Source organism: Chrysemys picta, chromosome 13, assembly GCF_011386835.1.
Source record: "Chrysemys picta bellii isolate R12L10 chromosome 13, ASM1138683v2, whole genome shotgun sequence".
Lineage (NCBI taxonomy): Eukaryota > Metazoa > Chordata > Testudines > Emydidae > Chrysemys > Chrysemys picta.
The window spans coordinates 41,778,728-41,846,753 of NC_088803.1; the positions used below are offsets into that span (position 1 = coordinate 41,778,728).

General features: G+C 41.6%; 2 protein-coding genes across 2 annotated transcripts; one reads left to right on the forward strand and one right to left on the reverse strand.

Annotated features, from left to right (window-relative positions):
- Positions 1 to 3,099: 3,099 nt before the first annotated feature.
- On the reverse strand, positions 3,100 to 13,916 carry LOC101938071 (1,25-dihydroxyvitamin D(3) 24-hydroxylase, mitochondrial). Its single transcript, XM_005284188.5, has 12 exons — positions 13,197 to 13,916; positions 12,780 to 12,970; positions 11,966 to 12,059; positions 11,156 to 11,252; positions 10,439 to 10,530; positions 9,537 to 9,648; positions 7,916 to 8,061; positions 7,178 to 7,344; positions 6,892 to 6,970; positions 5,913 to 6,107; positions 5,677 to 5,788; positions 3,100 to 4,697 (listed from the first exon to the last, which is right to left on the reverse strand). The coding sequence occupies exons 1-11, from the start codon at positions 13,467 to 13,469 to the stop codon at positions 5,678 to 5,680; spliced, it is 1,557 nt and encodes a 518-aa protein (XP_005284245.2). The 5' UTR covers positions 13,470 to 13,916; the 3' UTR covers positions 3,100 to 4,697; position 5,677.
- An 18,846-nt stretch (positions 13,917 to 32,762) lies between these two features.
- PFDN4 (prefoldin subunit 4) lies at positions 32,763 to 36,376 on the forward strand. Its single transcript, XM_024109180.3, has 4 exons — positions 32,763 to 33,026; positions 33,949 to 34,056; positions 35,179 to 35,322; positions 35,951 to 36,376. The coding sequence occupies exons 1-4, from the start codon at positions 33,003 to 33,005 to the stop codon at positions 36,080 to 36,082; spliced, it is 408 nt and encodes a 135-aa protein (XP_023964948.1). The 5' UTR covers positions 32,763 to 33,002; the 3' UTR covers positions 36,083 to 36,376.
- The last annotated feature ends 31,650 nt before the right edge of the window (positions 36,377 to 68,026 follow it).

The following is a 68,026-nucleotide window of genomic DNA, read 5'->3' on the forward strand; positions in this document are numbered from 1 at the left end:
TTAACTGTTCAGAAACTTGAAAAATCACAAAGCTCTAGGAATGAAAATTTCCAGGTCAATAATTATTATACCTTTGAGAAATCTGGGGGAAAGGACAGGTATGATTATGATAGCTCAAACGTTCTGGTACAATGGTATCAATCTGGAGCGACCCCCATTGAATTATTCTTGATTTACACCAATGCAGTTGAGAGCAGAATTTGATCCATTGTCTTTTAAACTTTTTGACTCAGTAAATGTGGACAATAACTGATAATGCAGAAGTGTTAAAGAGCCTTAGAGAGAGTTGGTGGGTGGGCTCTCTGGGTCTTTTAAAACAGATAGATAGATAGATAAGAGCTCATGTGGTTGCTTTTAAAAGTTAAGCAGGATATGTGATCAACTCAGGTATGCTCAGAAATGAAATAGTAATCCTGATTCTGTTCCCATTAACATTAACTAGTTTTGCATTGATGAAACTCCCTTGACATTAGTGGAGTAACACCTGGTTCACAACAGTGTAAGCAAGAGGACACTAAGTCTGAATGTGTTTATCAGAAAAGAGAGATTTTGAAACAGAACGGGTGGGGTTTTAATTCCTTAGTTCATTCACCCAGCAACATCCTTGACTCAGCAAACATGGAGCAATTTTGGCAAATGTGCTGCTTGTTCTGCAAGTAACCCTCAGGCTGTCTATATCAGTAGGATGGACAGGTCGTTTTACGTAGGATTATATCTTCTGCTCTTGCAAGAACTCAAAACTATTCCATGCCTTCCTGTAGGGCTTTAGAATGACGTTAGCTAATTTTGGAGAGAGAATGAACAGGTCCAATCTAGTGAGGGAGGTCACACTAGTGTGTGTATTGGGGAGAACCACATAGTGTTCAGACTGAAATATCTGCTGTAGATGTGAGAGTCAGATGACCGACTTGGTATGCACTGAGGCCTGATAAGAATGCAAATAGTGAAAGAGATTGCAGAGGGTAACTTTACAAGTTCCAAAGCATGCAAAGGCCTAAGCTGTAGGCTAGTACAAGTTCTGTGAATGGAGTGAAGGTTAAAAGACTGAAGGATGGATTGCTACATTTATTTCCCAAGATCTTTGGAAATTGTTATTCAAGCTTATAATATATCTCTACAGCTAGTAGAGGTAGGTCCAGTACTTTCAGGGCAATACTGTTTAATTGTTCATGCATTGTAATTCAAGGGTATACTCTGGTGCTATGATTTATTACTATTGGAGGAGGTAATGTAATAGGAGTGATAGAGGTTCCCATTACTCTTGAAGTCCATGACTTGAGTGGAGTTACACCAATTTACAGCAACTGAGCTGGCCCAGCAAATTATGTAATTTACACAATTCCACTAACAGGAACACTTTAGAATGTAGCCACTCTAAGATCAAAGTTTAGAGGTATCATTAAATTTTTGAACTTCCAAAGCTGGAATTTTAGTCAGTGGATGACGTAGATTGTCAGGATCAAGCCCAGAGGGAATGCTGTGAATTTGTATGATAAAAATACCACTGAATGAGTGAAACTTACAGCTCTAGAGACAAGCATTCTTTGTTAGTGGGAACATCAAGAGCAGCAACTTATTGCAAGGCTTTTAAGGGCATATGCCTCATCATTTCTGTTTTGTCAGGGGTTTAATGTTGCCCATGAAAGGTATACATTCCGTCATTTTTAATAACTTGGGAAGAGACAGAAAATTAATTGATTGGGGGTTATATGCCAGCTTATCTGCATTTGATATTCTACATGCACTTTGTAATGATCTGGGGAATCAGTTTATGTACAACTTATGATTTTGAGCTGATACAAAATTGTTATACCATTGAATGCCTCAGTGTGTGGGAGCTGTCTGGGCTTTGGCATGTTTCTGCCAGACCAAAGACAAGAGTCATTTATGTAGACGGAAACATCTTGGGAAAATGAGTTGGCTGAAGCTAGACTAGTTCCTCCAACTTCTCTGCAATGAGGGGGAAGTGATGAGTGGAAATTCCCCAGGAGAAGAATAAATGATCCAGGTGTCAATGGTGGGACATGAACTTGAGATTCTCAGAAAGCTTTGGGCTGGAGAGAGGAAAAGATGAATATGTGTTCGTATCAAGGGGGTCAGATTTAACTGAGGGACCAGGGAGGAGGAGAGAGAGAGACTCTATGATTCTGAAGAGAAGTTATGCACTGCAGGAGAAGGATCCTGGCCACCTCAGAGGTCTCTGTCCTAAGCCCAAAGAACTCTCCAGAGTGGTGAAGAAACAGGCAGGATAATGCATACTGGTGTGTTTATTATTTTATCTGTCTTGTGCTATCTAAGTAAAAAGTAATTTGTTTTAGAATCCTATGCAAAGGTCATGAGTCTGTTTGCTTTGCTATCACATACCCCTGAAGAGGTGAACTGTTAACCCAGAGCGACCACACAGTTGGTGTTCTGGGGGATGGTATGCTTAAGCTAAAGGGAAGTGTGAGGGGGCAGAACTAGTCTCAAGGCTTTGGCAGTTGGACCAGGGCATGTGTGTGTCTCAGCTCTCAGAAGGGGATGGTGGACAGAGGATCCGCACCCCAGGAGTGTGCCTAGATACTCCTGACAGGGGCAGACCTTGGACTTTTCAGACTCAGAAAGCTTAAAGCACAGAATGCCGAGTGAGGTGGGCCTCAAACACAACAGCCTGCTGAGTGTGAAGCCAGAGGGAGCTCTACCAGAGCTCTGTGTGTGATACAGTGGAATCAGATTTTGTCACGTTTTATGGGGATAAATAGGGCCCCACCACTGATAATGTGATTTCTGGAGTTGGGGAAAATAATTATTCAGTAAGCTAGAGAAACTGTTTATATAAATTACAATGAAAGAATCGCCATATTTATTATATTAATAAAAGTGTTTAATAAGAATGGAAGACTGTTTTTATTTCTGGGGAAAAAAACACTTTTATTACAAAATTGCATGGGAAGAGCAGGATGTTCACAAGTTTCTTTATACACTATAATACAGTTCTTTGAAATATGAACATAACCAGTTCCTAAAGAAAGGGAAACAAGCCTTTCTAGGAGGCAAACAGACTTTAAGACTTTACATCTTTTCAAAGTATACAAATTAAAAAATAGGCTTCCTTTTAAAAAAAAAAAAAAAAAAGCAATTTACATAATATACAAACTCTGTATTAGAAATAAGGTACACCTTAACGACATAAGGGGAAATATGCTAGTTACTATGTGCTGCATCACATGCAAGGCAATTACCACTTCAGACCCATTGATACAGATATTGAAATCCGTGTGTAGTTTTACAAACTGTGATCCCCACAATAAACAACCCCCCTTGAAATATTTAGGATCCTTATTGTTTGTGGTGCTTTAAGATCTGAAAAATACATGTATTCTATATTGCTCATTTGACAAAATGCTGCCCTTGTTAAGATTTTAATTTGTATTGCAGTAACTCCTCAAGGCCTAGTTAAGTGGCCCCTTTGTGCTTTGTACTGTTTACACATATAACAAAAAGACAGTCACAGGCTCAGAGAGCTTACAATCTAAGGATGTAATGAGACAAATTGGGAGGGATGGCGGCGGGTGAGGGAACAGAAACATAAGAAACAGTGAAAGATTATGATTAGTGCAATAAGCAGCAGTCATAGCACATTAGCTGCCTAGCCATTGTCAAGCAGAGGTTCTCAAACTGTGGGTTGGGACCCCAAAGTGGCTCGGGACCCCGTTTGAATGGGATCGCCAGGATTGATGTTAGACTTGCTGGTGCCCGGGGCTGAAGCAAAAGCCCGAGTCCAACCACCTGGGCCAAAGCCGAAGCCCAAGGGCTTTAGCCCCGGGTGGCGGGGCTCAGGCTTTGGCTTCAGTCCTGGGTGACGGAGATCAGGTTACAGGCTCCCCACCGGTCCCCACTCCTGGGGTCATATAGTAATTTTTGTTGTCAGAAGGGGGCCGCAGTGCAATGAAGTTTGAGAACCCCTTGTGTAGGTGTCACAGAGAAGCAGGGTTCAAATACATGGACAAGTCCATCTAAATGGCTTTGATCTTATTCTATGCTTTATAAGAGAAAACTCTTTTAAGGGGGAAATGTACTTCTATTATTTTCTTTATTAGTTCTTTTGTTAAAAGGTCACAAATTGACAGCCCTGCAGATGGAAATCCTCAACTGAATCCACAAAACTGGAACAGCCTGGGAAAGACTAAGGCAAGATTTCTTCACACTATCCCACCTCACCCTCAACCTAGCAGGACCATCTCACTCATGCCTGATTATTCCCAGGTACCCTTTGTGACACACATAGGATTGAGCCTAATTCCTTTCTCAAACACTTAACAACTTCCAGCTGGTAACACGCTTCACTCAGTACTGACTGGCGCCCAATATTGAGTTCCACAGCCCACTATAAAACTCTCAAACAATGAATTTCCCTCAACTTTTCTTGTATTTGGGCCCACAGATGCAAAGATGCACAATATTTTTGTTCTTTCATTTTAGGATTGTGCAATGCATTTAGAAAAACCTGCTAACTGACACATTTTCATACAGTGTAAGGACTACATGAGTGTTTGTTGACTCTGTATTTCTGTCCTTCTCATCAGTGCATTGCTGAAGGCATGTCCATGGCGATTTCTCCAGTGGTTAGCACCTTATTGGCTATGGCATTCCAGATTCACATGTGCTGTCACCAGAAAAGGCAGCAATAGCATGCTCTTTAGTCCACAGAAGACAATCTGGATAAACAGAGAGTCCATTCATGTAATGAACAGTTCTGTACAATCTAAGTATATGTTAAGCAGAGCTTAGAGTATGGTTAATATCCCTACTTAATTCACATAGGGTGAATTTTTCTCTTGTCCAATAGACTAGTAAACCGCCTATTAGCCATTTAAGTTCCACTTAAACCCTATTTTGAGGGCTTGGTTCTGGCTCAGATCTAAATCTACAAGAAACCAAATTTTCCAATTTACATTTGGCTTTAGTACAAGCTAAATCAGGCCTGTGTACAACTGATTTTATAGTATCTTGGCTATTTGGAGCTGAAGTCTCACATAAATTCATGATACTTTGGCATCATCAAAATCAAAGCATAGCCTTATTTGACCTTGAATCTGAATTCCAAGATGTAATTTGAATCCAGCCTCCTGGACTGGCCCACCTTTATTAATAATTTAAGTGCTATGCAAGTGAAGATCAAGCAACTCTATTGCTTGTCTTGGTGTGTTTTGCCTTTATCGTCAGGATCAATTGTTTGCCATTGGTGAAACTAGATGGACCAACACTCTGATTTAGTACATTGGAAAAATTTAATGATATTTTCAAGATAATGCCTTCTTGAAATGCAGAAGAAAAACATCTATTGGATTCCAGCTAATGAATGTTATAATTGGGGGGGGGGAAACGGGTGGGCTTTCGCTATGTCTGGAGGACAGAAGCAGACTGTTGTGGCCCACTGTACTTAATACAATCAAAGGCTGGAAAGCTATATCAATCTGTTATGCAATTCCTAGCTTCTTTTGCAGTTTACAAGAGTTATTTAAAGGCAACGAAGCATAATGACCTCCAAGAAATATGAATCTTCATGCAATGATGTTAGATTGTGCAGGCCAAAATCCGCTCTGCCTGAACAGCCCCACTGAATTTAGAAGTGGCATACTACTACATAGAGCAGAATGGAGTCTACTATGTTCCAAAGGCACTTATCCACTTTACCTCATCGTCTTCTAAAGGCAATTGGAAGTTCTCGGCTGGGGATTAGTATTCCTGAATGCAGAGTTTCTACTGGCTTACTATCAGTTGCTATAATCTGATATTTGCGAACAAGCTGTAAAGACAAAAATATGAGTTACAGGATGCCAAGTATGACTTTGGCTCACTAGCTTAATCTTTTAATCATATAATCAGACCAGTTACTTGCTGTTTAAAGAATGTTGTAATGTAATATTTACCCAGCAAAGAGCTAAATGAAGTTGTAGTTCAGCTAAGCGACGCCCAATGCACATCCTCCTCCCAATGCCAAAAGGAATATGAGCAAAAGGATTTATTATATTCTTCTGAAGCCAGCGCTCCGGTTTAAATGTAGTCCAGTCACTAAAGTACTCTTCATTGGATCCCAAGGCATGACTGTTTAACATCAACACTGTCTGGAAACAAAAGCAAAGGGAAAAGGTCAGTTAAGAACGTTTGGAATAACCGAGTGAGTCATTTTGTATTAATGGAAAAAGCTGATAAAAAAGTGAAGCAAAAGTTATTTTCTCAAAAAAGTACCGTAGTACTTTTCTGGGTGTATGAAACAATCTTCAAAGAGCAGACAGACACTGCCACCCAACAGATATGAAATAACAGAAAATATGAAGAATGTCTTGGAATCAACCCTAAAATTCTTTGGAAATATGAGCAAACTTTAGTTCCAATGTAAGCAGGTGCAACTCCATTGATGCCAGTGGAGTTGCAACAGGACAGATTTTGAGAGCGGAGATTAGATAGAGAATTACTGTACTTCTTCCACGCTAGCTTTGTAGCCTATTGAGAAGTACCGAATCTAAGATGAAAAATAAGGAATAGCAGAATGGGGGGGGAGGGGCAGACTGAGAAGAGTGAAAAATGAATGTCAGATTATTCCCTTTATAATTTCACGCATTAATTTCATTAATCTAATTTTATCCTACATTTCAGTGGTTTTCAATTTCTGGGAAATCTTAATATTTTATCATTGTCAACATTCAGTTCCATCATCTCTTTAGGTCTTAGCTCATGACTATGCTGTCTGAATGCTTCATAAAAGCTTCTCACTACCTTAAACGATGGGAACTAGTCTGTAACCAGCAAATGACCGAGTCATTTTCAAACTGGAGTGGTTACCCTGTATTGATAATTCTATTGTAAAATACTTACTTTAAGCTACCTACAGTAACAAATTCTACTCACCCCTTCAGGTAGCACATAGTCCCCAAGCGTTGTTTCTTTGTCAAGAGTGCGAGTGGTAAATGGCACAGATGGTGTTATCCTATAGTAAAATACATAAATTGAATTAATCTACCATGATTTTGTCTCCTCATAGATATGGGCAATATTTTACTCTGAACACCTAGGTGGTCATTTTGAAGTTATTATACCCACTAGAATACCTTTCCCCTTTATGGCATATTAGATGACCATTGTGATCAAACAGAACCCATTTTGCTTTACTTAGAAGTTATCTAAAGAGTTCTACCTCATAGATTCTTTCAGACATGCTTTTAGGTAAGGCATTTTCTTCAGGTCCTCAGCATTTGGACTCTCATTAGCAGACACTGCGCTCTGTATTTCCTGGAAAAGCTTCTGTTGAACGTGGGGATTGCGTGAAATGTTATACAGAGCCCACAGTAGACTATTGGCAGTCTGAAACATGACCAGAAAAGAAAGCACTGATGACTAAGACACAGAACATCAAGCAATATGACTATCCATATTATGTGCATAGTATGGCCAGCCTTCTGCCTTACACTGGAAAACTCTTCAGTCTTGCCTAAGCCTAAAATAATGTGATCCTTCTGCCCATTGTTCTCTAAGGAACTGGGGAAAGGATAGTGAACAAGAACTGGGGAAAGGAGAATGTAAAAATATCACCATGTAGTTCTTTTAGGTAAAATTGCACATGCATCCTTGCAACTCAGTTTAAGTGACTATGCAGAGATTAGACTATATTAGATATTAGACTGTTAGATATTTGATATGCTGCCCTTACTGGCAGAAAGGTTTGATAGAGCTGGAAAATTAGGTAACTGCTATGATACTTCAGTGACTTTGAGGATGAGCATATTAAAAATGAGACCAACAACAAACATTCACAGCTCCATGTGTGTAATCTTGATGTGCACTGAACGTAGAGAACGGTCCTCAGTCTGGTATGTGATAGCTATCAGCAATGCCAGAATTACAACAAAACCTGCTGAAAACAAACCAGTTTTACCGTTTCAACTCCTGCAATCTGGAACTCTGTGATAGCAGCATACAGTTCCTTCTTGGAGAGTTGACTCCCAAAGTAAATGTCGCACAGGAAATCTTCACTGGGATTGGCAGAATATTTCTCCAGTCTTCTGTCAATTGAACACTTGGCTGGGGATAGACGGGGAGGAAGTGATCAGAAAGTTACTAAAAATTCATCAAAACTCAAAGGAAAAATATATTTACACCAGTGATCATGAGAGAGGAGACAATGTTTATTGAGCCACCCCACCAAAATAATTTTGCCCTTTTCATGTGAGTATCCCTTCCTGCACTGAAACAACCACATCCCCCCCGTTATAAAAATCAGGGATGGCCAGAAGAAACTACTGAATATTAGACGGCATTCTGCCTTGTAGAACTATGAAAGAAGTCAATGACCTTTGATGTAAGCTACACATTCAACTATGAATACATGGGTTGTAGCTAATTTAAGGATAAAGTTCATTGGCTTGGATATTCAAAGGGGACAATGAGATTTGGAAGTCAAGGAGAGTTGGGCATTATAGCATAGAAATATCCTAGGTGTTTTTTTATTTTTGTTTTTAATTTTTGCAATGTGTTTATCCTGTGAAGGTAAATACCAGATCCCAAATTGATAAAGTCATTTTTCTTTGAACATAGTGTGCCAGATTTTGCCATCCTTATTCACAGTGAGCAGTACTTTGCTCCATGAGTAGCCTCATTGGGACTAGTTATAAGAAAGACACTATTCAACACAACACACAGATTAAAAAGCAATGAAATGAGCATGCACCAAACTGGGCATGGTGAAGTGGTGTATATTTTCCTCTATCATACAACAGGTATGAACCTTAAATATGAATCACTGTATAATTGTGGGAATAAATATTCCGGTCAGTGTTACAATAATCTGAGCTACACAACCTTGCTTAATTTTTAACTTAAATGTTCACAGGCTGTCTGAAAGGGGGAAAACCCCATCTTAATATCTGAGGATACAATATATTTTGTTAATTTCAAAGGCCAGTAGAACCAAAATCAACAGGAACAGCTGTTCAAAAGAATCATACAGTGCTCTGTCACTTTGGGCGTCTCAGGACCTGCATTTATAAGGTTATTGAATTTCAGCTTCATCATAATTCTTTAACTCTTAACATACATCTCTCTGTAGCATGCAAACTCCTTGTCTCTCAAGAACAGCCTTAAAAACATGGTGCACTCTGCTACCTACCTCTCTCAAATGTGCTGAGTTTTATGCAATATCCTGCTTTCAGTCTGTTTACCTTTCTTTAGAGACTAACGTGGAACCACCAGTTAAGCTGTTCCCGGACTGTTGGGCCTTTCCCAAACTGATGGGTTTTCCCTATGCATCATTTGTTTACAGACAAAGCAAAGTGTTAGTCATAACTAAGTCCGAGTCAAGTAAACTTGGTGGGAGCAGTGTAAACAGTGTTCTCACATTCTGAGTTAGTGGTTTGGAGTAAGAAGCAAAAGTGCCTTATGTTGCACTTTGTTACACTTCAAAGCTGCTGATTGCTGATCTTCTCACAATTATAAGTGAGTGAATTCCTAGTAGGAATTCCCAGTAGTTCATAAACGTGGGATTTATATTTAAACATTACCTGTTTTAAAGATATTGTCCCATGCGTTGGTATGAGCTTTCCAGACTTTTGTGTTCAGACTTTTATGAAGTTCAACTGGGGTCACCATCATCATCCCAAAAGTACTCATCATCTGTAACGAAGAAGGAAAAACACACCTTTGTTCACTCTGAGTTATCACCAATCAGTTATGCTTTGTGAAAAAAGGTGGATTAACAAAAAGAAATAAAATTCTCACTGTAGCTCAGAATTGTGGTTCTGATAGGGTGTCTATCTTGGACAGAAAGGATTCATGTTTGAACTAGGACCACAGCAAGTGTGCTGTAAAAAGTGAGTAAGCATGCATCTGTTATGCACAAAATCCCCTACATCTGCACATGCAAATAAGCAATTTTAACAATGTCACATAGGCATGACACCCCAACTAAGGTAATGATGTTGCATCGTATGTGCCTATTCTATAGAGAAAAGATTTAATCAGTAGCCCAAACATGTTTCTAGGGTTGGTTTATTATTTTATACCCTTTTTTGGTACAGTTTAGTCAGAAGGCAAATTTGGCAGTTAGATGTCCAGTTACCTGCGTTGGACATGTAAATATGTGGCTTTGCAAGTGCAAAGTTGTAAATGTATAGGCAATGTTTGAAAAAATGTCCCTGGAATTCATGTCTGTTTTATTATGTGCCCTGGAAATTGGGGAGTGAAGCAACAAAATAAAACTCACTAATTCAGTACACTGATTTAAAAAAAAAATTACTACTCTGTCTCAGGAACTGTGTTTGTATGTAGAGTAGATGATGAGCACTGTGCTTAAGGACTAAGGTCCAGCTCCTCAAAGCTATTTAGACACCTAATTCCCATTGATTTCAACAGGAGTTAGGTGCCTCATTGCCCTTGAGGATCTGGGCCTAAGCCTTCTCCATACCGTTTTTACAGCCTTGATGAAGTTCAGGCCTTCTTCTCCCACATCCTGCTGCAGGAGTCCAAACCTCTTCCCATACAACACCAAGCAGATACCTGTGATTTAATATATATGTGTAGTTACACAAGAGCATCTAGACTAGTATCCACCACTTACTCAATTAACCTTCTGAAAAATATTCTTAGTTCTAAGATACATTCTTATGCACAAACAAAAGCCTAGATACTTCAGGGTAGTTCAAGATTCCCTCTGTACCGGCTGGCTCAAACTCAGTGGGACTCCAATATCGCAGCAGGGAAATCTAATCATGACAGCCATGGGAAGTGGAGCTCTTTCCAGGGAAGGCTTGCCACTGATCCCTTCCTTTAAGTGGCATCTCTTACTGTGTACATCACAGTCACCTTATTTGCCAAATGAGTTATTTGGATTCCCTAATGCACATTTAAGGGGATTTTGAATGTCTTATTAAAGATGCATGTCTTTTTTTTTTTTTTTGCATCAGAGCTTTATTATCAAAATCTATTTTTTTGCCATTGTTAGCAAACATCATAAAATCAGAAGTTAGGGATGGAGGAGACCTTTTAGCCACATCTAATCCAACCCTGTGGGACTAGCACAGGATTGTTGCCTATACTATAGTCGCTAACATTTAGTCCAAATTAAAATGTCATAACGGTGTTAATATGAATGTAATTTTCAATTATAAAGAAGAAAACTTACTTTCAAAGGACCATTTGTTGAATTCTGAATATATGTCTTCAATTTCACCATTGTGGTTACAAAGATCATCTATTCTATGCATGAAATCCACCAGGACCTAAATGATGGGAAAAAATTTTTGGAGCCAAGTTTAGCTTCTCGATCCTAAGCAGAGTGTTTGAACTGCTTATCTAGTACTCTTCAAGTTCAACAGAGACAGGTTTCAGAGTAGCAGCCGTGTTAGTCTGTATCCGCAAAAAGAACAGGAGTACTTGTGGCATCTTAGAGACTAACAAATTTATTAGAGCATAAGCTTTCGTGGACTACAGCCCACTTCTTTGGATGCATCCGAAGAAATGGGCTGTAGTCCACGAAAGCTTATGCTCTAATAAATTTGTTAGTCTCTAAGGTGCCACAAGTACTCCTGTTCTTTTTTTGTTCAACAGAGAGAATCTCAAAGCAGTGGATAAATATTTTTAAAAGATTATTCTATAAGGGGAGTTACAATTGTAAATTCTGGTGGATTTGTATCAGAATAGATGACTAAAGTACAGAATAGTTACAGCAACATATTTAAGGGAAGAATACTACAAAGCACCACAGTAATTCTCAATGCTTCTTATGGTATCTAGAGGTTGACCAGGGCCTTAGCCATCAGCTTCTCAGTTTGTACTGCTTTGGGATCAGACTCTTGTGTAGTCTTTGTGTACAGTTTTATCCCGCGTGATAGTAAAAAGTGTACCACCTAATGTTCTTGTAAGAGTTAGTTGCATACAAAATGATTAAACGGAAGAGGAAAAGACAGTTCACACATCCTTCAGCATGAAGTACCTCATTGACTGTGGTATCCAGTTTCACGATTTCTGTGGGCTTCATTAACTTCTTTTGAAAGGCACTTCTTACTCTCTGCCAGTCCTTTCCTTCTCTAGAGGCAATAACGGCAAAAAAAAAAAAAAAAAAAAAAAAAAAAAAGAGCAAAGTTAAAAACGAAGCAACTACAATGTCCAAGCTTAATGAAACGATTGCAAATTGGGAGCATATTTGCTAACAGCATTAAGGTATCAATACAACCTCATCACAGTAAAAAGTAGCGGAGAAAAGAATAAGAAACAGATCCAAAGTATAATAAGTACAGTTATGTCTGGTTAATGATCATGCCATCACTTCAGAGGAAATAGCTTCCAGCGGGTAAGGATGCAAAGAGAAGCTAAAGCACAGCTGGTCTGAATGGGAACTAAATATTACACGTTTAAGGACAGTGGGAGGTTTATAGCATCACTGCAGTGTAAGCAAGTTGGAAATCGCCTTTTGCCGGGATAGGCACCTGCCTTGAGCAAGGCAGAGCCGTTGCAAACAAGATCGATTTTCCAGCCTCTGAAATGGGGCTTTGCCATCATTGCTGGCACCTCGCTGTATTTACACAGCATGCCCAGCAGCGTTATCAGCTGTGCGGCTGTTGCGCCCGTTCTCCTCTTTGCATCCTTGATTTCGCCGAGTCCCGCGCTGGACCGGTCTTCATCTTTGCAGGGAGGTTAAGGGCGCAGCCAGTGCAGCCAGTTATTTCTCACATCCCGCTCACGGATTTCACTGCTCAGGTGCTCTTCCCTGCCCACCCCGAGATGCTCAGATCCCCATCTCCACTTACAGGATCAGCAGCCCGTAGCCCTCGTCTCTGTAGTCCCGGTAGGCTTTCCAGGGCTTGATCTCCAGCCTCTGGGGGTAAGCGCTCTCTTTCCGGTACAGAGCTTCTAACAAGCAGGGGGCTCCGATGTGAACTGAGTCAAAGGCGCCCAGCTTCATGCGGAAAATCTTCCCAAATGCTCGGTGGTAATCAGCCTAGGACAAGGAGACAGCAGCAGGAGAGTCCCAGGTGAGCGCCCGGAACAGCCCAGCTGCGATGCCCTCCCTCCCCTCTCCTATATGCGTGGCCCCAGGCGAAGTACATCTGGAGCAAGGCAGATCCCCTGCGCGCGGGTTAGCCACCACCGCCCACCCCAGGAGCCCTCTCGGCGCCTCCCTCCGCAGCCTCTCCCCTCCAGCCCCAGCTGATGGTTATTTTTACCAGCGTCTCGTGCTGCTTCTTGAGCCCCCCTTTCCAGAGGACGTCCGGCAGACTGCCCAGGAGGGGCCAGTTGGTGGGGCCGGGCAGGGCGGAGAGGGGGTGCCCCCGGCAGTGAGGAGGCGGCTCGCTCGGCGCCACCTCCTCCGCCTTAGGGTGGAAGGCGCAGGCGGAGGATGTGGGCAGCCGGGGTTGCTGATGCTGCTGCTGCGTGCTGGCATCTCTCAGCGTCAGGAAGGACCTGAGCAGCGGGGCTCTCTTCAAGGGGGAGCTCATCACTACGGGTGTGGGTGCAAAGGGGCTGGTCGGGGGGGACCTGGCCGGGAGAGGCAGGTGGCCTTGCGGGGCTGCAGGTGGCAAAGGGGTCCTGGCTGCAGGTGGCAGAGGAGCCCTGGCTCTCAGGTGCAGAGGGGCTCTGGGTGGAGGAGGGTGCTGGCTGCAGGTGGCAGAGGGGCTCTGGCTGCAGGTGGCAGAGGGTCCCTGGCTCTCAGGTGCAGAGGGGCTCTGACTCTGGATGTCAGAGGGTCCCTGGCTCTCAGGTGGCAGAGGGGCTCTGGCTGCAGGTGGCAAAGGGTCCCTGGCTCTCAGGTGAAGAGAGGCTCTGACTCTGGATGTCAGAGGGTCCCTGGCTCTCAGGTGGCAGATGGGATCTGGCTGCAAGCTACTCTCCCAGAGATGCTGCTGGCCTCTCTCCCGCTCTGTGGTTTCCCATAGCTCGGCGGAGATGTGTGTATATATAGCACTTGGGGATGTCTGTTGGACTTTAACTTGGGACCAATAGGAGAGCTGCGTGGGGCGGGTCGGGACTCCGGTGGCGTGGCCCCGGGACCCCGCGGCGGGGCAGGCGGTTCATTACGGGGGTCAGCTGACTGCGGGTGAGGGAGTGTATTAGCAGACAGTGCCGCTCTCGCCCTGCGCTGGTGCTGAGCGCGCAGCAGCATCTGCTGAAGGCGCTGCCCTGAGTCTGCCCTTCCTTGAAATCAGAATCCGCTTGGTGCTAGAAGGGGGGGGGGGCAGAGGGGACAAATCGGAGAGGAGGGTGGGTAGAATTTGTGCAGGGTGGCCCCCAAACCTCCGGAGGATGGTAAAACTGGCGAAGGAAGCCAAGGGGAAGGAGAAAGTCCGAAAGATAGACAATGTCAGGGGTAGGGTGACCAGACAGCAAGTGTGAAAAATGGGGACAGGGGATGGGGGGGGGGGGGGGGTAATAGGAGTCTATATAAGAAAAAGACACAAAAATCGGGACTGTCCCTATAAAATCGGGACATCTGGTCACCCTAGCAGGGCAGGAGCTGGGGATAAGAGAGGAAAGGAGGAGCGGGAGAAACCTGGGATGGGCAGGAGATCAGTTACCGAATTGCTTTGGTTGAGTAGGGGTGGCAGAGGCGTTTGTGTTCCTGGATGGATGCACTCTCTCCCCCGCGGCTGTGCTGTTAAAGGCACAGTATAGCCTACTGCCCAGGTAAGGCAGATCTTCTCTATCTGGAATGATGTCCCGAGCTGCCTAAGGAGACTTGATTCAGCGAAATATTTTACACATACACCAGCCTAAACATGTTCATGGTTACCATAGCTGTCTTTGGTGTTTTGGTGTCCTAGAGAGCTGAGGGAGGTGTGACATACCTGCATATGGCCTCATGGCAGTTTATCTATTTATCTTCCCTGCAGTGTTTGAAAAAGCATTCAGAAATAATGGGCTACAGTAATGATAATTACCAGCATGAAAGGAAGAGTTTAAGACTACTAGAGAGATGTATCATTTATGATTTTCAATATGCTGCACAAAATGAAAAGAATTCTATGACATTTCATTTTTGAAATAAATATCACATCTTATCAATAAGTTGGATTTCTATTTCCATAACTTTTCTCATTAAAAAAACCAGATTACATCATATTTATTTTGTTGTTTGCTTGGAGAGCTGCTGTACCTATTGCAACTATATCAATTGTCCAAATGACAAATGATGATGATGTCGAGAGAGAGAGAGAAAGAGAGAGAAAAAATGAGATCTATGCATACCATACAGGAGAGGGCAGGTTAGAAAACAGAAAATAACTTTTCAGAGCATTAGAATAAAGGTCATGATCCAGTATCAGAAAGTAACATATACATCTGGACACCATGGAAAAATTGGGATAAGGATCAGACTTGTATTAATAATGATAATTAGTCATTAATACTAACATTTGAAATGCAGCTAATAGTCATAATTTGGTTACAGATCATATGTATAGAGAAAAATAAAAGCATATGCATTAATTCTAGCAAAAAGTTTAAAAATATAATAATGTAAGAGTTTATTCCAATCATAATTTGAATTATTTCTCTGTCATCATTTTTTAAATTGACAGATTACTTTTCAAAGTCATTTAATAATGAAAGAGTATATCTGCCTGAAATATTCAGATTAATTCTATGTATAGGAATTTATATGTAATACTTATGTGACTAACTCAGTCTTATAGTTTAATAGTTATTTTGTTGATACATATTTTATTAAGATATTGACATTATACACATTAATAACAATTATAACATATATATAGTTTAATATACATGCAACCAACCAAACAAAACTTAACGTTGAATCACTATATTAAAATGTGTTTATATGTTGTCAAATATATTTTATTTATGTCCACATTTAAAATTCAGATTTAAAACATTTAAAATTAAAAAAGCAATGAATAAAGGTGAGTAACAAATTCTGACAGAGACCCTCCTCCTTCATAATTTGCTACCCAAATGCCTATGAACAAGCAAATGCAGTTAAAAATGGTACACCTGCAGTGTCAGTTTTTTTCTACCAGTAGAAAATTCCCTGATAAGAAGCCATTTCTGATACTGCTGCTATAGTAAAATCTGATGTGAAGCAGTTTGTGATAATACACTGTGCTACCTGACCTCTGAGGCAGCAGTTCAAGCCAGGGCCTGGCACTGGAGATCGTGAGCAGAGGTGAAGCAGTTCACAGCGTGTGTGTATGTGTGTGCACTCATCTCTCCTCTCTCTCCCTCTCACAGGGCAAGAGCCACAAAGGCTGGAACTGCAGCTGTGAGTGAGGGAGTCATGTGCAATCCAGAGGCTTTGCGTGAAGGGCAGACGCTAAACTATAGAGGCTCGATTCCTTTTTTACCTCTCTATCTCTGGTTGCATTTCATATGTCAATATCTATTCCCCCTGTGCCTCTTTCTAGCTCACTGTGAAATGGAAGAGTCTGGGGATGGCTGCAGTGTACATGGGATAACCAGACAGAAATAGCTGGAGACAAGGGGGTTGCCTATGAGATCTCACTGGAGATCAGTGTATAAAGAATATTTGTTCGTGTGTCTCATAATCAGACCAGTGAAGAAAATAGAAGGGGGCGGGAAACCAGTGATTACTGCAGAGATAAAACAGCAACAACACAACAAAGGCAGCATTAAGCAAAGACACAAAACCTAGCCCCTGGGCTTTACTATTAATTCTTTAAAACAGTAAAGCAAAACACCACATTCACCCCTACCTTTAGTGAATTTATTGCATGGGGAAAGACACTAGATGGGTTACCCTGGTGAATGAAGTGATCTAGCCACAGAATCAGAGTATGCCAGAGACATGCCCTGCCAAGATGCCTCAGAGTTAGAGCTGGTCAAAGGGTTCCCAAAAAGGGGAGGAGGCAAAAGTGGATAATTCGGTGTGATTTGTTGTTGTTTTTCAACCAGTTCCACTCAAAACACATCCTGCTCCAGGTCTAAATGGTGGGGAAATTCAGTCTCTGTGCCACATTTGATACTTGGTCCTTCTGGGGAGACAGATAACAAAAAGGACAATCAGTGCCCACTGAGGCCTTGGCTACACTCAGGACTTCCCAGCGCTGCCGCGGCAGCGCTGTGAAGCACGAGTGTAGTCACATCGCCAGCTCCACCTCTCCGAGGGGAATAGCTTGCAGTGCTGCAAGCGAGCGTGCAGCGCTGCAGGCTCTGATTACACTGGCGCTTTACAGCGCTGTACTCGCTGCGCCTGGGGGGGGGGCATTTTCACACCCCTGAGCGCAGCAAGTTGCAGTGCTGTACAGCACCAGTGTAGCCAAGGCCTGAGTTGGTGGTTTTGTGACATTGACAGCTGTCTTTTAGGAACCAGACTGAGAACATTGAACTCACTTATTTAAATGGTCACAACTTGGTCTCTGCAAAAATGATCTTCTTAGAAAGAATCTGAAATGGGCAAGACTAGACTGATCAAATTTTCCATAATTCTGGCTAATCTGAGGGAGGAAACGACCTGTTAATATGCAATCCACTCCTCTGTTAAGCAATTTTTAAATTATGTAATGGAAAAGGGTTTTATTTCAGTTCTATGGGTGTGAGGTAGTTCACTGTCAGGAAAGTCGCTACATCCACAGCTCAGCGAGTTCAGGATCTGCAAGAGCTAATGATTTTCTCAAATTTTGTTAAAATGCAGTGCTAAGAGTATTTTCAAACAACAGCTATTCCTTTCCTCCCCTCCTGTAGGGATCTCACAAAAAAAAAACAGCTTGATTGAGTAGCTGTGTCACTCTTTGAATATATCTATGAAAATGAAAAAAAAATAAACAAATAAATAAATGTATTCCAAAGTACATGATACAACATTCCTCATTTAGGGCCTGATCTAAAGTGAAGTTCACAGGAGTCTTTCCACTGACTTTAATGGGCTTTGGTTCAGGCACTTGGACCAGAGCAGTTGAAGCAAGAGCTATGGAGTGAAATCAGGGGCGGCTCCAGGCACCAGCACAGCAAGTGCGTGCCTGGGGCGGCAAGCCGCGGAGGGTGGCGTGCCGGTTGCTGTGAGGGCGGCAGTCAGGCAGCCTTTGGCGGCATGCCTGCGGGAGGTCCGCCGGTCCCACGGTTTCGGCGGCAATTCAGCGGCGGGTACGCTGAAACCGCAGGACCGGCAGATCACCTGCAGAAACGCCGCTGAATCCGCGTGACCGTGGACCGCCCACAGGTGTGCCGCTGAAGGCTGCCTGACTGGCATGCTTGGGGTGGCAAAAAACATAGAGCCGCCCCGTGTGAAATCATGGCCCCACTGAAGTCAATGGCAAAACTCACATTGACTTCAAGGGGGCATGAGTTCACTCATAATTTCTTGTTTTTAATTCTTATTACTTTCCAGAGTAATCTTGTGTTGTCATATTATAGACTGAGTGGGAAAACAAAGAGGTTTTATAAGGAGCATCCCTGCAGTAGCCAAACACAGCAGGTTGAAAGCATTTGCAAACATAGGTTGACATTATAGGCTAGATTTTATTCAGGCACCAATATACATGTCTAGATTTTCAAAAGAGCTCAATATGTTGGCTATATTTTGGGCACTGAGCTCTTTTGAAACTTTAGCCCTTATTTAGATGCCTAAAAGGGAATTGACCATTTCTGAAATCTCTGCATGCATTCATAGTCAGGCAGCTTTCTTTTTCTGAGGGCTGAGCTGTGTAAACCTAACAGAGTCAGTTGCAAACAAAAAGAAGCTTTATGCAGCTCTGCATTACACTGTGACAAGAATGGTATAATTTGGCCATGAGGGGGAAATACTCTTTGAAGAGGAGTAATAAATATTTTTGAGTATAAGAGGGGTAGCCGTGTTAGTCTGAATCTGTAAAAAGCAATAGAGGGTCCTGTGGCACCTTTAAGACTAATAGAAGTATTGGGAGCATAAGCTTTCGTGGGTAAGAACGTCACTTCTTCAGATGCAAGGCTTGCATCTGAAGAAGTGAGGTTCTTACCCACGAAAGCTTATGCTCCCAATACTTCTGTTAGTCTTAAAGGTGCCACAGGAGCCTCAAATATTTTTGAGCCATATTCTGCTAGGTTTACCCCCTTGCTAGAGAAAACTTGCCTTTTCTTCTCTCTGAATCTTGTATGACAAGTCCCTTAGCCGAGGCAGATGTGCCAGTGTTAACAAAATTGCTTTTAACTAGGTTTTGGGAGAGGTATAACAGAATAGCATAGCCATTTGCAGCATAAAATATTTAATCAGTCACATACAAAATACACATAATTGGCAGTCCCATCACACAGGAAACAGTAGTAAAATTCTTCTTTGAAGAAAACATAGAGTCTCAAATCAGTGAATACATCCACAGGTCAAGAAAATTAATATGATTTTAAGACTTAATTTAAGTCTTGCAGTTGTAGTAAAGAAGCTGAGTTTTTAAGATATTGTGGGTCTGAACAATTGCCTTGGGATCAGGAAGGAATTTTTCCCATTGGGCCAAATTAGCAGAGCTCACTTTCAATCCCAGCTTTATGGAGGCACAATTTGGTCAGCAAAGAGTAGGACTTAAACATTTATATTAGGAATTTGTAAGACTGTTTAGTTGGTTGCAATATGCAGCCAGTGTCCACCGTGGATAAAGGCCAAAAGGGTCAGCTCCAAGAGGTAATAGAGATCTGGGATTTTGTTGATGAACATTGTGCCTATGGAAGAAGAGGAGACCTGAAGTCTTTGCAGACAGAGGTCCTCCTTTGGTACCCTTCTACAAACCCCTCAAAGAAGTAAAGGTGAGAGGATTCAGAACTGAGTTGAGTTCTAGTGAAAGGTTGAGGACGATATACCTGGCGTTCTGGATTGTTTGGTTAAATGGGATCTCTACAACCCCGCACTAGACTTACTTAAATGCCTGGTGTGACAAAGTGGGAATGTTCTTAATGTGTTCTTTGAATACTGAGTGGGGAGTATTGACCCAGGAAGGTGGCAGGGAAGTTTTACTGGGACTGTCTGCATTGAGGATGGGAGACTTTCTTTGAGGGAATATACCTGAGCATGTAACATGAGAACCCAGGAGAGGGGTTAGAGGCCAGGTAACACCTCTGCCCAGGAAACTGGACAAAGGCTGGGGGAGGCGCTGGGGGGAGACTGAGTGAGCCGTCCGGAGAGAGTTTCAGTTTGGAGCTGGCTGGGAAAATGGAGGGGAGCCCAGATGGGGCTCTGGCCTCCCAATGGGGCTCTGGCCTCCCTGCCCCCCGAAGATGGACCTAACTGAGGGAGTCCTGTTGTCTGTACCTGCAAGACCTGTCTTGGACTGTGTTCCTGTCGTCTAAATAAACCTTCTGTTTTACTGGCTGGCTGAGAGTCACGGTAAATCGCAGGAAGCCGGGGGTGCAGGGCCTTGTCTCCCCCCCACACTCCGTGACACCTGGTATTTGAGAAACGGGGGAGGTGGGAAGTATGGAACCCTTTCCCGGTATTAAGTTAATAAAGTTGTGGCCTGCTGATTAAATCCATCCTTGTGTCTGTCTTTATTCACATACTTCTTCATCAACATCCTTCCATAAAAGCAGGATTCACCTCCCATTGATTACTGTTTGTACTTACCCCACCCATGCTTTTTGCTGTGATCTGTAATCATTTTTCTTGTATTTTCAATCTAATTCAATTTATATGTCCCAAAGGGCAGGGATCTGATCTTTTATTATTTGCTTGTAAAGCATTGTTTATGTTGCTGTATAAATAATAACCACAACCCTTGACTGCAGATGTTAACATGACAGATTGGAGCCCTTGAATGGAAAATTAGATTGCTCTTTTTCTTAATATTACAATCGATTCTGCTAGTTTTCCTTAGGATACAGTGGGCCACATTCTGACCTTATGGGAAAATGGTGTGAAATACACATTAGTAAGTGGGTTTGAAGGAATTTAAATTGGTGTAATTTATGATCTGTGGCTCAGAAGGGCAGGGTGTAGAAGGAAAAGAACTAAGGGGATGGAAAAAGGTGTAACTTTGGCCTCGTCTACATGAGAAAGGTTTGCAGGTATAGCTATAGGGGCAAATTCCCCTAGTGTAGATGCAGCTTGTAGCACAAACGAGTTCTTTTACTGTACCAGTAGAGCTTAGACCAGTTTCCTGAATGGAATAAGCTGCAGTGGCAAAAGGGCTTTTTGTGTGGGTATAACTGCATCTATCCTAGGGGCTTTTGCCAGCATAGCTCTGTTGGTTAGGAGTGTAATTTTCTTCACACTTCTGACAAAGCTATGGTGGCATAACTTCTACTGTAGAACAGGCCTTACAGAAATCTTCCCAGTGCAAAACAGCATATTTTACACTCTGTAAAACTTTCTGACAGTCCCTTGGTATGCAAGCAAAATACATCGAGGCCTGTTGGTGGTGAGAGGGTCAGAGATGGCGCTAATGCTGATTTGAAAATTTTGAAAGGTTTCGTGGAGACTTACTGGTTTCAACACAGTATTTGTCACAATGGAGAGAGAGTTAGAGACTCAGAGTGATCTGGGATGAAGAACCTTCTTCTGAATCAGGCCAAACAGGAACTTGAACCTAGGTCTTCCACAAGGCCGGCTCCAGGCACCAGCCTGGCAAGCAGGTGCTTGGGGCAGCCGCTCCGGAGAGGGGCAGCACGTCCAGGTATTAGGCGGCAATTCGTCTAATTGCCGCTGCAGATCGTGATCGCATTTTTTTTTTTTTTGGCTGCTTGGGGCGGCCAAAACCCTGGAGCCGGCCCTGGTCTTCCACACCAAAGCTCTATCCACTAGGCCACCCGCTCACTTTTTGATGCAAAAACAGACATTTTGACACAATTCTGTTTTCAGAAAACCATTCTAAATCTTTTGTTTTCATTCCAATGAGGAAGGGCGATGCAGTTCCATTGGAGCTTCCCAGCCCTTTCAAACAAAAGTGTCATTCAAGGGAGGGTCCTCTAACTGCCCTCCTCCCCCAACAAACCCAACTTCTTATCAACAGAAAATGAACCATGGTCTATAACTGACAAACTAATTTTAGGTTTCAGAGTAGCAGCCGTGTTAGTCTGTATCCGCAAAAAGAAGAACAGGAGTACTTGTGGCACCTTAGAGACTAACAAATTTATTAGAGCATAAGCTTTCGTGGACTACAGCCCACTTCTTCGGATGCATCCGAAGAAGTGGGCTGTAGTCCACGAAAGCTTATGCTCTAATAAATTTGTTAGTCTCTAAGGTGCCACAAGTACTCCTGTTCTTCTTTAAACTAATTTTACTGTCCATGATGTGTCAAATGCCAAAAGTAAAAACCCTGAATAGTGAAAAGCAAGATTGGGCTCAGATATTCAGAACTGTGAACTTAAAAATGATTGTATTTCTGTGCCTAATTTCCATGTGCAATTATGCATGCAGTTTCATGAACAGGACCATTTAGCGGTCTATTTGGCCATTTTACATGTGCATTTCCTGTAACCTTAGGAGCTGTATTGTACAAATTAGCATATTGCTAATTAATGGGTGCATATTTGTACTGCACATTTATGAAAACTGTTGTCTCTGATTTAAAAAAAAATCTTGGTCATTAATAATCTAAGAGGGTAGCAGTGACACGAGTGTTTGTAAAAGACAAGGAAACCTCTTCAAAAATATGTCTGATTTTCATTTGGAAAAAGTGTCCCTGAAATTTGAATAATATGCATCATACTACAAGTCTATGAGATGAACTTAATGAACTGAGTGGCCTTTACTTGTTGCATTAACGTCCTATCTGTAACCCGGCACAACAAATGTAGCCACTGTCTAGCCCTGTTGAATAAATTTACTAGAGTCATGCAAAAACTTGAACCAAAGGCAACACCAGCTGACTTACAGGATTTGTTGATTGAGCCTGAAATGTTTGTGCAGATGTTTTACTTTCAGTCTGAGGGATGATATTGATTCAGGCAAGCCCCTGATGCCACACAGAATCTTTTGGAAGCAAACTGATGCTGTTACTAATCTGAAGTTATTCAAGGTTACATTTTTACAGGATGATACTAGCTAATGTGCAAAACAAAGGACAATGATTATATTGTTCTTAGGAGGCTGTGTTGAGATATCAAAAAATAAAATATACTGTAAGAGTATTTTCTGAAACTTATTTGCATTAATACCATCAAATACCTTTCATCTGTGTTCTGAACAACTCCTCCTGTAAGGATGGTTTATAATGTATTTGTGAAGGATACTTTTATAGCTCATTTCCATGAAATATACAGACTTCTTAGATTTCACAAGCTTAGCCCCCTGAGGCTTGGGCAAGTAAGATTCTTCAAGAAGTTATGTTGGTTATTAAGAGGTAATACTCTTCCTTCTGAGGTAATATTGAACTCAGAGTCCTAATGTATTGTTAGGAGCCACTTTGCTGCTGTAGTTGTCATTTTTTGAACGACATTCAGCATCGTGGTTGTGATCATTTAGGACTCTTCAAAGTGGAGGCCAGTTAACACTCCCGTTCAAATTCCAAATCGGTAATTACATTTGGCCTCTGTAACTTCCTCCTGCAGTGTCAGAAGAATCAGGGACGTTTCACTTTCTGTACTACTTTATTATGTGGCATTATTGTATTTCACCCGAGGGGTGGATGAAGCAATCCTCGTGTTTAGTCTGTAAACTATTTTGAGATCAAAGGTCCCATATACATGTAAAAAATACTATTATTCCAGCAGTACGTCTCCATGATCACATATACATGAGTCAAAATATTGGTTTGCTAATTGTATGGAGCACAGTGTATTTTGGCATCATTCTTTCCATTAAAACTACAAAAAGATATCAAAATTATCTCTGCCTTTACCATTAGTCAGTCAAAAGGCACTGAGGCCACACTCCATTGAACTCAATACCCTCTAGGCCACATCCTGGTTATTTCTATTCATGTGTATGTACATCAGGGATTAGAGCAAGTGCCTAAGCAGCTCATCAGTTAAACCCTCCTGGGATCCTGCTGTTTCTTTCAATTTAATGCTTATGCATGGATTTCTCTAGATGGGATTTTAGTTTCCTACCTACATGACTATTGAATACAGATATCACCATGGGGAAAACACTTACCATATTTATCTCTTTATTTGGTCAAGCATCAAATTAGTGCATATGTCAGATACTCACCAGGTGTCACAGGCTTTCTCCCAGGATACCACTGGATTCTGCAAAAAAAAGCAAGAAAGAACTTTTGCAGATTAAAAGATGCTGAATATTATTTACACAAAGGTTGGGGGAAACTGAGCATGCGTGAAACCTCTATACCTTTAAAAAAAAAAGGGTTTCCACAAACATTTTCATTTTCTTGAAACATTGCCCACTACAATTTAGAATTGGGGAAGGAGGGTTTAAAATAAGACAACAACTTGAAAACTTAGACAGCATGTAGATTCTGTAGGGGTAGGCACTTCGGAAATTCTGATGATAACTAGCTAGCTAGACACATGAATTTCTAATTAAAGAGCAGCCGATAGTATACAAACTGAAGATTTTTTAAATAACCATTCTTGTCCTGCTTCTAGGGCAATTAGGGGAAGGAACTCGCAGCAACCCACAGCTCATATTTTGTTAGAGCCATACAGAGCTCCATCTTGCAGAGTGAGAGTTCTGACAGAAATCTAGAACTCATGGTAGGGTCCAATTTGGTAAAATTAATTTTCCCATCCCTATTAAGCACAATTGAAATGCATGGAGTGTTTGGAATCTGGATCTATATTTGATTTTTGCAGCTAGAGCTCATCTCTAATAGATATAATTCATCCAATTATATGTCTTGGGATATATGGGGAGGGTATTTACTGGAAAGATAAGAAAAAAAGGGAGAAAATGGATAGGACCAGCATTAGAAAGTGAGTCAAACTCATTTTGCTGATTCCATACATAGTACACTAGTATTTTGGGGGAACTCTCCAGTCATTGTACTGTCATTGGTACAATTTCACCAGTTATAACAGTGGTGGAAGTGCTAGAACCCAGGATGGGGTGTTTTTATTACTCTGTCATCTAGAGTACTCAGAGCAAGTCTAGACTACAAGATGGTAAATACATCTGTACCCAGTCTACACCAGCTCCCACCATTGCTATTACAGAGGAGCTGCTCTGGTGCTATAACAAAGATAGGAGTTTTTATGGGAAAGCTCACTGTAGACAAGGCTTTAGCAGTGGATTTGGAATAACTAGCTAAAGGGACCAAAATATATTGGTAGTATTCTCTTCAATCCCATTTATGCTTTTAGTAACAAATTCTCATCTGCTTATTGGGCACCAGTCTTAGAGAACCTGAGATACATACTGGCTTGGAGGCAGGCAGACACAGTCCTTGCAAAGGGTATTGTTTAAGTGAGCATAGTTTAAAACGCTTCCAATCTGAATGCAGATTATGGCCTTAGAGTGCGGTTTTACTCTGAAAATGCCTGTGCAAAAATGACAGCTTACTCACCAGACCTTCTGTTCCTGTCTGTATTTAAAGCCAGAGATAGAATAAGTTTTTAATGCTTTTTGTTCTTGTTGGCCCTGCAAAGACAGCACAGCTAAGGGAGCGGGAGATGGATTCTATCCCTTCTTATATGAATTGTTTACTAAGGGACACCTGCACAACCCAGTGGGAACAAAAGGGTTGCATAGGTATCATTGAGACCATCAGTTGAGTACAGTTGGATTGTACAGGTATAACTGAGGGCTAATTTGAGCTGCTGAGTCTTTATTATTGGTGATGATGTGCAAACCAAGAAGCCAGATAGACTCTTAGATCCCCGGCTGAGCTTGTGGGGCTGCACATAAGAAAACAAACAAACGTATTTTTAATGGTAAACTGAGCACATTTGATATGGAGTCACTAAGAGACAATGTGCGGTTTTTATAGACACTTGTCAGAGTAAGCCTATACTTTATTAAATTGATGTTAGAAAGATAGCGATACAGAGCTAAGGTAATAGGCCCAGAGCCTTGTGTCTGGCTGAATAGTGGCTGGTGCATGTCCTGAGCTGATGGGGCAGTGGAGAGACAGACGTGCTTTTGTGCCAGCTGTGCACCTCCTTCATTTTGGTGCTATCTGCCATACTGGAGTAAGGAAGAATAGCTCCAGGGCTGGACTAAGTTATACTGAGGGCCACTCCACTGGACCAGAATCTCTGGAGCATAGAGCTTTCTGGTCACACCACCTCCTGCCCCAGCATGGTTCCCATATGAATCGAGTAGAGACACTGAAACAGATTTATTCCACCAAAGAATTCCTCTACACAACGGGAATCTCTAGCTGCTTCACTAGGGGAGCTTTCTGCCTGCTTTGGGCTGCCTGAGCTCAGTGGGTCAGGTTGATACTTGCAGAATGACCTGAAGCCCTACACTTAATGCTTGGGAAAAAAATAAACCTCCCATTGTGGTGGGGATGACCTGGTTCAAAGTTGGTTGGGGAAAAAAACTGATTTGGGGAAGAAAAGAGACTTCACATAATATGGTAATGAATTCTGGCACTGGAGAGAGAAGCTTGAAAAACACATTGCGTTGACATCAGGGACAGATGGTTGTGTCTGAACTGGGTTGGGCTAGATCTTTGTGGGAGGACAGAAACGCTATTTTTCTAGACAGAGTGTGTTCTGGAAATCTGTGAGCTCTCATTAGAAAGGTCAGAGGCAGGGTTTGCCCTGTAAACATGTAAGACTGTAATGGGCTAATGAGAAAATGTATGAGTGAGTATATGTTGCTGATTAAGCCATTAGCTATTTTTCAGAAATGGCATTGGCCATAACTAAAGGAAGTTGCTGTTTTGCTTTAATTTAAAACCCCTCAGTGAAATCTGGTGTAGAATGTGACGGAGTTCTGTGGCACTTCATAGACTAACAGAAGTATTGGAGCATAAGCTTTTGTGTGTGAATACCCACTTTGTCAGACGCATGTGGTGGAAATTTCCAGAGGCAGGTATAAATATACAGGCAAAAATCAGTCTTTCTTGCCTGCATATTTATACCTGCCTCTGGAAATTTCCACCACATGCGTCTGACGAAGTCGGTATTCATCCACGAAAGCTTATACTCCAATACTTCTGTTAGTCTATAACAGGGATCGGCAACCTTTGGCATGCGGCTCGCCAGGGTAAGCACCCTGCGGGAAGCGGCGTGGGCCGAGGGACGAGCTGGCCGCCACTTCCCGCAGCCCCCATTGGCCTGGAGTGGCGAACCGCGGCCAGTGGGAGCCGCGATCGGCTGAACCTGCGGATGCGGCAGGTAAACAAACTGGCCCGGCCCGCCTGGATGCTTACCCTGGTGAGCCGCGTGCCAAAGGTTGCCGATCCCTGGTCTATAAGGTGCCACAGGACTCTTTGTCTCTTTTTACAGATCTAGACTAACACGGCTACCCCTCTGATACTGGTGCAGAATGTAACTGTCCACTTTGGTTTTAGATCCTGACCAAGAGGGATCCCCTGGAACAGTAAACTCCGTTAGGCTAGTCTGAAGGCAGTACAGAGACCAACCTCAGTGCTACTACCTGCTTCCTCATTAAATCTCACTTTAGTTATTGTGGCTATTCTTCTTCTCTTCTTACTCCCTAGGGCATCTGTGAGTTTTACCAAGTGATTTCAGAACAGAGGTAGTGTTACAATGCTCACAGCTTACACTCTAACCAAGGAGATATTATACTGATTAGGTGGCGCATTTAAAGGTTAATTTTAGGGATTTAAGAGTGCTCTTTCCCAGGGTATGATGGTTATCTAAGCCAACATCATTGTTAACCCATTGATCTATTGATTCACTCTTAACTGTGCCCTTGATTTGATCATTGTATCATTTCATTCTTAATTAGTTTAATGAAGTCATAATCATTTTAGCCTTAGTGACATTTTTGCTTAATATCTGCTCGCTTATTCTTTTTAATAGAACTCATGAAAAGTACACAGAACTGGTTTATTCTTTCCAATTGAAACATGGGTCCAGGACTACGTGGAATAAGGTAAATTAGCCATGTTACTTAAGAATCTCTTACTTAAGCCATCTCTTTGAAATAAAACCTTAATCCCTCACACAAGGCCTAAGATAACAATACTATGTCTAGTTTAGCTTATGAGACGTGTAAGTCTAGATATGCTAAGCAAAAGATTTCTTTTAATTCCATTTTAACCAGGTGAGAACTGGATGAAGGGACACTGAAGAGGTGAGCTGGGAGAAGCCGGCTTGGGTAGTGACCAGTTACAGCTGGACTTGAGGGGTTGAATTTTGAAGCTACCTGGCCATCGAAGACCCAGACACCATGACCAACAGTAGGGAGACTAAGGGGAAGGCTCCAGCCACAAGAGGGTTTTGGCTGGTGAGTCACTTCTGTGCACATGGGGCTCACTTTGGGGCAGGAACCTATAGCAGGGACCTTGGGCTTGTCTTCACATTCAGTGCTACACTGGTGCAGCTGTGCCTCTGTGGTGCTTTGGTGAAGATGCTACTATGCTGATGGGAGAGCTTCTTCTATCTGCGTAGCTAATCTACCTCTCCGAGTAGTTATGCTGATAGGAGAATTTCTCCTGTCAACATAGCACTGTCTACAGTGGGGGTTAGGTTGGTATAATGACTTTGCTCAGGGATGTGGATTTTTCACACCCCTGAGCAACATAGTTATACTCAGGGGTGAAAGTAAGTCCAGTGACTTACCGGTACGCTGGGCCCAGCTCTGGCCCCCAGAAGGGGCGATCCTAGGGCAGAAGGGGCGGGGTTGAGGGAGTCAGAGCCAGCCCCAGCCCACCCTGTAAGGTAAGTGCCCCCCCACCCCCACCGGGGTAGCAACAGCAGCCCGGGACTCGGGGGGCTATTTAAAGGGCCCGGGGCTCCCCTGCTTCTACCATCCCAGCCCTGTAAATAGCCACGGGAACCCTGGGGAAGCTGGAGCCCTGGGCCCTTTAAATAGCCCCTGGAGCCCCCCCGCTACCTCTGGGCTCCTTGGCTATTTAAAGGGTCCGGAGCTCCCCTGCTTCTAATGCCCCAGCCCTTTAAATAGCCGCCGGAGCCCTGGAGTAGTGGTGGTGGGGCTCCGGCGGCTATTTAAAGGGCTGGGGCGGTAGAAGCAGTGGGAGCCCCAGACTTTTTAAATAGCCCCCAGAGCCCCGCAGCCCTACCCCAGGGCTCCAGCAGTGGGGTTCTGGTGGCAATTTAAAGGGCCTGGGGCTCCAGCCCCTGCTGGGAGCCCCAGGCCCTTTAAATTGACCCCTACGGAAGCTGGGCCGCCCTGGTACGGCAAACCGGCTCTTGACGGTATGCCGTACTGGGGCGTACTGGCTTACTTTCACCTCTGGTTATACTGATCTAGGTCTGTAGTGTAGGCCTGGCCCTAATCTGCTTCCATCAGTTCTGTCTGTGCCCTTTTTATTTCCCCACTGAGTTGTACTGCAAAAACTAGGGCAAGTAATGGCTGGGAAAATGCCCAAAGAACCAAGGAAGAGGCATGAGTTGAAGGGTGGTTAGGTTACAAGTACTAGAAGGACAGACTGATGGAACAAGTCCCACCAAACTGAAAACGGAGAGTAAGTTCATGTAAAAACAAAACTCAAGCAAGAAAGAGCAATCCATATTGTGCAACTGAAAGAGAAATTAGGTCACTGAGTTCAATAAGTTTATCTTATGTCACCGTCAGAAAATTGTATCTGTGCAGACTGCTTTTCCTTTCTTTATATACCACAGTAAGTTCATCTTGGCAACACATAAACACGTACTCACTACAAATCCTGCCTAAGCATGTAGGAGAAGAGAAAGTTTCAACGCTTTGGAAACATCCAGTTGCTATTAATTTCCGTCCTCTTATGTTGAGGGAAATTAAATTGGCTCAGATATAACATGTATTATTCATCTAATGCAGCTACAGGAATAGCTATGACCTAAATCATACTCTTTCATGGGGGAACCCTTAAGAAGGGAAAAGAGAACTTGGGCACCTCTGGGAAGTGCACATTGCAGTGAATTCAGAGATGAAGGTTGCTGACTACTAGTGCAATGAAAGGAGGGGTTCTGGAATACATGTAGCCAGAAGTAGTTTTGCTATCCCAAATCTTCAACATTTTGAAAATTTTTCTCATCCCAAATTGGGACAAAAAGTAAAAAATCTCACCAATGTTTGCAAACTGTTTTTTTTTTTAAATATATATATATATTGAGGAGGAGAATCAGGCCAATTGAAATGTTTCATTTTGATTGTGCCAAAACATTTTGAAGATTTTATTTTATATATTTTACATCCTTTTTACTACAAACTAGTTTAATTTTTGAAACAGTCATTTTGAACCAAAAATGGAATATTTTTCACTTAGAACAATTTTGGAACCTTTTTTTTTCCCCAAAATTTTTTTTAGAAACAGTCCATTCATTGAAATGGACTGTTTCTGTTTTGATGAATCTGCATTTTCCACAAAAAAGCTTTGTTGAAAAAGTCCTGGCCAGCTCCAGTGCAGACAGTACCCAACCCCTCAGAATCTGAAGATTTGTGAGGAGTATGCTCCAAGCCCACAGATAACAGGACAGAAATGCAGACTTCTTCCTTATCTTGACTTGGCCTCTATATTGCTATTGTGTATCTCCCTGTCTAATGAGGGAAGAAGCATTAACTCTTCTCCATGGCTGCTAGAAGTCTCTTTCAAAACTAATGACCCCAACTGTTTGGTGTTAGCCGGGGGCAGTTTCTGTAAGCCATTGCTCCTTGTGTCTATAGCTCTTGGGGCACTTTCGTTCACTTTTACTCTCATCTGTTAACTGGATTCATTTTTATGAGCCTTTTGTGGAGGAAGGATGGCCTGGTGGCAGAAGCACAGGGTGGGGAGTCAGTAGCTTTAGATTCTATTCCTTGTTCTAATACACATTACTTAGGCACAAATTCTCCAAAATACTCAATTATTGGGGTGCCCAACTTGAGACGGCTTACATGCTTCAATCTGGGCACCCAGTGTTGGCCTTAAATTATCTGTGCCTCAGTTTCCATATCTCTGAAATGGAGTTAATGCCTACCTAGATACCTCAGAGTGATGATGTGAGTATTAATTAATGTTTGTAGAGAGTTTTGAAAGCCTTGCATGACAAGTACAAGGGAACTGTAAAGCACTAATTTTGGGGTTGGCACATAGACATACACACATTGATACTTTTCTATTTGTTACTTTTTTGTGTGCCTGTATAATTTTTTTCTTTTGATTTTGCGGGTTTCCTAATTTATTTTATTGAAAATAACCAAGAGAGGATACATATACAGGAAAGATGGCTCAGGAAAATGCATCACTAAACAGTAAATAGGGTTGCTCCCAAGAACCTTTGCATATTTGAGTCTCCTGCAGTTGTTACACATGCCAATTAATACACCCTGCAATCTAAGACTGAGATCCTGCAAACCTTTACAAATGTTAAACTTTTTGCACATAGGAAATCCTTTCCAGTTGAGTTCACTGAGACGACTTACAGTAAATGAAGTGCTGTACGTGGGCTAGTCCACTGTGTATAAATACTAAAATAGTCATTGGGTCAAAGACAGCAAGCAAATGGGCATGACAGGAAAGTCAATTTTGCAAAGGTTACTGTTACGAGCAACATGTTTCTTGGAAATCCCCCTTTTTGATCTTTAGTGCTATAGTATATCTTGTTCTTCTGAAATTAGTGGGAATTTAAGACACACATCATCCTCAGGCAGTGCTCGGTAGACTGCAGGATTAGGCATTTAGGGACTACTAACCAGTAGCAGAATTTTAAGGGCCAGATCTCAAACCTTGCTCTGGCTGCTCTGTGTCAGTCAGCAGCAATTAAAAAAAAAATGCTTTTCTGAAGTCAAGGTCACTGAGGCTTGAGCTGTATCCACAAGATCTCTTGCAAATATTAGGGAGGGAGCCCACCAAAGCTACTTTCCGTCAATAAAATTGCTCTCAAAACCTTGGCTAGTTGTCAGCTCACCAAACACATCATCAGCCATACACCCTGTTCTACCAAGGCTCCAGGCTCTTGAATGTTGGGCCCAGCATTGCACTAATGGCATCTGGTTGTCAGGAGTCCACTGCAGCCAAAACACACCCCCGCAGCTGTGGTTATGAAATGTTATGATGACCTGATTTTTTTCGTAGCTGTGATATAAGCTAAATAAATAAACCAAAGCATGTGGAGGCAATTATGCAGTGTAAATGCCAACTGCCCTTATTTCTATTTAGGAAAAAAACATCCCTTTGTTTTAACAAAATATTTATTATTTGCCCTCCGGAAAGGAATTTGGTGATGAAGAATTTTTTCCCTCCACCTCCAGTAATTTCCACAGCAAGACAGATGACCCTGGGAGAGGACTGGTCTTGTGGTTAAGGAACCGGCCTAGGACTAAACCTGGGACCAATTCCTGGCTTGGGCACAGCCTTCCTGTGTGACCTCGGCCAAGTTGCTTCATGCCTCTGTGCCTCGATGCCCCCATCTGTAAATGGAGATAACACTTCCTGATCTCGGAGGAGTATGTGAGGGTAGATGCCCTTAATATTCATGTGGCGCTCAGCTACCGCAGTCAGAAGAGGCCGTTGGCACCAGCAATTTTATTAATATTTTATTTATGGGACTGTAATTAATGTAATTGATCCATATTCATTAATGGACTGATGAGTGGGGCATGGAGAAGAGTGAGGCACCAGGTTCCCCCAAGCATGGGGAGTGCATGGGTGACTGCTCCCCCGCAATAATGGGGGAGTCACTGTGGCTGGTTCCCCCGGGGGTGGATGGGTGCATTGCTGGGAGGGGGGGTACACTACTGTAAAGCTCTCCAGCGCTACCCTGGGCTCCCTCCTTCCATTTGGTGGCTCGTTGCGCCACCTAGCGGCAACTCCCGCGATCGGCATTTAAAGCCCCCTATTCTGTCGGCGGATAAATATCCCACTGACAGCGCCTTTAAGTGGAGAGTACCAAGTGCGGGGGTTTCAGTTTAATATGTTGTTTGACCCAAGGTCTTCCCATCCCGGTGGGGGTGGGGCCGGCGAGCGCGGCCTCGGGAGCGGGAAGCGCCGCCGCGGCTGAGCCGGGACCGACCTAGGGCGAGGGAGCTGGTAACTGGGACCTCCCCCTTCGCAGAGGGGCCAGTCGTTCAGTCCAACATGGCTGCCACCATGAAGAAAGCGGTGAGTGCGGAGGGACTTGGCTTGGGGAGCCTTGAGTCCATCTTCCCGGTCTGCGGCCCCCGGCTGCGGGGCCCGCTCTGCGCTGCCTCCCCGCCCCCGCGGCCCCGCTCTGCGCCCCAACCCCCCGTCTGAGGGGCCCGGGGCCCGCTCGCGCCTCCTTCCTCTAGGCCCCCCTTTGCGGGGTTGGTGCTGCCTGAGCGGTCCCGGTGTGTTGGGGCGCGCCTGACTCCTCCATACGGGGGGGGGCACCATTGGCTCCCCTGTGGCCTGCCCTTGTCCTCAGGCTGCGCGTTCCCGGTCCGGGGGGGGGGCTTCAATCTTCTCCCCCCCCAGGCGGGGGGGGGGCACTGATCCCTCCCCCGCTCCCCTCCTGCTGCTCTGTGTGTTGTGTGCTCCCATAGGCACTGCCCCGGTACCCTTTGGTATGCTCTGGGGCCCCTCCCAGGCCTTTCAGCGTGGTGGGGGTCCCTTGGACTAGTCCCTGCTGTGTGCACTTTCAGTTAACGTTTGTTCCACAGTGCTGGTAAAGTTAAAAGGTAACTGACTATGTTGGGCTAATAATGATGGGGTCGGGGGGTTGTTTAATGATCTTTCTAAAGAGGCAAAAGTCCTAGTGTAGATGCATTTAAATCAGCTTTTGTCAGTATTCTACTGGGGGAATGAGTATAAACTGTACTGGTAAAATCCCTTTTTTGCTGGAATAAGCTGTATGTACAGGAGGAGCATCTGCTGGCATAACTGTACTGGCAAATCTTTGATAGTATAGATCTGTCCTTAGGAAAGAAACTATGAGAAATATAAGTATAACTTAACTTTTAGGTATAAAAGTTATAACAATCTTGGTGGTATTACTTTATCTTCATTCTCCCTAGAAACATTATATAACAATTCAGTCTCCTCTGTAACTTCTCCCCCTGTCCAGGCTGCTGAAGATGTCAATGTTACTTTTGAAGATCAACAGAAAATTAACAAGTTTGCAAGAAATACCAGCAGGATTACAGAGCTGAAAGAAGAAATAGAAGTTAAAAAGGTACCTTTGCTATCTACTCACATGTCATCAGGGGCACTGAGCTCATCTTTGGTGCAGCTCAAAATTGGGGTCCACGTCTGCAGTAGGAGCTGGAGGGTACTATAACTAGAAGAACTTTAACTTTGCTTTTGGAGTCCAGTCTGTCTATAAAGTCAGTTTGAAAATAGCTAAAGCAAAATGAAGATGGAAGAGTAATTAGGTATAGGAAGTAATCATGAAGCACAAATGACCAATATTTATCTTGAATGTGTATCTTCTACTTGTGCATACAATTCTTAGAACCCCTTAATCATCATTTATGGGGGAAAAGGTGTGGGGGTGTGTGTGTGAATTAATCAAGGCTTATACAGACCTTTTGCTAAAATTTCTGGGCCAGACTCTCCACAGCATTACTCTAGAGTTATGCTGGTGCAACTCTGTTGAAATCCTAATCCTCAATTGCTGAGTTCATTTGAAATGGCCTACTACAGTATATGTGAACCCCTTATGCTTAACAATCTGCCCCAGTTTGTATTTAGCTCAGGCATAAGAATGGCCATAACTGTGTCAGACCAGGTCTATGTAGCCCAGTATCCTATCTTCCGACAGTGGCCAATGCCCAATGCTTCAGAGGGAATGAACAGAACAGGGCAATTGAGTGATCTATCCCCTTCATCTAGTCCCAGCTTCTCACAGTCAGAGGTTTAGGGACACCCAGAGCATGAGGTTATGTCCCTGACTATCTTGGCTAATAGCCATTGATCGATCTGTCCTACATAAACTTATCTAATTCTTCTTTTGAACCAAGTTATACTTTTGGCCTTCACAACATCCCCTGGCAACAAGTTTCACAAGTTGATTGTGCAGTTGGTAAAGAAATATTTCCTTACCTGTCCCAGATCTGAAGAAGAGCTTTCTGACTCTCAAGAGCTTGTCCCTTCCATCAACAGAAGTTGGTCCAAAAAAAGAAACTACCTCACCTACCTTGTCTCTGCCACGTATACCTGACAGTTCTGCTGATCCTTCTCAAGATTATGCCACTACAGCTCAGAATAGCTTTGATTATAAAGCTGAAGTAGCTGTTAATGCATAAATCATATGGGGTAAGGTGACCAGCTTTTTGACTGGGTTTTGACTTCACAGAAACAACTTCAGAATTTGGAGGATGCATGCGATGACATGATGATGCTTGATGATGAAGATTCAATACTGATACCCTATCAGATTGGTGATGTTTTTATCAGTCATTCCCAAGATGAGACACACGAGATGCTTGAGGAGGCAAAGGTTTGTGAGGGCGGGAGAGTCCCTTTGATATATTCAGTGCTACAGAGAGCTCTACATTAGGATGGGTGTGTTGATGGTCATGAGCTGTTCATCTGTCACTTAGAACCTTACTCTTTCTGAATATCCTTGACGTAGTACTATGTCAAATATTAATAATGACTCTGGTCTGAAATCCCCAAGTTAGCTACAGAGGAAGTGCTACATGGGCAATAACAGCGCAATGGTTCCCCCTGCTGCCTCATCAGTGTGTATTACGCTGATCTGGAGGAGTGATGGGAATATATACAAGAGTGCTGTGCCATGATGACTGATTCAGTCTTTGGCTTTTGCTGAGCATGCACTTGTATTTTATGATGTAGATCTACCCGTCTATTAGTAAGTGAAGAGCTGCCACCAACACATTTAACATGTGGCCCAGAACAACTAGTAGAGAGTAATTGTTTCTGGTCACTATTGAGCTGGATTTGAACTTGCAACTGAAAGCTCTGAATTCTGTCCTGTTCCCAGTCCATGAATCCTGTTAAATAATTGGAATATAGTTTGCTTGACTATGTCATCTATAGGTAAATGAATGAGAAACTTTGCTCACTGTGCTTTGGTATTAATTAGCCAATATTTTGTCTTCCAGAAAAACTTACAAGGAGAAATTGAAGCGTTAGAATCTCGAGTGGAATCAATTCAGAGGGTATTATCTGACCTGAAGGTTCAGCTTTATGCAAAATTTGGAAACAATATAAACCTTGAGGCTGATGACAGTTAATTTTTTCCTAAATACACAGTGTGCAGTTTTTTGTATTCGTTTATTAAATGTGACTCTTGACATTTCCCTTCTTTCCAATAACGTTTTTTTAAAAAGTCCCACTCATTTATTGTTTTATGGCTTTCCAGACATGAGTTCCACCGATGTAATGAAAGCTTTCTTATTTTGCTTACCTACAATTATTTATTTGTTTCATGAAAAGCAATAGCCTTCCATGTATTGCTGATGCACATCAAGATTGAGATCTTTACATTCTCTTTATTAAAATAATAATAAAGTCAAGCAAATATCATACATTTCCTGTGTTTTTGTTTGTGGAAATCACTATCCAGAGTGTGTGAAATGCTAAAAATCTGGAATTTCTGCAATCAGATATATTGGATTAATTTGTCCTCACTGACAGTTAGTTAATAGTTAACAATTGTACTATAATACTTAGTATGATTATGTTTAATGATGCTTACCTGCTTTGTAAATTGCTTTCATGTCTATTGATGAAAAGCACGATATACGATCATTATCAATCAATGACATGCTGCTTTTCATCCAAGGATCACAAAGCACTTCAAAAAAATTAAGTATCATCATTCCCACTTCACAGATGAGCCAATTGAGGTTCAGGAAAGTTTAGTTGCCAAAATCACTATAGCCCATCCAATGCTTTCAGACTTATTGCTATCTTGAAACTAATTTACATTTTGTTTAGACTAAATATCTAGTTTTTATTATAATGACTTACCTCAAAAACTTTATTGTGGTGTTTGAGCCCTTAGAGTACATTGAGTCAAGTTTTCAAGCTTTTCTCTCTAGCCTTGAGGACTAGAAGCTTACTTTAATTTAAAAAACAAACAAAGAAAAAGCTGGTTTCAGAGTAGCAGCCGTGTTAGTCTGTATCCGCAAAAAGAACAGGAGTACTTGTGGCACCTTAGATTTGTTAGTCTCTAAGGTGCCACAAGTACTCCTGTTCTTTTTTTAAAGAAAAAGCTGAGATTCTCACCTAATCATATCAGTCTAAATCCTCAAAGCTACTGAGCTACATCTAACCCTCTAGGTGGCCTGCATCCTAGGAGAATCCTCAGCCCTGATTTAAGCCCAGCCTCCTGAGAGATCTTCAGAAGCCAGCAAACTGAGCAGGGAGCCTCCTAAACTAACCAGAAATGAAATGGCAAGGCAAGGGGCTTCGGTACCTAGGCAGCTTCAGTAACCCATTTCCTAGCAACAGAAACAGTTTGTCTCTTGATCACGATAGGCTGAGTGTTGGAGGTGTCAATGCTTCCTTCCACTCCTGGTCTTTTGTGTGGTGCTGTGCTGCTCCCCCACCTGTTAGTGGCCTGCATCCAGCCCTTCTCCTGCAGCATCTGACAGGTATCATGTTGTAGGCATGCTCAGAATGCACCTACAGGATCGTGTCCTGCTGTGAGATAGATGTTCTCCCACTTAGTTTGAGAATCTTCAGGACTTTTGGAGCTTCAGCTTGAGCTAGGGATCAAAGCAACTTATCAGCTGTGGGGTGGCTTTGCAAATCTTTACCAGTGGAAACTTAAGTGCCTACATCCCTAGGTGCCTATGGGGTTAGGGGACAGCTGAGCAGCGGTTTTGAAAGTGTCAGTGATACCTAAATGGCAGACTTAGGGATTTAAAGAGGCATACAACGTGACTGCATGTCTTTTGAAGATTGGGGCCAGACTTCCAAGATTTGGGCTTGCCAAACATGCCAAAACACGCAAAACTTACAATAGAATCACAAGAGTTAGTTGCACTGGTAGTTGGGCCCTTGTTATTTCAGCTCACCTCTTGCTATAATACTTTGACAGTTGAACTCTTTTAAGGCACTTAAGTAAACCAGTGGCCTGTTAAACCATGATGGTACTACAAGATGGACCTTTAAGGAGAGAATGAACTCTACAGTTCAGAGTCTTTAAAGTCCTAGGGCAGGTCTTCACTACGGGGGGGGTCGATTTAAGATACGCAAATTCAGCTATGCGAATAGCATAGCTGAATTCGACCTATCGGAGCCGACTTACCCCGCTGTGAGGACGGCGGCAAAATTGACCTCCGCGGCTCCCCGTCGACGGCGCTTACTCCCACCTCCACTGGTGGAGTAAGAGCGTCGATTCGGGGATCGATTGTCGCGTCCCAACGAGATGCGATAATTCGATCCCCGAGAGATCCATTTCTACCCGCCGATTCAGGCGGGTAATGTAGACCTAGCCCTAGATTTACTGAAGTCCAGGTCACACCGCATAACCCTTGTGTTCTCCAGGTAAGAGGTGTAAGAGAGCTCTGGTTTCTGAGGTGTCCAGGGGAAGCAGAGAGACTTCAGTTGGCTGGAGAATTGGATGGGTCTATTTTTATAAAATGAGATTCCAGTTGCATAGTACTAGCTCTGTTCCTAGCTACCTGAATGTGAACAAAATCATTGCTTCTGTTTCCCTATGACTTAAGGACTAATAATAAACATTAATATTGGACTCATTGTTCAATGTACTTCAGCAATATCTTGCTAGCATAGTGTTAACTGCGAATTAGAATATTATATCCAAACGGTAAAGAGTTAAGTTGTTAATCTTTAAAATCTGGAATTCTGTTCAAGTTTCTTTTAATGTAGTGTTTAAGGTTCTTATAATTGTAAAACAAGGCAGTATATCACAATAAGGATTTGACAAACATGCATCTGCAGTATACAAACAAAGCTACTATCCAGCACATACTGCAGTTTGCGAGCTGAACAGAGCAAGGTTGCGGATAAAGGAGATGCTGGTGTATGGAGTTCCTTTTATGAACAGAGACACAAAGCAGCTGGACTTTTTAAGCAGGTGCTTCAAATAAATTTGTCTTTACGTTTCTAAAGCTAAGTAAGATTTACATGGTGAATCCCCTTCTCCTCCCTCACCCCCCCAAAAAATAATAATGGGAGCTTGATTTAATTAGTCATGAAGTTTGGACCATAATGATAACTATCCAGCAGATGGCATCGAAGTGCCAAAAATCCTTGCTTACAGTAAGACACAAAACAATGTCTTTAGGTTAATTTTATTAAAATAAAACTTTAGCTGTGGCATTGGCACTGTCATGAGCTCTATTTGCCAGCGTTAAGGTATTTCCTTTGCACAGCCCTGACCTGTGCGCAGCCTCTGCAGCCAGGAATGTATTCACTGCACTAAAGCCTGCAGGCTTTGGGTATTTGAGCGATAACCATTATGATAGTGTGGTTTCCAGCCTTTCTATGGGGATGACTCATTCAAAAATGAAAACTGCAACTAATAACGGTCAAATATTTAATACCAATGAAAGTTTTGAAGAACTGTAGAGACCCTAATGCAGTAACTGTCTGGAGGTGATGATAACCTTCCACATCTCTAACAGCTGAAGCCCCCAAACATCTTTGTATACCCATGAGTGTTGCCACACTTTTCCTAATCTGCAAGGTCCTACTAGAATGGCAGTAGCCCAATTCATTTCTCTTTGTTGCTAGAGTCCTTAGAAAAAAAAAAATCACAGCATGCTTGTGGGCGCAGAAGTTATTTTCTGCATGCTTTAGGGATATATTGAGCTCAACTTCTGGGCTGGGTAAGGCTTTAATTAATGTTGTGTACTGCATCTTTTTTTACCAATGATTTACTTGCCAGTTAGCATGATGTTGGAATATTTGAGGCAAATTAAAGGGAAAGCAAACCTGCTTCAAGCCTTGTGAAGTTCAATTGATTTCCATGTAGCCTGAAGATCTGGGTATGATGTTATTTTGTGTGTAAAATGTATGCTCCGCATCACTGTGAATCTGAAAATGAGCTGTCATAAATCTTACTACCTATCTGCACACACAATTGCCCAATTTGCTCATGCAGTTTGGGTAATCGCGCTTGCAAATCAGTCAGGCAATTATGCATCTAACATTTTTTTTCAAATCAGGCTGAGTTTTTTATACGTCCCCTGCCTACAGCTTGATTTAAATTTGTATAAAATAAAATATGTGGGAGATCTTTTTTTTAAAATTGCCAATATAGAAATGAATACAGAGTTTTAATGACGTCTTGGAAACATTTGCTGGCCCATTATTTGTCTGCTTAATATCTTTCTTCCTCTCGTGTATATATGTAGTTGGCTTTTTGCTGGCATATATTCTAACTAACTCCATCTTGTAAGTTTTATGTAGATGTGAAATTTCTCTTATCTGTAATAATGTTTGCCTCAGAGTTATCTTGTTCAGATAATATGAATATAAACCACCAAAATGCTCCATTAGAAAGCCCAGCTCCGCTGTGTACTTTTGCTCATGTCATGAATCATTTAGCTACACTTGACAATATCATTGTCAGAATGCAAATTGTTTACTGTCATTCTCTGGGTGGTCAAGTGAATCACATTTGTAAACATTTTGCAGATAAAAAGTACCTTATAAATGCTTAGTAGTATTTTAATCTAAGGGCTTTCTGTGCATGTTATGTTTGGAGGGGTAGACCTCTAGTTCTTGGGTGATTGAACTAGCTGTCCAGCTCTGTTTCAGTATTAATACTATTTCCATGTACTTACTATATTGTTTTAGTTCTGCATGTCATGATTAAGGCTACGATTTTGTCACAGAGGTCACGGAAATCATGGAATCCATGACTTCAGCCCCGGTGGCTGGGAGCTGCAGGGTCCCACTGCCTCCCACAGTAGCAGGGAGCTGTGAGGTAGTTATCGTGGGGAGGCAGGGGACCCCTGCAGTTCCAAGCCATGGGTAGAGGGGGACCCAGGAGCACCGAACCCCCACGGGTGGTGGGGGCCCCTGGAGCTCCCAGCAACCCTGTAGCTGCCCAGCTCCTCATTTTATCATGGATATTTTTAGTAAAAGTCAGGGACAGGTCACAGGCTTTTGTGAATTTTTCTTTATTGCCTGTGTCCTGTTTGTGACTTTTACTAAAAATATCCATGACAAAATCTTAGAGTTAGTCATGATGTCAATGGAAGTTGCTTTTCTTTTTGTTTCTGCAGTTGCACCAGGGAAGATAGCTGAGAAGCAGACAATGAAAGGTCAGTTCTAGTCAATGAATGATGCAAAGGGTGGTTAAATCTTATGATATCTTGTAACCATAGACATTTTCACTGTATCTCAAGTGCTTTAGTTCAGCATTTCCAAACTCTTTGTGGTCAGTATAGACTCATATCATCTGTCAAGTTTTGGCTCTAAAGATAATAACTTGTCCGCTTTTCAAACTAACTGGAATAAATATCTAAAATATACAGTAGGATGCAATCCTTTATTTGCAAGGAGCTGGAATGATTGATCTGTGTAAACCTCCTAGCTTAGCTATAGTGCCAGATGTGGAATCTGTTCAGATCTTTCACAGAATCATCTCTAGAATACCCAGTCCAAAAGAGACTTTGCTGTTCATATATTTTACATGGAAGAAGCTCACGTACTATGGTGATGGGCAACACTATAAAACTGTAAGATAACATACAATTTTATCCCTATATCAGTGTAGGGTTTTACTTTCTGTTTATCCCTATATCAGTGTAGGACACATCTTTCTGTTTAACAGTGTTTGTTATGAGACATTCACACATATAACTCTTTATAGTGTAGAGGCAATTGCATGTTTAATTTCTATGTGCAAATTAATAATTACACATGCTCTTTAGAAATGTAATAACACTTTTGTGTATTTGAACATGGGGCCATAAAAATACCTAGTAATAATAAAATATTATTACAAGTGTTAGAAGAAAATGAATATCATATAAATGGGTTGGGGTGGAATCTTCTCTTAATCGAGCAACTGTTTATTTATGGAATAAATCATTCTCAAACATGCATAGTCTATTAAGGACCTTTGCACCAGCCAGAGTGACCATGGTTGATGGCATTGCACCAGGCATTGTGTAGTGAAGTTCCCAGATCTGGCTCAATCGTATGAATCCATGAAGCTCTTAGACAGCCCTCTGAGTGGCACCAGGTAGTGTCAGGGCATATTTCCCTTCATGTGTCGATGGAGAGTTTGAGAGCACGGTGTGCTTGCTATGTTGCTTTTGAATTTGGTTAACAATTGAAGGAAGGCCAGATCTTTGTGAGATTCTGACATTTTGTATGAAGTCAAACCATTTTATGCTCAAGATTTGGTGTTGACAGTGCATATGGAATGCCTCTAACTGTTCCAAGTCAGCCTGTAAGAGGGACTAGGACCCGTATAGGAGTACAGGTAGTACACAGATTTGATAGATCCTGAACTTTGTCTCAGCGCAAAGATGGTCCATAAACCCGACATGGACTTCATGCAGGAGGCAGCAGAACCTATTAATTGAAGAACATCTGATTTGATATGACCATTTGAACTCTGCTTGCAGCCTAGGTGGATGAACTTGTCAGTGCTCTCCATGGTACTCCACCCCATCTGACCAGGGTTTTTTGGTGGCCCAGCTCCAAGGTTCTGGACATTGGTCTTCTATGAGACATTCAACCCCATTGTGTGGGTGGAATCTTGAAGAACTTGAAGGGGCTGAAATCTTCTGACTTCTCCAAAAGCAAGGCAGCAGCATCGGCACAGTTGGTCAGTAAACACTTCTTGACCAACCTGGAGCAGCAAGTCCTAATATCCAGTTGATAGCTTGACAGAATGGTGCTGAGGTGAGAATGCATCCCTGCTGCATGACTGAGGTTGTTTAGAAACACGGCGAAAGCTGTGAAACAATGCACACTCTTGTACTGGTACCAGTATGAAGATTGTGCATCAGATTTCGCAAAACATCTGAAAAAACAACTGCTTTCAGTGCGAGCCAAAATGTTGACCTGTTGACCAAATCAAAAGCTTCTTTGATGTCAAGATATGCCACATGAAGCAGGCAGTTAAATTCTCAATGCAGCTCAGAACAGAAGCCAGAGTTGTAAGAATAGCATCCATTATTGACCGCCTGACAGTGAAACGTGATTGCTGTGGTTGACGATGTCTGTTAAGGAGTGGCTGCAGCCTTCCAAATCGAACATGGGAAAAGACATTTCCAGAGACCTATAACAATGAGATTATCCTGTATTTGCCACACTTGATGTGAGATCCTTTCCCCTTGTTCAGAGACACTATGATGCTGTCTTTCCTTTCTGCTGGTACTTTTCCTGTTGCCCAAACTTTTAAGAATAGTTGATACAGGCTGATGCTTGCTGTTTCTAAGGCACCTTTGAACACCTTGGGTGGGATGCCATCAGGTCCAGCTGCACATCCATTCCATAACTTTTGGATGACAAAATAAAGTGCTTGTTATATTCTGTCATCAGATATGGTTAATGATAATTGGTGAAAATTGCACAAGTGATGTGTAAATGGTTTTGCTGTATTAACTGTCTCTTCAAAGAGCAAGAAGAGGGCTGAATCATTTTCTAGAGGATCGACAGATTTTTTTTAGTAGCTTAGTTTGCATGACTCAGAGGTTATTCTGATAATGTGATTCTGATTCATGAGAGAAAACACTTGGATTTACATAGACATCATAGGGCCTGGGTGAAATTTTTTACAGGGAGGTTTGAGTCTGTATTGATTGCATGAGTCATAAAGAAAAATTCAAGATTTCTGCAATTAAATGTTAGTACCTGCTCAGGCTGCACATAGTGCACTGCAGAAATAAAATACAGACATGAATATTGGGAAGTGTCAGCAACAAATGAAGAAGCTAAAGGCTCAGTTAAGGCCATACTGTTTTGGGGAGGAGATGCACCCCATAAGGAGCACTGACTAAAGGCATTATTCCTGAGTAGGGCAGGAGCAGCTCACTGGTGGCCCATGCTGCACCTCAGACAGTCTGAGGACTAATTCCTTTTACACAGGGAAATTCTTGCATGTACTAAAATTGCCCAGTCACTGTGGGTTCCTATGAGATGTGTGAGCAATTAGAGTAGGGAATTAAGGTATTTACTATTACCTATATTTCATGAACAAAAGAAAACATCGACAGAAATTACCTACTGTCCTCTTCACAGCCCCTGATAAATTTACTGAGTTGCCAAATTAATATACTTAAATATTAGAAAAATCAGGACTGATTCCTAGGTTTGGCCAAGCCGTGCTTTGTTTGGACCTCGGTGAAATGTGTCTAAGCCATTCTTTCTGCTTCCCCGATCCTGGCAGATTTGGTCTCTGGCATATTTTAGAGCAATTTAAGGGCTATTCTAAGTAATGTCTGTAGGAACAGTTCCGTATCTGTCTAAATTAGGTACTTATATAATGCCCCTCACCACGATATGTGAGCCCCTCACAATTTTTGTTTGAATGTATTTATCCTCACAACTCCCCTGTGCGGTATCGCAATACTATTAATTACCCCATTTTACAAATAACTGAAGTAGAGAGAGACTATAACTTTCTCAGGATCACCGAAGGAAGTCTATGTTAGAAGAGGGAATTGAAGCCAGGTCTTCAACTCCTAAATTACTGCACTAATCGCTGTTGCATCCTTTCTCCCCAAGAAACTGTAGGGACCATACCACCATCTAGTGTTCTGATCACTCTGGTGATGTCCTTTACTATCCCTGATAATCCCCCAACCTGGGGAAGTGGTGAGATTAGGTGGCATAGAACTGGCTAAACCAGTTTTGCAATGCCTTGGGATTTTGTTATATGTAGGGAATCCCCAGTTGTCCCACTAGGAGGGCAGCTTTCTGTCTCCTTTCTAATGCCTTCACAAGCAGAGGCAATTAGTGGGAGGGACACAAAGGAGGCACCAGCTAAAGGGGGGCACATGACCTCCCCACGTGACCCCTTCATGTGACTCCTCCCCACCCAGCTCCCCACGTGACTCGTCCCTGCCCCCAGCCTGTGGACCCCCTGCTCTCCGTGTCCCCTCCCCATCCCACGTTACTGGGTGGGGCTCTGCTCTAGTGCCTCAGGCATGCACTTTTCAGGAGCTAGTGAACAGGAGCAGCTAATGGGAGTTTTGCTAGAGAGTTTTCAGGGGTAGTGTGTGTGTGTGGGGCTACATACACTTAACATTCCTTAAACTTCTTTAAACTTAAGCTAAAAAACACCCCCTGATAAAAACAAAACAACAACAAAGGAACCAGCTGCAGGAGTAAAAAGAGAATGCAGGCAGAAGTCCAGCAACAGAGTGGAGGCTACCCAGTTTATTGCACCCAATGCAGCATGTCTGATTACCTGCCCTGTGGGCAGGTGGTGTATGTGTGCATTCAGTGTAAGGAGCTCCTGACCCTCAGAGACCGTGTACGGGCTTTGGAGGCCAGGGTGGCTGAACTGGAGGAGCTAAGGGAGAGAGCGAGCTACATAGATGAGACTTTCCAGGACACAGTAGAATGGTCCCACCCCCGGTCTGACAGCCTCTGTGCTGTTGAGGAGGATGAAAGCCTCAGGGAAGGAGAACATCCAACTTGAGCAGAGGGAAAGGATCCCATAGTTAGGACCCTCCTTCCAGATGATGCTGTGGTATCCTCTTGCACTGAGGATACCTCTCTGGGAGAGGGAACTCCAGGTATTAGGAAGAAACAGGTATTAGTAATGGGTGATTTGATCATTAGAAACATAGCTGGTTTTGCGAGGACCGGGAGAATCTCATGGTGACTTGCCTGCCTAGCGCGAAGGTTCCGGATCTGTCAAGACATCTAGATAGACTTATGTGTAGTGCTGGAGAGGAGCTGCTGGTCGTGGTACATGTAGGTACCAATGACATAGGAAGGATAGGAGAGAGGTCCTGGAGGCCAAATTTAGGCTGCTAGGTAAGAGATTGAAGTCCAGGACCTCCATGGTAGCATTCTCTGAAATGCTTCCAGTTCCATGCACAGGGCCAGTTAGACAGGAAGAACTGCAGGGTCTCAATGCATGGATGAGACGATGGTGTAGGAAGGAGGGGTTTAGATTTATTAGGAACTGGGGAAATTTTTAGGAAACGGGGAGCCTATACATGGGCTCCACCTAAACCAAAATGGAACCAGATTGCTGGTGCTTAAAATTAAGAAGGTCATAGAGCAGTTTTTAAACTAAGGGCTGGGGGAAAGCCGACACGTGCAGAGGAGCATGTGGTTTGGACATCCCTTAGGGGAGGATCTATACATGGAAATTCCCTATATCCTAATAAGGAGGAGAGGATGGAAGACGATAAAATACAGGAAGGATCTGATGAAAAATAGTAAAATGAAAAAAAGTCCCATTATAATACATCATGTAATGGCAGGCAGCTAAAAAGTGACAAGTTTTTAAAGTGCTTATATACCAATGCTAGAAGTCTAAATAATAAGATGGGTGAACTGGAGTGTCTCGTATTAAATGAGGATATAATTGGCATCACAGAAATTTGGTAGAATGAGGATAATCAATGGGACTCAGTAATACCAGGGTACAAAATATATCAGAAGAACAGAACAGGTCATGCTGGTGGGGGAGTGGCACTATATTTGAAAGAAAGCATAGAATCAAATGAAGTAAAAATCTTAAATGAACCAAACTGTACCATGAAATCTCTATGGATAGTAATTCCATGTTTGAATAATAAGAATATAGCCGTAAGGATATATTACAGACCACCTGACCAGGATGGTGATCGTGACTGTGAAATGCTTAGGGAGATTAGAGAGGCTATTAAAATAAAAAACTCAATAGTAATATTCCCATATTGACTGGGTACATATCACCTCAGGAAGGGATGCAGCGATAAAGTTTCTTGCCACCTTATATGACTGCTTCTTGGAGCAGCTAGTCCTGGAACCCACAAGAGGAAAGGCAACTCTTGATTTAGTCCTAAGCGGAGTACAGGATCAGGTCCAAGAGGTGAATGATTGGAGGATAGCTAATGTGACACCAATTTTTAAAAAGGGCTCCAGAGGAGAACCCGGCAATTACAGGCCGGTAAGCCTGACTTCAGTACTGGACAAACTGGTTGAAACTATAGTAAAGAACAAAATTGTCAGACACATAAATGAACATAATTTGTTGGGGAATAATCAACATGGTTTTTGTAAAGGGAAATCATGCCTCACCAATCTACTAGAATTCTTTGAGGGAGTCAACAAGCATGTGGTCAAGGGGGATCCAGTGGATATAGTGTATTTAGATTTTCAGAAAGCCTTTGACAAGGTCCCTCACCAAAGACTCTTAAGCACAGTAAGCAGTGATGGGATAAGAGGGAAGGATCTCTCATGGTTGGTAATTTGTTAAAAGATAGGAAACAAAGGGTAGGAATAAATGGTCAGATTTCAGAATGGAGAGAGGTAAATGGTGTCCCCCAGGGGTCTGTACTAGGCCCAGTCCTATTTAACATATTCATAAGTGATCTGGAAAAAGGGGTAAACAGTGAGGTGGCAAAATTTGCAGATGATACAAAACTACTCAAGATAGTTAAGTCCCTGGCAGACTGCGAAGAGCTACAAAAGGATTTCTCAAAACTGGGTGACTGAGCAATGAAATGGCAGATTAATTCAGTGTTGATCAATGCAAAGTAAGGCACATTGGAAAACATAATCCCAACTATACATATAAAATGATGGGGTCTAAATTAGCTGTTACCACTCAAGAAAGAGATCTTGGAGTCATTATGGATAGTTCTCTGAAAACATCCACTCAATGTGCAGAGGCAGTCAAAAAAGCAAACAGAATGTTGTGAATCATTCAGAACAGGATAGATAATCAGACAGAAAATATCACATTGCCTCTATATAAATCCATGGTATGCCCACATCTTAAATACTGTGTGCAGATGTGGTCATCCCATCTCAAAAAAGATATATTGGACTTGGGAAAAGGTTCAGAAAAGGGCAACAAAAATGATTAGGGGTAAGGAACAGCTGTCATATGAGGAGAGATTAATAAGACTGGGACTTTTCAGCTTGGAAAAGAGATGACTAAGGGGGGATATGAGAGAGGTCTATAAAATCATGACTGATGTGGAGAAAGTAAATAAGGAAGTGTTATTTAGTTCTTCTCATAACACAAGAACTAGGGGCCACCAAATGCAATTAATAGGCAGCAGGTTTAAAACAAACAAAAGGAAGTATTTCTTCACACAACACATAGTCAACCTGTGGAACTCCTTGTCAGAGGATGTTGTGAAGGCCAAGACTATAACAGGGTTAAAAAAAGAACTAGATAAATTCATGGAGGATAGATCCATCAATGGCCATTAGCCAGGATGGGCAGAGAGGGAGTCCCTAGCCTCTGTTAGAAACTGGGAATGGGCGATGGGATGGATCACTTGATGATTACCTGTTCTGTTCATTCCCTCTGGAGCACCTGGCATTTGCCACTGTCAGAAGACAGGATTATGGGCTAGATGGACCTTTGGTCTGACCCAGTATGGCCGTTCTTATGTTCAGGCAGCGTCTGGCCATGCTGCCTTGCTGGGCTGTCCCAGGCAAGCAGCGTGGCCGGATGCTGCCTGGGACAGTGCAGCCACAGCGTGCCGCACCAGGCAACATAGCCGGAAGAGGAGAGGCTCAGGCTCTGCCTCTTCCCTACTGGCTCTGGCCCTGCTCTTTCATCTCCCCAGCTGCTGGCCTTGTATCCCCCCACCTGGCATTTAGGGGAGGGTGATGTGACCCTTCAGGTCCTCCCGCCCCAATGGGTCACCAATGGTGCAAAGAAGCACATGGGGCAGGGGGCCAAAGAGCTGGCCTGCTGTTCCAAGGAACTTTATGTTTCTGTTTTTGGTAGTTTTCCTCCAAGTACATTTACATGCAATACAGAAATCCATCAGCACCTTTAGTGTTTGATCATTGTTTTGGCCTGAAGTGCAGCTAATAGAACAGTGCATATGGGATCTATGTCGCTTTACAAATAAATAATAAATAAATAAGGGGACTATTTTAAATTTTTTGTATTGATTACATTTACATCTAAAATGGCCATTGTCTCTTAGACATATTGATAGGTAGATGTATGAATGAAGACGTTTGGAAGTAAAAGCCAGTAATTGACTGTGATCTTTTTATGACATCCAACTGTAAAAGCTGATTGCCTTTGGAAACATTAGAGCAATAAGTCAACCCCAGAATAAAGGTTATTAACCTCAGCATGCAAAGGTGCTGGTGTGGGCTAGTGGGACATAATACACAAGAGACTGCTTTTTATTAGCACTTCAGGGACACTAAGAAAATATTCAGTTTCATTTCAGTTGTGAGACCATGTTTCCTTACTCTGTATTGCTTAATAATATTATTAAAAGTTGGTCCACAAAGGCTTTGGATTTATCTTTTGAAAATGTCTCCCAGCACAAATATTAAACACTTCTGTGCTCTTAAACAGATTACAGAGAAAAAAACATCTAGTGGGAGATTAAAACGTTGTTCTTTATCATATAGGTTGTAAAGCAAACAGAGGTTTAGGAGTCCACACCATTGTAGTCACTTCCGAAGTGTTCATGAATGAGCTAGCATGGCACTGCTAACCAGGACAAAGAATAGTTATAGCACTTTATGATGGAAGGAAGAGCAGTAAGTATATTTGTGATGTTCAGGGTAGCTTTTATAGTAAATACCTTTGGTGAAAGCTTTGGTGATTTCAGTCACTGACTGAAAAGCTCAGTGTGTCCTGTATTCTTCATGTAAACAGTTATGTTGAAATTCCCTGTAGAAGCCATCTCAAGGTTTTTTGCACTGAGCAGAATGTGTTTTAAACCTTCTTTGTACTTTAAGTCAGAACCATGTCTGGTCTGGCAATGCAATGGCAATCATTTTCCAAACAATAAATAAGAAAGGAACAGTCGTTTATGAAATACAAATAGAGGGTCAGGTCTCTCACTGACCAAAAAATGGAGATACAGATTATACACACATAATCAAGTGGCAAGATGGAGCAACACCCTGTTCACCACCAGCTGCCTTGGCCTGTATCTGTAATTACTCCTGAAAATATATGGAAGTGCCTATTTGTTAACAAAATGGTCATTGTGCATCTGTGTCTGGGGTCTTTCTATGGACCTCCAACACTACACTCTCCCCCCCAACCACTCCCTATGTATTACAGTGTACCTTTGGAGGTGTATGGGGCAGGTCAGTGTGTGGGATGATAGGCGTACAGTGTGTAAGGTGCAAGGATGTGTATCAACATTTTTGCATCTGAGGTGTCGCTTTACAAAACTGCTGTAGTGTACAAAATATTCTTCACAGGACAATGCAGAACCAGTTCCTAGAACTTCAAGAACTATCATATTAGAAAAGAAAACAACAGACATAGTGGGAGTGAATTAAAATTCCAAGTAGAAGTCTTAAGTTTTGACCTGGATAGAACATTTTATGGCAGTAATGAGCTTCGACTTCAGAAAAGGTTGTAGTAAAACTGCCCTTATCAAGAATTTGATGGTTTATATATTCACTAAGGTTGCACTGAGGCAGGACTAAATATGATCTAGACCATCCCTGACAAGTGTTTGTCTAACCTGTTCTTAAAAAACTTCGGTAACAGAAATTCCTCTTACTTCCCTAGGTAATGTGTTCGAGTGCTTAACTACGCTTACAATTAGCAAGTTTTTTCTAATGTCTAACTTAAATCTCCTTTGCTGCAATTTAAGCCCATTGCTTCTCGTCCTGTCCTCAGTGGCTAAGGAGAACAAAATATCACTCTCCTCTTTAGAACAACCTTTTACATACTTGAAGACTGTTATCAAGTGCCCCCGCAGCCTTCTCTTTTCCAGACGAAACAAACACAATTTTGTTCAATCTTTCTTCATAGGTCATCTTTTCTAGATCTTTAATCATTTTTGTTGCTCTCCTCTGGACTTTCTCCAATTAGTCCACATCTTTCCTGCAGTGTGGTGCTCAGAACTGGACACAGAACTCCAGTTAAAGCCTTATCAGTACTCAACTGAATGGAAGAATTACTTGCTTACAAGACTCCTGCTAAGACATCCCAGAATGATATTACTTTTTTTTGCAACAGTATTACATTGTAAATGTAAAGTTGTTTTGTGATATATTGGGCATGTAGTGTAATATGGATAATCAAATCCTATTTTTTATTTGCGTTGAAAAGCAAATAGCAAGCGGTTACACAATACACAAGTATAGCCACGATTTCATTGATACAAACTGCATAGAGGTTTTTTTCTTGTTTAACACAAGTCACTGCAGTACTAGAGGCTAGTGGGTGAAGGTGTCTTTCTTATAAGGTCCAGAAAAACAGCCTGTTGTTTGTATATGGTGTATATACATACTCCTTGCTAATGTGGTGTCCACAATCATTTCAAATGATGCATTGAGTTTATGCAGTTGTTACATGTTATATGCTTAACACCCATGTACGTCACTTGTCCATCATGTGCTGTTAAATGGCACTTGAGTCACACTTAGTATTCTGACAGCTATTTTGAGCTTCATATATTTTCTTTCTCAGACAACAGACTGCAAAGTAGTCATATATATTTAAAATATTGGTTTTTATTGTTGACACCAATGAAAGGATTTCACATCAGCCTTGCATTTAGTCATCACCACTGGCTAAAACTTGCTGACATGTAATTTTATTGCCATTATGTTTGAGGTGACAAACATCTAATCAACAAACAAAAATTGGATTTCACTTTGCATCAAATCGAAGATTTATTCCATGTCACTGTCACGAGTTTTAGTTGATACCAATTGCTGTGATGGCACATGGTAACAGTTAACATGGGAATTATCTCAAGAACTTCCAGGGTTTAATATAAAAATATGGGATAGCTCACAAAAACTCCATTTAGATGTAACAGGACAAAATGTGTGAGGAGGGAAAGGAAGGAAAGGGAGCAGTGGACCTCCCTCACTACCTCTTTAGGGACCCAATCATGCTCCCTCTGAATTCAGTGGTAATGCTCCCATTGACTTCCATGGTGCAGGATTGATCCTAGAATGAGGCCATATTTTTCTCAGAGGTTTCACTCTAACTGGAATTTCAATCTGCCCATTGTAATGTACTGAATGGATTAAAAGCTTAAGTCTGAAGGAAGGGACAGAAGTTGCTTTTGTTGTGGTTTGAGTTTCGCTTCTGACTATGGTTAAAAGATGCCAGGGAGAAGCCCTGGGACCACTGCTCTTCCAGAAAAGTGGAGTGGACGAGGATCCCTAGATGTGGAGATAACCAGTGTCATGTGGGACACTGTCCACTTGAGATGATGATACATTGGAAGGAGAGATGAGTCACAAGAAAAGAGACCACAACAGGACCAAAGTTGTTGCTGGCAGAGGGTGCTAAATGAGGAAAGAACTGCTACACCATGCCCAGCCATGAGAGGTTGGACCAATGATGGGTCCCTTCTCTGACAGTCTGATTCAAATTCAATGAAGTCCTATTCCTATGCTCCTGCATAATGCCTATACATATTGTGATGGGTCCCACCAGGGTGCTACCTGGAACTGAGGTACAGCTGAGTCCTCTGTCTCACCAAGCTGGGTTCCCTCTTGCACTGTGACAAGCTGCAAAGCCCTCCAAGTTTGCACTCACATCAACATCCACAGGCAGGGACCACACACCCAGCTGTGTTCATGAATGCTCTGTCCAGCTGCTCATGAACCCCCAATAGGGAGGCTACAGCCAAAATACTCCCATCTCCCCAGCTTAAGACTCCAGAGCTGTACCGTCCTGCCCTGGTCAAAACCTGACCGGGCTGCCACTTCTACACAGGAAAGTGAACGTGCACCAACTCTTGTTCATGAGCTGAGATTTATCCCCTTTGTCCTTCAAACAACGCACAGTGTTTTAGGTAAAATCTAAAATAAATTTATTAACTACAGAAAGATAGTCTTTAACTGATTATAAGTGATAGCAAACAGATCAAAGTAGATTACCTAGTAAATAAACAAAACCGCAAACTAAGCCTAAGATACTAGAAAGACTGAATATGAATTAGCAATTCCTCACCCTGGCTGATGATATAAGCAGTCCACCAGTTTTCCATACACAAGCTAGAAATCTCTTTAGCCTGGGACCAGCACTCCTCCCCCTCAGTTCAATCTTTCCTCTGGTACTTTCAGGTGTGTTGGTGTAGAGAGAGTAAGGTCCTGTCATGATGTCATTTCCCCCTTTTATATCTTCTTCCAACTTGCTGGAAAGCTCTTTTGCTGTGACCTGGGTCATACAGTTCCCATTGCGTAGTACTATCTCTGAGAGGTTTCTATTGTGCACAGTTCTTGGGGTAATCCTTGTGCTTGTGTGTATTTCCTCAATAAGCCATTAACATTGTTTGGCCTTTCTACTGAAAGGCTGCTTATGGGTGTTCTCAACCGTACAACATGTTTCAGTAGCACATACATAGCCAAACTTCATAACTTCACATACAATGAGATATTAATATCTAGCAGATCAAGACTTTTAGAATGATACCTCACAAGGCATACTTTGTACAAAAGTAATTATATGACAGTGGTGAATATGGGGGTGCCAAGGAGTCACACATACCAAAAAAGTTGATCTTGTTGTGTATCAATATGTCAGTTACAGCTGAACTCCCAGGGGAAGAATACAAATTGACAAATTGAGACACAATATATTTCACTAATCCATGTAGTAGGAGAAGAAAGTCCTGGTGTGGATTTAAAAATACTATCTTGGTCTTTTGCTTGTGTAATGAAACTGAATTAATGAGCTATTATAGTTTGCATAATTACATGGGGAAATGTTTTTATTTAAGACACAAAGCAAACATTTATTGAGATGTTGCAAATCTCCATGTACTAGAAGGATTTCCTAGTTCACTATTAGCATGATTCCTTTTGGGAGCAACTGAATATGGAAGACCTAAGTATTGACTCCAGTATGGAGTACCAGTTGAACTCAGCCTTGTTGGAATCTTCACATTGTATTTTGAAGATAAAAGAAACATTGACACGTGCAGTGTGGGTTTGTCATTCTAGCCATTTCTAGAGATTTTTATACATAAATTGAAGAAGAAACAATGCCTTGGAAAAGCATTCATCTGCTTCTGATCTCATGTATGCTGGTGTAGATCTGCTCAAGTCCATGGAGTTACCTGCCGTGAGATCAGAATGTATGACGTTAGCACCTGAGACACTATAAGAAACAATCGTTTTAATTTCTAGTGTACAAATAGCATTCTGGGAGCTGATCTTATGTGGTCTAAGCACCATCAACCTCACTAGAGTCATCAGGTTTTGTGGCTCTGCACTTTGCCAAATCAAACCTATATTCCTTTAGCAAAGCAAAGATTTTAGAGAGCAATTAGGCTTCTTTATAACATTTTTCTTATATAATTCTGATAGGGAAGGGAGTCATGTGTTGAGCAAAACACTCTGCTCAAGATGCCACTTTCCCCTATCTTCAAATACATCCAGTATGGTAAAAATCCATCAATCTTGTTACAGAATTCAGAATAACCTCTGTCATTTCACATATACCAGCTTGACTATAATCATATGTCCCACCAGTACTGGTCAGGGGAAAATTCAGAAGTTTAAAACACTTGTATTGGAATGTTGCTATTTAATCCTGAAAATTTGACCGACGTGCTAAAGGCCATAGATTTTAACAGAGAAAACCTCAAAAGTAAAGCAAAAGACATTCAAAAATCTCATTTTAAGGAAGCCATCCTCAACTCAGTTTGCAAAAGTTGGATGTGCCATGGATTAAGTAGTCAGCTTAATTTTTCATTGACCATCTAATGCAATTCTCTCAGAATCAGTACCAAAGCCACATTTATTTCTGTGAGAAATATTGATTTAGAACAAAAAGCATTAATTGATCTTATCATTTAAGGAAAAGGGCAAATAGGAATTGATGTAAATTGAAAAAATAATAGTTGGCATACACAATTGTTTTCTCTGTGATTTAATTTCATTTCATTTTTTGGATCTTGATTTTTTTTTATTTTACCCAAATGGTAGATCTCAAGGAGCAGATGTATTACCCATCATATGTTTTCTTCTTTCTCTTGGCTTAGAAAGGAATACAATTATCAGGCTAGGGTACATGGGCTGTGAAATGAAGAGACACAGCCATTTTATAAAGCATAATGAGATGGAAAAAATACAGTCAAGCCTACAACTATTCCTTTCCTGATTATTGATATTGAGCTTTATTAGAGCACTTAAAATCTTGGAGGGAATTAAAAATACAATTCAGTGCCAATCTGGTTGCCATGAAAATGCCATTTGAAGTTATAAAACCCTGTTAGAGGAACACAGGTGATTCAGAGGAAACCACAAATTATTTATGAGGTGAAACAAGAGTTTTTAGTAGCTCTTTGGAAGTAGGGTTTTTTTTTTAATTCACTCTTACTGCACTTGAATTTTATCTTGTACAAAATAGCTGTTCAGCTACCCACACAGCTTTTCAAAAGCGGTAAGTACAGTGAACGCCATTAAAAACTCAACTCTTCTCACCCCAGCTCCCTGCAGTCACCATGACATTTAAAGTCAGAAGATGCCATGGTACCACTATCGCTGCATACAGGAGAATTATGAGTTAGGAATGCTAACTGCTGTACATGGTATATGAAAGTGGAGTAGAGTCTAGGTGGAGTAGGTGAAGCACAAAAGGTTTGAAAGTTCACATTTGGTCCAGGGCTTTTCCAGATCCTTAGCTGGTATAAATTGGCATAGCTCCATTGAAGTCCAATTTACACTAGCTGAAGCCAATGGAGTTGTGGCAGTTTATACTAGCTGAGCATCTGGACTAGAAGAGATTAAATTTCAAAAGTCTAGGTGGACTTGTCAAGTCTACAAATCTGAGCTGGAAATCTCCTGGGAATGTTTTTCCTATGGCATTCTAGTATTTCTGGTTTCTGGCCAGAGCCCAGCAGGTTTACAGGATATTCTTCAGTAATTAGAGACAAAAAATTGCAACCTTTTACTAGCTACAGAAAAGGTTGATTTCAAGATGTGTTTACATTTCAGTGAAGGTTCGAGTGCTATCTAACCTCTCTGAACCAATTCATGCAACTATTACAAGGGTCAAATATGGCGCTTAGACACCCAGGTGAACATTCTATTTTGGTCAATAGAAGTTGTGTACGCTTATCTGAGAGTAAAATTTGTCCTACACTCAGTGTGAGCTCAAGGATGTTATTGTCTCTTGCTAGAAATTCAAAGATAAAAGATTTCATCTATGCTGAGATAATATTCAAAAATTTCTTCTTCTGCTTAAGAACCCAAATCAGGGATAAAAGCACCACTGTACTAAGCACTATGCAAACAACTATCACAAAAACTGTCTGTGCCCCAGAGAGCTCATTATCACTGGCTGTCACAGGTTAGCTGGGCCTGTTAAGAGGAGTTGGGCTTCACCCCCACCTGTGACTAATTTAGCTCATCTCCCCAGGTGGGAGGATGAGTAATAATAAATTATGTCATATGACAGATGGATCTGGTGGCTGAATCAGGCCTAAGGTAGTTAAGGAAGTGGCCTTAAAAAGGAAGCTAGGCATTAGCAAGTAGCTGAAGATGTGGGGGGAGATAAGAAGGCTCTGGTAGAGCTCTGATTCAGTAGGAGGGTAAGAAGGCCTGTCTGCTGATCTCTCCCAGTTCAGAGAGGAGTAAGATTGACAAGGACTGGCCAGCTCAGGGTGGCTGTCAGCTTATCTGACTAACCACCTTTCCTGCCCTCTGGGGAACTGTGAGATTCCTCTCTTAGGAGGAAAAGACTTTACAACACAGCTCCTCAGATAGAAGGAATTGAACCCAGCTAGAGACTGAGCAGAAGAACCTGTCTGAACTTTCAAAAGAATCTTCAAGTGGGAACATGAGCCTCAGGGAGGAGGGGCTGATCCTAGCTTGAGACTAGGGTGAAGACATGGTGGGTTTTTGTTTGTCTTTGTGAGACTGGTATACCCTGGGAGGGGTGGATTTTCACTAAATGACTCAGTAGAGGGCCAAGCCACTGGCTCAGCCAAACAAGACTGTGGGGTTTCTTTTATATTAAAATACAAACAAACCCTGAGACGAGAAAGTTGAGGTGGGGGGTTGCAGAGCCACCCAGACCATGAGGGGTTGCTTAGGAGGTATCTGGTCTATTTACACTGTCTATATATAGTGTCACACAGCAATTAACAAGTGTTTTTTTTAAACATGCAGACTGCTCCAAAAGTGTGTGTGCTCTTCAGATAAGAGCCTAAAGGGAACTGTATAAGAACAATTGTTCTTATAAACAAATCTATCTTGTTTTCAGCTTGTTCTGTCAATAATCATAAGATGTCTCTCTCAAAAGCCATTTACAGTGACAAGAACATGTCTTGTAGTCAAAAATTTAAAGCATGTGTACTTCAAGTAGTGAGCCAAATGCTAGTAACACACTATTGGAAAAGCCAAACTAGTCTGATTTCCACTGGGGAAGAAGAGACATTTAAGAACACTGAGCAACTGACAGTTTTCATCTTCCATTTTTGTAACAGCTGAAGCTAAATGAATGTGATGTGGGTTTATAGCTATTGTCTCAGAATCTAATAGTTTGGAATGGAGAGTTGAGAAGCTGATATCCAGACACCTTCAACTTATCCTCCTTTGCCTTCATCAGCTGAGATAATTGGGATATGAGAAGTAAGCAACTTTTTAAAAAATTCTGATTTCTGCCTTTGAATACCATAAAATTCAATACTTGCTTTAATAAAGATATCAAGTTCAGTGGAATGGTCTTCCCCCTCCACGCTAGGTGACTTAAATATAGTGCAACAAACCAAACAGCTGATTAATAAATGGACAATCCTATGTATTTGGTTTCTTTGGAAACAAACTTAATCTGTAGTCTAGGGATTTTTTATTTAAACCACACCACTGAAGAAATCTCTCTACAAATTAAAAATAAACCTATACCATGTGCCTTAATATGTTTAGAAATAATATTTAGCAGAGCTCATTTGCTAAAGAAAGTAAAAGTGTAAATTCTGTAACTCTGAATGCAACAAACAGCTGATTATTAAAAACCATTGAGACAAAACACTTGAAAAATATATGATGAAACTAACGATAATTTACTTAAATTTTTTTGGAGCAAGTCTAAGGCATACACATAACGTTAAGCATGTGAATAGTTAGTGACTTCAGTGGGCCTATTCATGTGCTTAAAGTTACACGTATTCTATGTGTTTACTGGCTCAATGCCTTAGAACAGGGGTTGGCAACTTACACTATATGTGTTGGGGTAAATTTTCAGAAGAGCTACCTCATTGTTGCAGGAACAAGCTATGACCATGATGTTTGTGCTTGCATATTTACAGGCACAGTTGAATTGTGGGAGCAAAGCTGAATACTTGTGCAGGTATAATCAGATGGTCAGCAGTACTGGTACTTGGATTTGAGCCTATAATTAATCTTGCAGACAAAATATGTGCCTTCAAAAGAAACCTTAGGCTGGGCCTTTGCTCAGGTTATCTATTAGTGCGGTCAAGAGATTAAAAAAAAATCACAATTAAAAAGATTAATCATGTGATTAAACAATAATCTGATACCATGTAAATATTTTGATGTTTCAACATTTTAATATATTCAATTATAACACAGAATACAAAGTGTACAGTGCTCACTTTATTTTTGATTACAAATATTTGCACCACAAAAAAAATTTCAGTTCACCTAATACAAGTGTTTTAGTGCAATCTCTTTATCATGAAAGTTGAACTTACAAATGTAGAATTATGTACAAAAAAAACCTGCATTCAAAAATAAAATGTCAAACTTTAGAGCCTACAAGTCCACTTCTACTTCTTGTGCAGCTAATCGTTCAGACAAACCAGTTGGTTTACATTTGCAGAAGATAATGCTGCCCGCTTCTTGTTTACAATGTCACTTGAAAATGAGAACAGGTGTTTGCATTGCACTGCTGTAGCTGGTGTCGCAAGATATTTATGTGCCAGATGCTCTGAATAATCATATGTTCCTTGATGCTGTGGAGAATGTTCATTTTCTTCACCTGAGTCAGATGGTACTAGCAGAAGGTTGATTTTCTTTTTTGGTCGTTGGGGTTCTGTAGTTTCCACATCGGAGTGTTGCTCTTTTAAGACTTGTGAAAGCATGCTCCACTCCTCATCCCTCTCAGATTTTGGAAGGCACTTTGAAAGGCAGATTCTTAAATCTTGGGTGGAGTGCAGTAGCTATCTTTAGACATTTCACATTGGTATTTTCTTTGCATTTTGTCACATTTGCAGTGAAAGTGTTCTTAAAACGAACAACATGCGCTGGATCATCGTCTGAGACTGCTATAACATGAAATATGTTGCAGAATACGGGTAAAACAGAGCAAGAGACAGACAATTCTCCCCCAATGAGTTCAGTCAAATTTAAATTAATACATTATTTTTTTTTAAATGAGCTTCATCATGGAAGTATGTCCTCTGGAATGGTGGCCAAGGCATATGAATCTTTAGCACATCTGGCAGGTAAATATCTTGTGACGCCAGCTACAACAGTGCCATGTAAACACCTGTTCTCAATTTCAGGTCACATTGCCATTAAGAAGTGGGCAGCATTATCTCCCTGTGACAAAGTTCCTCCTCTACCTTGGTGGGTCCCGTGCTTATTGGCGGATTTGCTCGCCTCAGAGATTCACCATGTGGGTCAGGAAACAGCCCAGAGACCTTCCCCTCTGGTAGAAGCCACAGTCCAGGTCAACTCCTCCTTTGTATCCAATCAGGGGATGGGGGGAACCTGGGCCCAGCCTCTACACCAGGTTCCAGCCCAGGGCCCTGTGGATAGCAGCTGTCTACAATGTTTCCTGTATCAGCTGCGTGACAGCAACAATTCCCTGGACTACTTCCCCAGCACCTTCTTTATCCTTACTGCAGGATCTTCCTCCTGAAGCCTGATCACACTTGAACTCTTCACTCCTCCAGCAGCACACCTTCTCACTCCCTGCTCCTTGCACACACCCCTAATAACTGATGGGAGGTCCTTTTTTAAACTAGGTGTCCTGATTAGCCTGCCTGCCATAATTGATTCTCGAAAGTTCTTAATTGGCTCCAGGTGTCTTGATTAGCTTGCCTGTCTTAATTGGTTCCAGCAGGTTCCTGATTGCTCTAGGGCAGCCCCTGCTCTGGTCACTCAGGGAACAGAAAATTGTTCATCCAGTGGCCAGTATATTTGCCTTCTACCAGATTCCTGTACCCTACTGGTCTGGGTCTGTCACACTCCCGTAAATTTAAACAAACTTGTTTCTCTTAGCGATTGGCTGCACAAGAAGTAGAACTGAGTGGACTTGTAGGCTCTAAAGTTTGACACTGTGGGTTGTTTTTTTCTTTTTTTTTTTTTTGTACAGTTATGTAGCAAAAACAACCTACATTTGTAAGTTGCACTTTCATGATAAAGAGATTGCACTACAGTACTTATAACAGGTGAATGGAAAAACTATTCTTTTGTTTATCATTTTACGGTGCAAATATTTAATCAAAAATAATATAGTGAGCCCTGTACACTTTGTACTCTTGTTATAATTGAAATCAATATATTTGAAACTGTAGAAAAACTACCAATTGAAACTTATTAAATATTTTTGGATTTCTATTGATTAACAGTGTGATTAATCATGATTAATTTTTCTGAGTTAAACATGTGAATTAACTGCGATTTACAGCCCTAGTATTGATTATATTCTGAAGGTGAAAATTTGAAATAGATGCAGTCATGCTATGAATACACTGAATGGAAACAGTATAAGTGCCATGAGTAGGGTAATCACCTTTTCAAAATGCAAAAATGTGACGTGCAGGAGCCCCGCCCCCTTCCTGGCCCCACCCCTGCTCCTCTTTCCCAGGAGGCCCTGACCAGGGCAGAAGGCGGAGCAGGACAGTAGGAAGAGCTGCCCAGAGAGCCCAGGCCACTGTGGGGAGCCCCAGACTCTCGATTTGCTCTTGGCAAGGGGCTGGGGTGCCCCAAAGTAGCCCCTAGCCTGTGTCCCCAGCCTGTCTGGCAGTAATTCTGTATGTTTGATTAAAGTTTCCATAGTTTAAAATGAAAACTTTATTCCCAAATAACCTTTCCCTCCTTGATACTTAACTTCGGAATTATGTGCTGTTTTAATAATGTATCTCCTTCCGATTGACACAGATGAAGAAAAGCAGCCCCATACAAAGAGTTTTATTAGTGGTGAATAAATAATTCATAACAAACAGTTTATTCAACACATTTTGCTCCTATTCTGTTCACAAATTGGCCAGGAACAGACTGTGATTTTCCAAGATTTATTAATTATTCAGAATGATTCACCAAATAATTCTTGGTCTCCAGCTCATTCACATCCACTTGATTATGAATATTTGATATTTAAAATGCAAGATGTTTGTTTGGATACATAGATACTATGTTATGATCCTACTTGGATGATACTGATCCTGTCTGACTTGGATGAGCATTAGAATCCGGTTTCCAGTGCAAGTACTTCTGCTTTCTAATTTGAAACTTGCTTTCTATGCATGTTGTGCAATATTTGCTTTTTAAAAAAAGAATCAATATTCCTGAAAGTAAACTTATTTACTAGAATATTCACCGAAAGCAAACTCAAAAGGGACATGAACAAAGACATTACATGGTTTATGAGAACATCCACAGTTACAATAGTAAGGATTAAAAACCAGCCTCCTCCCACCAAAGTTTAGAATGCAAAGTTTAGGCCCCATTGAAGTCAACTGTGGTGATGGCTTGGAGGAGTGGGATTAGGAAGAAATTTTCCCTATGGGTAGATTATTCCACTAATGCCTACTACAGAGTTTCTTGCATTTTCTTCTGTAGTATCTGGTACTGGTCACTAATGGAGATGGAGTACTTGGCTAGAGATGCCTGTTTCATGGGAAATTCTGAAGGGAAAAAAAATCCATTCCAAAATATAACAACCCCTCCTCCAAATGTTCTAAATTGCCCACTACATGAAATTCTGAAAAACATCTATTAAATTTGAAATATTTTGTTCTTATTTTGACCTTTTTAGATTTGTTTCATTAATATAAAAGCGAACAAATTTCACTTCATTTCAAAATAGAAAATTGAAATGTTCAATTCCAAAATATGTCAAAATGGAATGTTTCAACATTAAATAAAATGAAGTTTTTTTGATGAAATTTTGTCAAAACTGACTTGTTTCTCAAACTGTTGGTTTAGACTGACATTTTTCTTACAAAAAAAATTGCAACAAAAAGTTTACATCCAGCTCTACTCATTTTCGTCATAGGTATGAAATTAAATATATTTAATCACCTCTTAGGATGTTATGAGCATGAATTAGTCAATGTTTCCACAGCGCCTGTAGATGTAAAGATTGTTAGTATTCTTTCAAATAACATTTTACCACTATATTTAATGGACTTTAAATTAAAATGCCAATTACAACCTGATTTGTTTTCTTTAAATGCCATTTTATTTTTAATTGCAGCATACACAGACAGCGCTTCTATTTAATTGTAACAAGATTGCTGAAATGTTACTTTTAGTCATACATGCACTTTAATGAGGGTAAAGCTTTCTCGTAATTTTCTGCAATTGGAGTAAATGAGACTATTTGGCTCAGCATGTGCAGCGTAGCTCAAAGGGGAGGAGCTGAGTGGGTTTTATGGCCATGCTAAAGAGTGTGTCTCCTGCCACAAAAGTAGGAATATAATCAGAGTGTCTATTTGGTGTGGGAGTTCCAGGATAAAGAGAAGATAGAACTAGTTCTGATGTACAGATCCCTCTCTTGCATGGCAAAAAATTTTCATGAGTCAATGGAGTTCCTCATTGATATCACCAGATCCCAGTGGTGACAACACTGATTTATTACTATTATTATTTGTAGTGCCTAGAACCTCCAGCCTGGACCAGGACCCCATTGTGCCAGGTACTGTACAATTGCAGAATAAAAGATGATCTTGGCGCCAAGGAGTTTACAATCTAAGTATAAGACAAGAAACACCAGATGGATACAGTCAGATGCAGAAGTACAAGTAAGCAATGAGACAATATTGGCCATCATGGTCGGTGTGCTCTCTGCGCACTAGCAGCCTTGTCAATTTTTTTTTTGTAGGCATCACAGCAAAGGAGAGTTTTGAGGTGGGATTTGAAGGTGGAGATTGGTTGCAGAGATTTCAGGAAGTGCCTACCAAGCATATGGGGCAACATGGGAGGAAGCACAAAGATGTCCGTTTGAAAATGTAACAAGTAGGCAATGGAGGCTGATATCCTGGGCCGATTGAAGGTGAGCACTGACAGCTTGATAACTAATGAGAGATAATAGGTAGGGTAGGGATTGACCATGAAAGGCCTTGAAAGGAATACAAGCAGGTTAAATTTGATGAAACAGGGAAGGTGGATCCAAGGATGCAAAAGACAGGGGCGATAGGGCCAAAAAGACAGGCTAGAGAAATGATCTTTGCAGAAGCATTCTGAATGGATGTGAGCAGGACAAGATTGCATTTGTCAAGGTCAGAGAAGGATATTGCAGTAATCGAGATGAGATGATGGGAGCTTGGAGAAGAGTTTTCCTTATGCAGATAAATAAGAAAGGCCATGTCTTAGGGATGTGATGCAGAAAGAATTGGTAAGATTTTGACATAACCTGGATGTGAGGACCTAGAGAGAGGTCCAAATCAAAGATGATACTCAGGTTACAAGCCTGAGTGACAGGCAGGTTGGTGATGTTGTCCACAGTGACTGTTATCCTTTCTCAATGCTTTGGGCCAGATCTCCAGTTCCTCTGAATTCTCCTTTGTGCTGCTTCAGTGGTACAAGGGGGACTTAAAGCTGCCTTAAGCATAGGGGAGTCTTTATCTAACATAGGGCTGGCATCATCAGCTCTACACCAACTACTCCTGGCCCTCCTGGTATAGTAGACATTTCAAGGTGTGCTGGAGATGTTTAAGTGGCATTGAGTTGGATGAGGCTACTTGCAGCACAAGGTATTACCCTTTGAGACTAAGGATGGCAAAATCAGGCCCTTAGTTCATGACCAGGAAAGGACTTAATGTTTGTGCTTAATCGCCAGAATCAAACATGTGGAAAACATCCATGGTAGCTTTTAAAAACAAGTTAAATACCTTCACTTAATTAGCAATAATTAATTTGAGGTAGAAATGTCTAATGAAGACAAGCCCTTGGAGAGTGCTTTAGAGTGTATGTACCCGGCAGCTAGTTGATCAGTGAACAAGTTAAGTCTTTTCACTGAAGAAAGGCAAGAAAGCCTGTACAGACTGTCTAGGCATGGAAGAAAGCCATCAGCTGTAGCTTAGTAAGCGGCAGCCATAAAGATGGCTGAAATTTGCTGGTCAAATGGCTTATAGTTAAAAGGGTCTGCAAAGACCACAAAAAGGCCTTTTGTATTTTGAAACTTATGCAGCTTGCATTGCTAAAGATAACTGTGTGTGCGCATGTTTACATGTATACACAGATCAGGACCCCCACTATGCTAGGAGTTATACAAACATAGTGAGACCGCCGCTGTGCCAAAGAGTTTACACATAGTCATTTTTATTATGAACACTTGACCTCACTAGGTGCTCTATGCGGAAATTATACCGTTCCTGCGATTGCACCATTAATTTTCTTAGAATGTTTTTAAAAAATGATCAGTAGCAAAACACTTTGAATGCAGTGGGTATTTATGGAATGCTACCTGCCATGGCACAATGAACAGAAGTGGTAGTGATGCTTCTCTTCCAGGAGCCCGTTAGTACCTTTCTCCTTATGGTTTTGAAAGGAAAAAGTAGAAAATTGAAAGTGAAGTTGCAGCAGTACGTGGGAGGAATGACTGTATTGTACGTGCTTTTTGCAAAATAGACCAGAACAGGCTTTCAGCCATCCAACAATTTAAGTAAACAAGGCTAAAAATAATCCCAGAGTGGAAAACAAATTGACCTTAGAATATGATTATACCTAATTTTCACGGACTTCATGTCATCCTGCATTCACAGCATAATTCCCACTTTAGCAGAATAGTAAACATTTTGTTTCATCCAATCATTCATTCTTCCTATCCTTAGGAACAATTTTCTGTGCAGAGAAACAGGAATGAGAAGATGAATGTCCAGAGCCTTTCCATGATAAATGATGTCACATACACACACAAATGCTACATCTGAAGCGTTTTTTGCCCTCCCGTCCCTATCCCCCGGTGCTACATTCTTGGCACATACTCTGAATTTGAGTAAAAAAAGATAGACCCAGTCTTGTGAGTCATTTTCTTGATTGATCTAATTTACCTTGAAGGTTAATGTATTCTAAACTAATTCAGAGATTAATAACCACTTAAAGATATATGAAAGACATTTAGCTGTATACCAGACGAGTGTTGTAACCTATTTTATTATCTCTTCAATGACTTTGGGAGTTCATTTGATGAGATTTAAAGGGAAATTTGATTGTATGATATACTGAGAGATGGGTACAGAGCATAAAGTATTTTTCAGAGCGTACTCCTGTTAATACTGAAAACAAGGATGTAATCCTGTTTGCTTATATTACATTTTTCAAATGAAACATATTTATTTTCAAGGTGAGAACTAATGTTCAATCTCTTTAGGCATTTATAGTAGGCCTGTCATTGGAATTTCTACAAGGATCAAACCAACACAGCTATCCAGAAGGACAGACAGCTCTCCATCCTGCTCTTGACTTAATCATAGGCTTTGATCTTTGAATGTTCTATAGCGTTTCCTCCTTCTGTAGTTCTTTGGGGAATGCTGGGGCAAAGAGGCAGGCCAGATAGTGCAAACTGAATTGAAGAAGATAGAATTATTCTTGATCATTTTGGATACCAAAGTCTCCAAAACAAGCCCCCGCCTTGTCTTCAGAGGTCTATATCAAGTCTATATAAAGTCTTTTACTAATGTAGTATGCTGGACAATTGCAGCTGCTGTGGTGGGGCTGCTGTAGTGGGTTTCGGGAGAGGTGGTCTCTGAGGTAGCATGGTCATGTCCTACTTAGAACTTTACAAAGGAACACCAGAACTTTGAAGTCAGTTCAGTAGTGAATGGGGACCCATTTCATTCTGGAGTGAGAAGTGCTGAGCATTTGCAAGTTGTGCATGCAGAGCACCTCTGGGGATCAGGCCTGAGAAGAATAAATATAGGCAAGCTTCAAACCATTAAAACTAGTCTAAATAAAACCTGCTGGTTTGTTGTGATGAGGTAGGCAAAGCTATCCTGGTCTAGGGCAGGAAAAGGTTAATAATCTTGCCTGAAGTTGACTGTACACTGCCCTCCACTGGCTGGTGTCAAGATAGGAGGGAGAACCTCCCAGCCTTAGGTGGTGATGAAGAGGGAGCAAGAGATAAAAGGGAGCAGCAGACTTCCTATGGATGCCTGAGCAAGGGTCCCCTGAAAGCAATAACGTATCTCTCATCCCATTGCCCATCCATCATTTGAACCCAGTTCCTTTCATTGAATTTCCCTTGGTTTTATTAATAAATGATTTTAAAGGTACAAGGGGGGGGGGAAGGAGAACACCCCCTCATGCTTCAAAAACAAATGAGGAGCAAACCTCCCTTTCCACTTGCATTGTGTCTGCAGTGAGGCAATGTAAGAAACATCTCCCACCAGATCTAATATTGGTTCCACTGAAACAAGGGTAAAATTGGGGGTTGGGGAGGATCCAGTATAACCTCTGGCCAGAAACATCATTTTCATTAAACTGTCTGAAAAGCATATCCCAGCAGCTGCAGATGAACGGGTGTTCAAATTAGTTGAAATATTTTGGTAAATGTCCTTTATTTATTATTTTATTTTCTGTATTGTGGTAGTGCCTAGGAGCTCCACTCATGGCCCAGGACCCTGTTGTGCTTGGTGCTGTACAAACACAGAGGAAAAAAGACTGTGCCTTAGGGTCTGATTTTCAGAGAAGTAGAGTATCCTCAACTCCCACTGATGTCTATGAGAACTGCAGGTGTTAATCACCTCTGAAAATCAGACCCCTAGTGCTTTAACAGCTCCACTGATATTGAATTAATCTATCGTTCTATTGAGTCAGCCCCTTCACAAACCTTAAAGACACTTTTGCGGGGAAAAATAGATATTATCTAAAACATATTCGCATCCAGAGCACGGTATCTCAACACTCAGTTGGTTGTCTTTGTGTGCATGACACGGTTTATCTGAGTATTTATCTCCCAACACTGTTGCATAAATAGTGAACATACAATGGGCTAACGCTGGCTACCTGATTTATTTCCACACGTTATTGATGACTTCATAACTCATGAGTGTCAGAGCAAAGCCGGACCCAGAGTGATTTATGAAGGGTCATCAATAAAGAGTGGAAATAAAGGATGTATCTAGAATCAGCCCTCTTTATGCAGCACTAAATCAGACAAATGCCAAGATGAAAACTATCATCCGCATTCACGATGTCAATTAATAGTATGGAGAAAATGGTCTGGAAGATATCTATGTAGAAGAGAAACCAAAAACAGGATGGTGACGCTGGGAAAATGACATTGTGCCATTTCAGATTTATATTTTCCAGACAAACTGGCCCAGTTCACTGGCAGCAACAGTGGGAATTCTTAAGGAAGAAATCACCATGTGTCTCTCCTCTGAGCAACTATGAATGCCTTTCACTCTTGTACAGAGTTTGGCTGGCTGATGTGAATAAGAAAACTGATGATAAATGAACTAAGTGACTGGTACTGGTATGTGTAACACATAGGCCCTTGGCACAAGGTCCCCTGTTCTTTGCAAGCAACTCTTGTCCCAGATTTCACAAATTCAGTACATCAAATGTTTTGCTTACAGGGTATTCATCCATAAAGGGTCACATGTAAGGTCTCTATTGAAAGCTTTCAACTTACTGATGTTCATAATCATGATGTAATGTGTGGGTGATATTTAAGGAATAATGTAACTATATTGAAGTTGATGCCCTTATGGTCTTAAAGTTAAAAGTAGTCACTGATACTATTCGGTGATGGCCTATTCATACAGGATGAAATTGCCACCTCTTCCTGGTCAGCCAGTGGCATAACGCAAGGTTCAGTTGTCTACCATTGCCCCATCACAGAACAGTCAATGGAAAACCATCAAAAAACAACTGCAAACAATCAACACTACTTGGAGATAAAAAAGGAACATTATCATAGATGGAGAATTGCCCTATCTCTGAATAAAGAC

Excerpts from the sequence above, each read along its gene's own strand:
- LOC101938071 (XM_005284188.5), bottom strand. The coding sequence starts at position 13,469 with ATGAGCTCCCCCTTGAAGAGAGCCCCGCTGCTCAGGTCCTTCCTGACG. Across the intron at positions 11,253-11,965 it reads TGGATACCACAGTCAATGAG|GTCCTGGTGGATTTCATGCA; the intron begins GTACTTCATGCT and ends CCCATCATTTAG. Across the intron at positions 9,649-10,438 it reads TCATCAAGGCTGTAAAAACG|ATGATGAGTACTTTTGGGAT; the intron begins GTATGGAGAAGG and ends TCTTCGTTACAG.
- PFDN4 (XM_024109180.3), top strand. The coding sequence starts at position 33,003 with ATGGCTGCCACCATGAAGAAAGCG. Across the intron at positions 34,057-35,178 it reads AAGAAATAGAAGTTAAAAAG|AAACAACTTCAGAATTTGGA; the intron begins GTACCTTTGCTA and ends TTGACTTCACAG. Across the intron at positions 35,323-35,950 it reads AGATGCTTGAGGAGGCAAAG|AAAAACTTACAAGGAGAAAT; the intron begins GTTTGTGAGGGC and ends TTTGTCTTCCAG.